The sequence below is a fragment of the Urocitellus parryii genome, chromosome 3 (genome assembly GCF_045843805.1).
Source record: "Urocitellus parryii isolate mUroPar1 chromosome 3, mUroPar1.hap1, whole genome shotgun sequence".
Classification (NCBI taxonomy): Eukaryota; Metazoa; Chordata; class Mammalia; order Rodentia; family Sciuridae; genus Urocitellus; species Urocitellus parryii.
The window spans coordinates 151849327-151921415 of NC_135533.1; the positions used below are offsets into that span (position 1 = coordinate 151849327).

A 72089-nucleotide genomic window follows, 5' to 3' on the forward strand; every position below is an offset into this window, starting at 1 on the left:
CATGGTAAGGTTGCTTATCTTCCTCTGAAATCCAAGTGTTGCTCTTTAGTTTCTCTTTCTCTTGTAATATGATATGGTTTCCTTGAGATGACATACACAATTTCCTGAGTGTGCAGATTCTCACCGGGGTGTCTGTTGCCAAATGAGACCTCACTGAAGGCAGCATTAACAAGAAACAGTATCAACTACACCCTGTATGATTGCAAGCTTTGTGCCTGGCTGTGGTTTTCCCTCCTGGCCATCGAATTCCTTAATTATCACCTAATATAGACCTGTGACACAAATCCCCTAGAAAAGCTTGTGTCATTTGGTGAGAGTGCATTTGCTATGTGTTCCCTTTATTTGCCCACATTCTCATTGGATTTTCTAATGTCACCAAGTAAACAAAGGACTTGAGCACAAGGTACAGAGCATGGCTTGATCTTCATAGTGACTCCTTTTCGTATTTACAGGAGGATTCGAGAGGATCCATAGTTGGTATGTATCCTGGCCTCACTCTCTTCCTGTTGCAAAATGTAGATGATGCCAAGAGTCGGAGAGTCTTCCTTCCTTTTGAGTGCAGAGTCTCAATGATTCCACTACCTCCTTAAGAATGAGAAGTGAGGGGGTTGCGGTCCAAATTAATTAAAAAAAATCTATGGCATTCTGCATATTTCCTTGAAGCACCTGTGTGAGTTGAGCAAAGTGGTTAGGTCAATGAGAGTTTTATACATGTGTCTCTGTGTGCATTCATGCAACATGATTCTGAGTGTGCCTTTGTGTTTGTTTTTGCACATTTGTTGTTTCTCTAGATATATACATGCCAAGATGCCAATGTCCACATGTTTAAACAAAACAAGCCATCTCCATTAGATCATGATTTTGTATATGTGTAAATAGATCAAACTGTAAACTTTCCATGTGTGCAGTTCATCCACACCAATACCTCAATTAACATGCAAAACATATCCCATCAAAACCCAGAAAATTTTCATGACACTCTATAAGGAAAAAGCTCGGGTTCATTCCTGTCACTGCACCAGTAGCAACTTCATTTAATAGGAAACCTCACCTGTCAGTAGGGCCTGTATTTAGTCAGTGCATGTGATTGTTCACAACACTTCACTCATGAAAAATTTTCCCATTCATATACATTTTCGGTGAGAGGTGTCACAATTCATCTTCCAATCCCCATTCTAGGCACAAGTTTCTGGACAGGGCCAATCCTTAACAGTGACCCTCAGGTCCACCAATACACTATGCTCCCTTATGGTGAAGGGGATATCTGAGACAGAGGAGATACACAGGCCAGAGGTTACTGTAGCTAAGGAAGGGCTGCATGTTCCAACTGACACTGAAAGCTACCTTATTGGGTCTTTTTGTAGACATTTCTTTGTAGAAACATGTTTTAACTGGATGGATTTTCATGGGGCCTGATCAGCACAACTGCAGCTCATCTAGTTACAGAGCAAAAGGTGGGCTCTAGTGAAGGTCCAGCTCGACACAGCAGTGTTGTCTGATCCCTAGTTTAGATCTGTGCTGCCCCCTGTGTGGCCTGCAGGATACCACATGGACAGTATATATGATAGGTCTTCATACTGTCAGTCTCAAATGCTGTCTAGGTCCTTCTATTCATACATACATGGATACTGACACTGACTGGTCACCGTGAGGGTAGAACCTCTGTGGTCATCACTCCTTCTCATCCCTGAACTCCTCCCTGGGCAGAGTGTCTTCATCTTAGTCCATGTCATCACTTGATAAATGCAACTCTATGCTAAGATCTCACTTGTCAAGCATATGGGGCTCTGCAATGAACCAGGTATCCACCTGGGATCTGACCAGGACCAGCCAGAATCAGTAGGTAAGTTAAGAAGATAGCATTGTGTCCAAGCTTTTCACACACATATCTCATGAGCTCTAGGTGGGACGTGCTTGACCTTGTGCAGAGCCATCTGGATCTTAATGTTGACTTTGTTTATGTAGATTCCTCAGGCCCTCAGAGAGTTCCTGGCACTTTTCACTTTTGCATGATTCCACAGTCTACTTATAAATGGGGAGTATGAGGAGTGAGAACATTCTGGCAAACTGCTGTCCAAGGAAACCCAGGGGAAGGAAATTATTGCCTGCTTCACCTTTGAACTCCAGGTCTTGGCCATCCAAAGTAACAGTATTTTAAATTTTATTTTAATTTTAAAAACAAAACTTTCAAAGTGGCCAGTAGACCCATGTGCATAAAGCAGAGAACATTTCCTTTTGTCTTGTGAGCAGCTGGTCTGATGCTGGCACAGTATATATTCTGTGTGTTTATATTCCTGAAACTGTTGGCATTACAGTTTGCATGTCAGCTTGGTCTGTTTCAAGGAGACAGTGATAATGTTCCAATGGAAGAAAGTAGTTAAAATTTGACTCCTTACAGCTCCACTCTCTCATTAGAAGGTTTGCAATTGTTTGCAGCATCCTGTTTGAGGCCTCTGACTCCCCAGAACTCAGAGAGGGTCTGAGAACCCAGAACAGAGATGAGGATGATCCTGACTATTAATATTAGTATCACTATGTTTTTCTTTCTAATAAGGAAACCCAGAAACTGAATAAATTATACATTTGGGTGTGTTTAGCTTACAGTTCTGGAGATACAAAAGCATGGCACTGGCAAACATTTGGCTTTAGTCAATACCCTCTTACCTGCATTGCATGATTAGTGGTGTCAGCAGGGATGCAGGTGCAGGAGGGAGACATCACATGGGGAGACAGGAAGCCAGCAAGGATCAGATGATTCATTTGCTCTTCTTATATAACAGGATCTAACAAGGGTTTGAGAAATCTATATTCTTACTTCTGACTCTCATACCGTCAAATGTCCTCAACACCTCCAAGCAGACCCTTCCTCACACAGATTTCACAAATCTCATTGTGGCCATACTGAGAACCAAGCCTCAATCACACAATCCAGTGTGGGATAAAAAACATCCAACCCTAGCAACCATCATAAGCTTAATTGTGTAGAAGAAAGCATGAGTCAATCTTAAGTAACTCTGTTGATGATGTCTGTGTCTCTAAAGGTTGCATATGGAACACTGAATATGATTCTAGCAGTGATGAGGAAGAGCCTGCAGGTAGGAACAGCTCTTGGGGTATGGCAAAATGGGAAAGGTATCCTGGTAGGGTTTGAGTTCACCTACTCATGTGGGAAATGAGAAATGAGAATAAAATAGAAATAAACAGAAATATGTGTTATCTTCATAAAAATAAGAGTTAGTAGACCTTCTGACATCCTGTTCATAAGAAGACAACTTTTGCTTTGCCAGTTACACACAATCTTCCATGTTAAGTCCCATTCTGTCCTAAATTCACCTGTAATAAACATCAAGTAGCTTGGCTTTCGTTATTTGTTATTTTTTTTGCATCATGCATGAAAGAAATAAGATCTGCACTTTAGGTTTGATCGACAATGGAAAGAATCTAGTGGGACATGCTTTCTTAGAAGCACTTTGAAAACCTGTAATTGAAGCTCTCACTAGTGATAAGCAGTGAGTATGAAGTCACAATTCCACTCTGAATGTTCTCTTTTTAGAGCAGCACTTTCTCTTCTGTGTTTTGTCTATTTCTGGTTGAAAATAAACTCCCAAATGTGGGAGACTTAAAAGAAAATTCTTTCAGTTCTCCTTGAACAGGCCACTGTGTTCTCCTGTAAAAGAATGGAGAGAAGTTCCTCCTTGAACATGTTTCTCACCTCCAGTCTTCATCTAATTCCCAAGCCCTGGGACTAGGAGGAAAATCTGAATTTGCTTGTATTTAAGAGGCCTAAGTCCAGAAAATCAGGAAGACTGTGGCTGCCTCTTGGAGGAACAGGATGACACAGAATCCCTACCAAGTACAGTGGCAGAATGTGAACTGGAAAAGAGCTCTTGGGATGCTAGATCTATTTCTCATTGCAGAGGTGAGGTGATGGAGGCCAGGAGACAGGAATGCAGACAAGAGGAAGAATGGAGAGCTTTGACTGTGGGTTCTAGAACACCAGGAAAAGGAGCAACTCAAGTTCTCACCTTGACTTTAACTCTGCCTTTCCTTTTTCTAAGGCTACATCGTCACCATCATGGCCATGGTCCACAGAGAAGACATAGAGGAGGAGGAGGAGGAAGAGGAGGAGGAGGAGGAGGAGGAGGAGGAGGAGGAGGAGGAGGAGGAAGAGGAGGAGGAGGATGAGGAGGAGGAGGAGGAGAAGGAGGAAGAAAAGGAGGAGGAGAAAGAGGAGGAGTAAAGGACCAGAAATCTGTACGTAATTGATTTCCTATTGGTTCTCTTATTTATCCTTTCTTATGTATAGCTTTTGTAGCTTTTATATGTTTCATATTTCCCACATTTATGACTTTTCTGAATGTGCTATCCTCATTCAGATCTTTGAGGTCCTTGGACCTTTAATTTCTGTTAAATCTCTCTGCACTAGCATTCTTTGTCTTGCCCTGGTTTTGACCACAGGCCACACCACTGAATCATGCTGAGCAATACTGCATGTCCATGTACTGAGCTTGAGTGCAGGGGGCTTCAGAAATATTGAGTTGTTGCCTGATGCATGAGACATAAACAATCTGGTTCTATTTTACTGACCACTGAATAGCTGGGTTCTCCTGCCTTTGCTGGTTCTGAGCATGCATGAATTTACCCTTCCTTTCCTAGGTCAAGATTACACAGTTGGAAAGTTGTTCCCATAACATGAATTGTTTCCAGGGGCCCTCTCCTGGTTTAAAATGTGGGCTCAATGCAGCAAAAGTGATGAAACAGTTTAGGAAGTGGCAATTTGAGTGTGGAAAAAAATGGGAGGGAGAGCAGAGGTCAAAATTAAAATATTCTCCATTGGTTTCTTAAATTTTTTTTGTTGTACTTTATGCAGTGAATCAGAAGAAATTAGAGCACTCAAGTGTCCCCAGTTGCATGTGACCATGGCTATGCAAGGGGAGGTACAATTTGGTTAAAATCAGTGCATGGAGCTCTCTGAAGATACAGCTAAAGAGGGTAGGGCTGGAGGAGCCAGGGTCCTTGCTCCACTCTGTGTCATCACAGGTGCTGCTCCTCAGGGTCCCAGGTGTGTGCTACTCAGCCTTTACACCCAAATGTCCTAGAGAACCCTTCCCATTGCCTCCTGTTTACTCTCTATGGGAGCAGCTTCAGAAGAATTTCCTCCTGAGGACATTCATAGACACTCTTCCCACAGACAACACTCTCAGCTGAGGGCAGCATACCAGCCTCAGTGCTCCCTGCCCAGACCCCAGGAGAGATTAGGGCCCAAATTCATCTTGCATTTCCTGAGAACAATTGTGGTCCTGGCCACTCTCTGTGGCCAGCAACTCATCCAAAGTGACCTTTTTACCTGATTCTGTGTTATAGACCCTGTAAAACACCTGGGAGAGAAGTAATTTCGGCCCTGGAACACAGGAGAGTAATTTCGGTCCTGGAACACTATAGTGCACAGCACCTGGAATTAGCAAGACTTGGAGCAGGAGTTGTTTTTATGGTTCCAAAGACATAACAGTCTATTATGTATAGAATTTACAGTTTTGTGTGTTTGTTAATAATTTTAATATTAGTCCTTCTTGATAAATTTTTATATAAAATTATATTTCCTTGATAAGAGTTGCTTTTTCAACTCATTCTATAAAATAAGACACACTGAAAAGAGGTAGATATGCCTGAGGTAGATCTCAATGAATTACAAAGTAGTTACCCTGGTGACCCCCATCACCATCAGTACTCTCCTCCCATACCCCTCAGTTTGCTTTTTAGGTTGTTTTTCAGGTTGGTATTATAACATTCACTAAATTAACAATGTGGGTGAGTAGGTGAAATAAAATGAATAATTATATTGCAAGCTAAGTGAAATCCCAACTAAATTTCGTAAGTGTTTAATTAATTGATCCATTCATTAGCTAACTGAATCTCAAGACACCCAATATAAGAAAGGGCTGGGAAACAATTGGCAATTTTCATTTATAAATATTGTGGTTTTACATTTTTGTATCCTTTTCTCAAGAAGAATTTTTTTTGTAATATATCACATACATATAAAACAAGTTGGAAACGTACATTATAAACTTGTACCAATGGTGATAAATACATTAAATGACATGTTTCTCATTGGAAATAGGTTGGGTTCTATATAGAGAGAGCATGAAAACTACCAAGATAATAATAAAGTCTAGACAAAATATAAATGTCTGCTCTATAGTAACATAGGCATTACTTCAATCTAACCATGCTAAAATTACATAATACTGTAAAAAATGTCTTAAAACTATATACTTTAATAAGAAGTAAATTCAATAAAGAATGATGATACAGGGATTGGGATTATAGCTAAGTGGTAGAGTACTTACCTCACATGTGTGAGGCCATGGGTTTTATCGTAAGCACTACATATAATAAATAATATAAAGGCATTGTGTCCATCTGCAACTAAAAATGTTACTTTTTTAAAATGATGGGCTGGGGATATAGCTCAATGATAGAGCACTCACCTAGCCTATGTAAAGCACTGGGTAAGATTCTTAGCACCACATATAAATAAATAAAATAAAGGTTCATTGATAACTAAAAAATATGTAAGAGAAAAAGTACTGAGATCCAATGCATTCAGATTTCAAAATTCATGCTTCTTTTTCATTGATCCAATATTTTGTCAACTAAGTTTTCAAAAATTGTTCAGAGCCAACATTACTCATAAATGTTACTCATCTATTATTTCATAAATTTACTTTCCCAATAATAAAACATACAAAATATTTGATAAACATACAAAATATTCAGATTAAATATATTTGACATGAAGATGAAAGAAATCATAGTGTCATTTTTCGCTGTCAATGTTACCTGCTGCAATGACCACAGGCAAGGAAAGGCAATAACCATTTAAGTGATCAGCAGGCAGGCATGGTCAGGTCATTACTGGGCAAAGAGTTCAGAGATAAGAAGTTCATAGGTGAGTTGCCAGTGTCAGCTCCACCTTCAGTCACAATCCTTTGGAAAAGACGGACACACACATTGTGCCTTCGAACTTTAGTAGGACACTGCACCTCATACACCATTGGGTTCAAAGGGCACTCAAGAGCTGAAGTGGCTGGTGCCAACGTGTCAGGTATTTGTAGGGTGTGTAGATCAACCCAGCCTCTGGCCCTGGAGGGGCTATCACAGCATCAATGTGAGGAGTTCCTTTGGGCATGACAGAGGTCTGTATTTGTCTGATCAAAGGTATTATGGTAGGGTCAGCTGGAGACGAGTACTCAGGGTCACTGGTGAGAGAAAAGGTGCAGCCCCAGGTGTGATCCTAGGAGCAGCCTGGGCTGTTGCAACAAGAGAAAAGGCAAGGGTAGATGATTTAGTGTTGGCACCTCTGCAGGTGTCATTCAGAATCAGAAGTTTCATCAACTGCATCTTCTTAAGTTTGCCCAACACAGTGACACATCATGGATGTACCTTGTTCTCAAAATTTTATTAAAGATGGATAAAATAAAGGTTCTATAATTTTAACTCAGTTTTAACATTTTTCCCATTCTGCTGCAGGTACCAGTATTTGCTTCAATTCTTCAATGGCCCTCTATAGTTTACTTTGCTCTATTCTGAACAACTTCCACAGTGATTAGTACATCTGAATCTTCATGTATATGCTTCCAATTCAGTTTGCTCTATCTTGCTCCTCCTTCTCTTTATCTTTGAGACTTTGCCTATGGCCATTGTTTTACCTCCAGCTTCTGCCTGTAGCTCTTTGGCTGTGAATCCTCTGGGCCAAAGATCCTACCAAGAAAATTAAAATCTAGATATTTTGGATTTTTTTACACGAATAGAGCACAGATTTTCATTTCTCTGGTTGTAGATGATGCAGAGTCAGTCCATTCATTAAATCATACCTACAAAGGGTAGTAATGTCTTTCTCATTCAACCATCTTGCCCCCATACACCCTCCCCTCCACCTCCTCTCCTCTGCTCAATCCAAAATTTCCCATTATTCTCTTGACTTTCCCCCAGAATATTATGGACCTGATCCACTTATCAGAGAAAATATTTGGGCTTTGGCTTTTGGGGAATGACTTATTTTGTTCCATGATATTCCCAACTCTGTCCACGTATCTGTCAATGCTATATTTCATTCTTCTTTAAGGCTAAGGAATATTCCATTCTGCAAATGTACCACAGTTTGTTTATACATTCAAATGTTTAAGGGCATCTAGATTGTTTCCACAGTTTAGCTACTGTGAATTAAGCTGCTATGAACACTGATATCACTGCATCACTATGGTGTGATTTTAAGTCTTTGGTGTATACATCTAAGAGTGGGAATGCTGGGTCAAATGGTGATTCCATTGAAAATTTTCTAAGGAATCTCCAATCTGCTTTCCAAAGTGGTCACACCATTTTGGAGTCGCAAAAATCAGAATATCCTCTACAGACACATTTAGTTTCTCTCATAACTGAATAATAGGCCCCACATAATTAGGAAATTTTGCACTCCTTTTCTTTTTTGTACTGCCATTTAATGTGTGTACGTGACTTTATGTAGTCTGCTAATTCCTTTCTCTGGCAGCCGATGAAGGTGGTGGAAGATCCCTCAGAATTTGGACAGGATGCTCAAGAGCTTCTTGTCTTTCACCAACTGCATCAGGTTATCTGGGATTACCATTTCCCCTGACCATATTCCAGTCTCCACAGATCACATTACCCTATGCCTTGGCACCAATTGCAGAAAGGAGGTATGGGTGGGGGTAAACCTGGGAACTGTCTGCTGAGGACCTAGTGTACCTCTCTGCACGGGGTCCTGCTCTGGGCACAGAGCTGAGGCCCATGGAGGCTTCTATATGAGCTGCAGTGAATGTTGATGAATGTGTATGTATTCCAGTGTGAGGAGACCCTGTGACATATGCCACAGTGGTTCTGGTCCCCAGCTGTATGGACAAATGGACAATCTTAAATTTATCCTCTCTCTCTCTCTCTCTCTCTCTCTCTATATATATATATATATATATATATATATATATATATATTGAAAGCCACAGCCAAAGGGGCCCCAGCAAACTTCCAGCTGCCGGCTGATGATTGGCTCACAGCGGCCCCAGCAACATCTAGCTGATTGGCTCCTCCACGGAGATGCTCATTGGGCTGTTTCCCTGCCCTTTCAGACCACGGAGCTGCTCATTGGGGGATTTCTTTGGCTCCGCCCACACAACCCAGCCAATCGGCCTCAAGAGCAGGAGGATTGTGGGAGGTGGTGAGGTTTGTGTGGGTGAGAGGCTTGTGGAAGCCAGTGGTGGCAGTTGGGCTCTGAGGTTTTTTTTTTTTTTTTTTTTTTTTCCTGAGGAGCTGTTTTGCTTGGCGTTTGTAGTTCTAAAAATAAAGTTAGTTTCTTTTGACAAGTGGCTCCTGAATTGTGCCCAGCCAGACTGCGGCATATATATATATATATATATATATATATATATATATATATATATATAGAGAGAGAGAGAGAGAGAGAGAGAGAGAGGACTTGTGATAGGAGACAAAATCTGCTATTTAGGGAAAGGCCCCTAGGAGAATCCCAATGTAGATCATGGGAGTTTGGGAACTGTCATGTCACCTGCTCTAGAGAGTTACACATCTTTTGAAGAACAGCTCATGGTGCAAAGCCTGTTGCTGATAGGCACAAAACAACATCTGTCATCACTATAATATGAAGCCAGAACTGTGTGATTTGCCAGTGAGAAGGTCAACGAGACTTAGCATCATGGATAATTTGCATCTGGGAAGGAGCAAGAGCAGGTCTCCCTCCCAGTACCCTGCATGGGCACATGGTAAAGTCCCCATGTTTCCAACTTCCCAGTACCAGACACTGTCCCAGGAGTCCCATATGTTTGTCCTATGGGAGGAGGTGAGGCTTTGGGTAAAAAGTGAGTGCGACACTACTGCTACCTGAGGACTCTGGTTCAAAAATGTCTAATAATAATACCATGAAAGCAGATTATGCAAAGTCTCTTAACCACTTTATATTAAAGAGGCATGCATAATTATTTTAATAATGTTATATAACCCACTAGAGCAAAGAAGTATCATTCTTTTTTTTTTTTGAATTTTGAGAAAAATAATTTTATTTATTTTTTTATTGGTCGTTCATAACATTACATAGTTCTTAATACATCATATTACACGGTTGATTCACGTGGATTATGAACTCCCGCTTTTACCCCATATACAAATTGCTGTATCACATCCGTTTCCCTTCCATTGATTGACATATTGCCTTTCTAGTGTCTGATGTATTCTGCTGTCTGTCCTATTCTCTACTATCCCCCCTCCCCTCCCCCCCTTTTCTCTCTCTACCCCTTCTACTGTAAATCATTTCTTCCATTTGTATTATCTTGTCTTACCCCTCCTTTCCTCTTATATGACATTTTGTATAACCCTGAGGATCGCCTTCCATTTCCATGCAATTTCCCTTCTCACTCCCTTTCCCTCCCACCTCTCATCCCTGTTTAATGTAAATCTTCTTCTCAAGCTCTTCGTCCCTACCCTGTCCTTGTTTACTCCCCTTATGGAACCACCATTTGACCCAGCTATTCCCCTTCTCGGTCTATTCCCTAAAGCCCTAACAAGAGCATGCTACAGGGACACTGCTACATCGATGTTCATAGCAGCTCAATTCACGATAGCAAGACTGTGGAACCAGCCTAGATGCCCTTCAATAGATGAATGGATAAAAAAAATGTGGCATTTATATACTATGGAGTATTACTCTGCATTAAAAAATGACAAAATCATAGAATTTGGAGGGAAATGGATGGCATTAGAGCAGATTATGCTAAGTGAAGCTACTCAATCTTTAAAAAACAAATACCAAATGACTCCTTTGATATAAAGAAGTATCATTCTAACAAAGATTGGATGAACACTTATTTATGATATAATTCATATTCTTTTTCTCATGTCATTTCTTTGAAATAAGTTTTATATATTTATTTTACATGTCAATTTAGACAGTAAATTTTTCTCAGAAATGTTTGATCTGTTTTCTGTTTTCTCATTTACATTTTTTAAGGTAGATTTACTTAATGAAATAACCGAAGTATGAGTGGTAATTTTCTAACCACTGAGTTTTTAACAGAAATAATATTTACCCTTTGATATTTACAACCAGATATGTAAATGTGATTTGTGTTTATTAGAATAAATTTAACATTGAAGAAAATGGATGTTTGTTTCATAATTTAAGTAGTATAGTAACACAACACTTCTAAATCTATATAGTATAATTGTTTAAAATTTTTATTCTTTTTAGATATACATGACAGTAGAGTGGTTTTGGATATATATGGAATATAATTTACCATTCTTGTGGTTAGACATGATGCAGAGTTACACTGGTTGTGTATTCATATATAGAGACAGAAGTTATATAAAGAATCTAATTTAGGGGTATAAAAAAGCAGTCTTTCACTGTTCAATGTTACAAGCTTCTTCTATTTTCACATTTATGTTCACAGAAATTCAGTGTTTCTTTTAAGTGACCGTTTTCACCATCACAGTTTTACCATAAAGAAAATAAACTCTTGTTTGCAAAGTCTAAAGGTATTTTGGTGCCAGGTCATAATCAACATGATGAGGTGGTTCTTGAATTAATTCAATTGGTGTGTCTCAGGTGGCTTCCTTCCCTAGACATGTTTTCCCAAGCAGGTCATGAACACAATGCCCATGCTTTCATGAAGCGAGAGTATTCATGTGGTCATGACAACATATTTCCACTCACAGAGGTGACCTGCCTATAACCAGGTGGCAACAGCCTAATCCAACCCTGAGTTCTAACATGAGATTATTTCCTATGGGAAGCAGCCAGGTATCTCAGAGCAGATTGATGATACTAGACCTTACATCATGGCAGACTGACATTAGTTCTCAGTGAAACATGCATTTACCTTAGAGGGAGCTTGTTTTCCTTGCCTGCAGTGCTTCTGCCAAAACTGTTATCCATGGACTTAGTGAACACCTTAACCACCATTGTGGTATTCAACATGGGGCTTCTGAGCACAATGCTTATGTCAAGCCAATAAAGGGGAGCAATCAAGCCATATTCCTGCCATTACTACTCTTACATTTCCCCAATGTCCTAAAACACCAGGTCTGACAAAAAGGTTGACTGGCTTTTGAGGAGTCAAGATGAATCTTGGTGAGTGGTTACACCCATATCCAATACATGATGTTTGTGGAATAAGCAGTATTCCTGAAGCTAGAATGAGGGCCTGGCACTGGGAATGACTCCACACACTAGTGACTCACTAGCACAATGTTTGCTTCCCATTTCAGTAATTGAACCCTATTATTGAACTAGTGAAGAGGACTTAGTTCCAAACACAGGACACAAGAATGACTGCTGTAACCTGGGTTTAAGCCTCTATTTTGCTACTCATGACAAGGAATCATTAGACCAAGTTGTGGCTATGAGGTCATGATTGGTCCTGATAATCAGGGGAATTATTTTGCCATTGCTGACTCAAAATAAGGAGGCAATGCATGGAAAGAAGCATGTTCTCTAGTCCTTCCTTGGACTGCAGTTAAGGTCAGAATACCAAGACAATCCAACTCAGCAGGGCTACTGGTGCACCTATGTTGTATGGAGTGATGATTTGTGCCTACCACCTGGCACTACTAGCCAAAGATCAACACTAGCCAAAGCATTTTTTTTTTGGTGGTCATGGGAATTAGAATAGACAAGTGAGAAATTACCAATGATAATCACAGGAATTAGAATTCTATGGAAAATATTTATTTTAATGAGAATGTATTTGAATATGTTTTTCTTCCTCTGTCTGATTCTAGTGTCAACTAACATAGGTGTGTTAAAATTATGTAACTATGCAAGCCCGGTGTCACATGCCTGTAATCCCAGCTGCTTGGGAGACTGAAACAGGATCATGTTATGAAAGAAGCCTCAAGAAAAGCAAGGCACTAAACTATTCAGTGAGACCCTGTCTGTAAATAAAACACAAGATAGGCTTGGAGATGTGACTCAGTGGTCTAGTGACCCTGAGTTCAATCCCTGGTTCAAAAGGGAAAAAAAGTTAACATTTTATTTCAATATTTAATTTACAGGATATCATAGGTGGAGGACAAGGAACATACTTGAGGTCAAAAAGTGTATTGTATTCTCTTGCTTGGAAAAGATGCACATTTTGGGGGTGGCAGTTTGATGGGTCATCTTATTTCATGAAGCCTGGATATCATAATTATGTATAGGTGGAGACTGAGTGATCATGGAAGTGGCAATGAGTTTCTGCTTGACACGTGGAATATGGTGCCATGTTTAGTTAAAAATGTGGTAGCTTCAGTGTATTTCTCAAAATTGATCACATGTATATTTCTGGTAGTAGGAGGAATGATTTCTGTTGTACAAGCCATGGAAGCTAGAAGTGAATCCCTTCAATCGTGTGACTCATGCCTGCATATGGGTGTCTGTTAGGCCACTACATAGAGAGGAGTGGTCCGGTTGTTCACATGTCCTTGGATTCACCTCCAGCCTGGTTCTGACGCTTCAACTCTTTCATAACCCAGAATAACTAGGACATCTGGCTCAATTTACAAAATGCAAGGAATGAGGGGTACTAGATGGGGCATCAGGATATTTACCATGGAATTTGGCAGCCTAGAGCAGCTTTCTGAATATAGAATGGCTTTCCTGGTTCATGACTAGTCAGGTAGGTTGTTGCTGTGATCAAAATCTGACAAGAAAAAATGAGAGGAGGAATTTTCTTTCTTGACTCAGGCTCTGAGATTTGTCAGGTCATATATGGCCATTTCAATTGCTGTTTCTAAACTGAGGCAGAACATCATGGCCGAATGACATAGACAAGAAAAACATCTTGAATCATGACAATCACGAAGCAGAGAGACCTCTGTCTCCCAGGGAAACCAGGAACAAAATAGAAACCCCAAAGTCTCATCCCAAAACAACCTCATTCAGCCACAGTCTACCCACATATAGTTAACACCTATATCATTGGATGTAACCTTGGTTAGTTTACACTGCACAACCTTTTCATTTTTTCCTCTCAAGATTCTTGCATTGTGTCCCCCATGGTATTTGTGGCACACCCTATATCCAAACCATAAGAGTCCCTGAGGTGCCTTTGCTGGACAAGTTTCTTCATTGGTTTCTTTCCTCAAATGCACGGTACAGCCGGGCTCCCTGAGACCACTCTCGTTCATCTCTAGATTTTTGGGGTAAGTGTGTGTTTGGTCAACATGGAAGTTATGAATCCTCTGGGCATACTACTAATAGGAAGCCCCTCAAATCAGCTGTGGGGACAAAAGAAGAGACTGAGGAGTTGGAGGTTCAGCATTCAACTTGCTTCAAGCTGCTTGGGGCAAAATATCACCTTGACTTCCCTGACCGATGGTTAGAATCACTTTCCAGGTGTTGACCCCTTTGCCACTTTTCCAATTCTTCTGCGCTGTTTTTGTTGTTGTTGTTTGTTTGTTTATTTGTTTGTTTGCTTTTCATCTGGGTCTACTTCAGATGGGCTGCTGCCCTTTCTTGTTCCTGTTCAAGGGTGAGGCAACTCTCTGCTGAGAGACCACTGATGACAAGTGACTCAGCATAAGGTCACCATGGACTCTCACATTCCTCATAGTCCTCTCAGTATCTCCTACATGGACTTTGGTTTCATCTTTGGCACTTCATTTCATATTTCTGTTCTTGTTGACATGCTTTTATGCATTTCACATGTTATACATTTTTTACTTAATCAACTGCCCACTCTTGTGGATTGACCACCAATTTTAGTCTCAAACATTGTGTTTGACACATCTCATTCTGCAGTGTACCATAAGTGGCCACGTTTATTCTTATTTTTTAATCTTCCATGCTTTATGTGACATGTTAAAAAGCACCACAATCCAGTCCTGATAGACAAAACAAATTTAGGTCCCTTATTTTCTGTGAAGTTCATCAGTGTCACAGTTTCCATGGCTGAACTTTAAAAATGAGTTGTCAAGTATTCCTCAAGCAGAGAGGATCCTGCCTCTGAACTAAGGTGAATTCCAGGTTCAGGGCTATGAACTGAGGCAGGTGAAAGTCAGTGTCAATCTGAGATTCTCCTCAGGGAGCCTGTCCATGCAGGGAGAAGTGACCAAGTGCCCCCTTCCCTCATGCAAGACCACATAGGAAATTCTTCCTGAGGAAAGGTATGTATGGCTGGAGGTGGGAGGAAATGCCAGAGAAGACTGTGCAGGCATCTTTGGAAGACCCTAGGATAGAGAAGCCTTCCCAGCGTTGACTTCTGGACAGTGGTAAATAGTTCCCTGAGATTAGCAGGAGGCACATGCAGTCATGCTGGGAGAAGGAAATAGACCCGAGGAGCCCCATCTTCTCACACTGTGCTCCCTCCTACAGCATCTGAGCTTAGTGTGTTCTCCCTTATGAAATTCAACCAGCTGGTCTGCCATGCTTACACATACAATCAGCCTCCTTCAGTGCATTTCCCAGGTGAGGTCCTCTTCGTGCCTTGGCTATTTCAAGTGTCCTGGGGGTGACCCTGTGTTACTCAGACCCTCAGAATATCACTGTAATGTCACTGCAACCCCAGACACAGTTTAAATTCTCCTGATGTGCATTCAGGGACTATAGTTGGACTCCTCCTTTTCACCCCCAGTTCAGGAGTGATCCTGAACTCTGTGCAACCCCAGCTTCTCTTCTGGATTCCTCTGAATGCCCCTCCACTGACACTTGCTGGTTGAGGATTCACAGAGTAGCAGCCCCGCTCCTGAGGACCCCAAATCTTCTGTCACTGGAGAGCCTATTTTCAGTATGTCCAGCCACACTCTGTGCCAGTTGTGCCAAAATGTACCCTGTCCTGTGTCTCAGATTGATGGCATTGACAGTGCAGAGGAAGTCATGGCAAGTCAAGTTCACGTACCAAATGCTTTGTTTCTGTTAGAAGAGAATCCATCAAACCCAAGCCTATCTCCCCACATACAATAGTGTAGAGAAATTGTGTGAAACTTTGTGTGGATGTATTGAGAAACCAAGAATCATGTGTTCCATTTAATGTCATCACAGATAATGATACACTTCTGTCAATGTGCTGTTTTCTACATGTGTTTTATCCTTTTTGTTAGATTCCTCACTGCTCCACTAGCAGCTTCTATTGTGATTGGTTTATTTTTCCCATCATACCACTTTTGTTACCTTTCATATCCTTTTATCTCTATTTGAAATTTAATTTTACAGTGGTTTCTATATGCTTTACATCATTATCAACATAGTTTGCAATGATGCTACCTGAGTTCTATTACCATGTTCCCTCTCCTCCTACCCTCATCTATTCCTTCTTGTTTATGATGCTGTGGTCACAAGTATGATGTGCATACTGGCATTCTTGTGTTCATTTCCATTAGTGATTCAAACTGTGAAATTAATTTCTCCTGTCTTTAATTCACATGGTAATATGTTAGAAACTAAAGTACAAAACTATATCATTGTTAGTATTTATGATCAGCTATGTAAGTACCTTTAGCAGAGATATTAATTCTTCAGGTTCTCAAGTTCCCATCTCTTACCCTTTTTATGTCTTAGGACTCCCCTCAGTATTGCATGCTGGGCAGGACTACCAGAACCACAAATGTGCTCTGTAACTGTCCCATTGGTGGTTGTCAGCTCTTTTTCACTGTGACCATTATACCTAACAGGAACAAGTTAGAAGGGAGCATGAATTTTTGGCCCCTGGCTTCATGGGTCTCCATGAGCTTCTGACTCTATCACAGAAAAAGCATGGCAGAGTATGTAGAAGAATAAAACTAGACCCTTATTTCTCACAATGCACAAAAATTAACTCAAAATATATCAAAGGGCAATGGTGAGCCAGGTCTGAGGATGTGTAGCAGCAGCATCAGTCTAGGCCACAAGGAGAACAGGGGCGGAGCCTGCTGGGGCACCATCAGGGCAGGACAAAGTCTCTGAGCAGATGCCATTGCTATTGCCTTTGCACTGCTCATTCACTTCTGTGCCAAAGCAAGAATAGTCATGGTGGCCTTGCTCGGGATATGCAGATTGCATGTGCAGGACATGTTCCCCTCTTAAAGGAGCAGATCACTGTGGTGTAGACAGGTGTGTATAATGAAGCTTCAGCACCAGGCCTGCTGTCAGTTCCGGGGCTGTTATGGGCATAGCTGGCCTTAGGCACCCACTGAGCATCTGGGACCAGGCCTCCTGGCACAAGGGAAAGCTGTTGTCTGCCACTGAGAGCTGTGGTGGGCGGGCTCCTAAACAGAGGTGGTGGAAGCAGCCCCGCAGTCAGAATGGCATGGGCATGACTCCAGGCAAGTTGGCAAGCCTAGCTCTGCTTATTGCCTCAGATCTGACTCCTGCTGGGCTTTGTGCTGGCCTCACAGGTTTGTCATGCCCCATGCTTCAGGGATGAAACCAGTGTTTCTGTGGCGCTGCACCAGACTGGATGACTGTGGGCACAGCAAAAGGATCCCAGGCCTGCAGGGCACAAGAAGATGTCTGGGGCTCAGCTGTGGCCACTAGGCTTGGACCAGTTGGTGGCCTCACATGACAGGAAACTTCTCTGTGTCGTAGTCATGACCACCCAGAAATACTTCAGACTCCTTCTGTGGCCGTCTTCAGAACAGGATCCAAAACAATTCATGGAATAGTGGTGTTTTTCTCTAGTGAGTGTTCAGACACATCTGTACCAATTCCAGTAGTGCCACTATGAGGCATGGATGGTACTTACTCATCCCACAAGACATTTATGATGCTCAAGTATATGCATGAGCACTGCTTGGACTGTGATCTAGAAGCAGATGATGATCTTTACATCAAAGGAGATCATCTGAAGAGATTCCTGAGGAGCTTGAATATCAGTGAGCCCTGTTTCTCAGGAAGATAGGACTCAGCTCTACAGAAGTGTCATGGGTCTTTTGAGATGCATCAGCTTTTTTTTTTAATGAGAAAAAAAACAAAAGGGGTACATCTGAGATCTCCAGAACAGTAAGATTCACCAAGCTATCACATACTACCTGAACAAAAACCCAAGCTACAAGTACAAACTGCACGGCTACATTCTCAGTTGCCAAATTGCAGAGCAGCATCATCACACAATACAGCTCCACTGAGAAATCAGCCTAATGAACAAATACAGAGACACAGAGATGCATAAAGAAGAACAACATCTGGGAATCCTGCTTCCTTCATGAGGTTTCAGGTCTGCCCTCAAGAGGAAATTCTGCAATGGGAATTTCTGAATGGGAAGAATTTGCACTTGGCTGTGGACCATTAGCCAACCTGCATCCCTCCCTTCCAAGGAGAATGGACTCAGCCTAGATGGAAGCCTTGGACGACATCTTCATGTAGGTAGTGGAAATGATCAAGGCCACCATCAAGACCCGGGAATGCATCATGGACTTAAAGGAGATACATTGTGGCTATCATCCTGTGGTGAATCCCATGTATGGGGCAGAGTACATTCTGAACCTTCTGCTTCTATGCAGGAAGTATAAAGGCAAGAAGATGACAGTTCCTATGAGTAGGCATGCATACTTACAGCAGATTTTCAGCAAGATCCAGTTTGTGGAGCATGAAGAACTGGAGACTCAGGAGCTGGCCAGCAGAATCAACCAGAAGTCTGGATACCTATACTTCCTCTCCAATTCCCTGAAGAAGCTTGTTCCTTTCCAGTTCCCTGGATCCATGAACAAAAGCAAAGAGCCCAAAGATGAAAATGTCATATACCGATGCCATTGTCTGGACGTTCTGACATGTTTGTGAGGTTTCTGGGAAACTTGGGGAAGACATGTCCCACCCCAAATCATCATGCCAAATTGGTTGTACCAGTTTTTAATTCTAACTCCAAGCCTGATAAGGCCAAACTAGTGGAACTGATGAGATCATAGCAGTAAGTATCCTAAAGGTGTTATGAAGATTTTGCCTGTATCTGTTGAATTTTAAATTGTTCTGGCCCTCAGAGTGGGCTCTTGCCATTTCATAACAAATATTTTCCCTTCTTCTGTGAAGTTGACCTGGTGTTTACCATGGAATTCGTGCAACAGTGTGGAGCCAATGGAGTTTGGGGCCAATGAACACATTCCCCACTCATCTTTAGACAGTGTGATTAAAAGATTATTCATGGCGGGAAAGTTACCAGGGACAACCATTTTTCCTTTTACTCAAAAACTGGCTTCTGGAGAAACCATGGGTTTGGCATGACTTGTACTTATAAGGGACATCTTGTCCAAGTGGGTGGCAATTTCCATCCATACTAGGGCTGAAGGATGTGGACATCTTCAACAGTGTTCTCAAGCAGGTTAGAAGATGTTCAGAAGCCAGAAAGCAGGCGTAGTGCATGTCCAATGCCCTCCTGTCTGCCATGACCCCAATCTGGATCCCAAACAAAACAAAATGTGCTTGGGGTCCAAAGCATCATCACATGGTCCCATGTAGTAGTTAGCTGAAATGTGACTGGAGAAAAGATGGAAATTGTTAGAATGATGAAAAAGCCAGCCTAATGTCTAGCTCTGCTGAACAAAACATTCTTTAGTTATCTATTTAAAAAAAAATTGTAAGATCAGCTTTTGAAGTCCATGCAGGGATATAATTTCTAAGTGAGTTTTTACATAGGACTCATTTAACATTGAGCTTTGTGAACAAAATTGTGGTTAGTGTTTGCCTTTGAATGCATCTTCCTTTGAACATTATGTTTCAGACCACCTTAATTCTGATTTGAAATGTCTTTGATTTTTTTTTATTTCTTTCTGGGCCTTTTCTCTACAGTCCTATGGCAAAAAAGAGAAAAAAACATAAACATTCTCATGAAGTATTATTGTAACAAAAAGAAACAAAACACTGTAACATTCTGTTTTGTTAACAATGCACAGTTTCTAACTTTTTTTAACAAGTTTTTTAAAAGCCATCTCAAGTTCTTGAGCTGGAAGTTGAGCAGTGAGTGCAGGCAGAAAGGTCACTGATTTGCAGTCTGGTCGTATGGCAGTGTTGAGATGGTGAAACCTTCAAGATCTGGGGCTTGTGGAAGGTCTCCAGTCATAGATGGTGTGCCCTTCAAGGGGATTATGGAGTCCCTGTTCCCCTCTCTTTTCCTCTTTTCCTTACCACCATGAGGTGGGCAGATCCTCTCTACCATGTGCTGCCCAACGTGGTCGACTTCCTTACTTCAGGACCAAAGTGATGGAATCAACTGATCATGGACCAAAATGTCCACACCTGACGGGTGGAAGAGATCTTTCATCCATGCAAGTTGATTATTTTTGGTGTTTGTTAGAATGATAGAAAGCTAACACTGCAGGAATGCAGAACGAGTAGCATATACATATATCCCTCCTCCTGTAACCACCCCTGCAGCCTCCCACCTGATGTCCAGCTTTCCCCATGAAGAAGAGCTTCAACACTTTCTGGCTCTCAGCTTCACATCACTAGTCTCTGCTGCCCCATATTGGACTGTCCATGTCAGGTTGCACTCTAAGCACTTGGATGGAGACATTGAAGTTAAGGAATTAAAATTCCCCCCCCCCCAAAAAAAAGAAAACAGCATCCAGTTTCAGTGTGGCTTCATCCCAGGTGTTTTAAAATGTCTGGCCCTCCCAGGTCTTGGCTGGTACTGGTCAAGTCCCAGGACACAGACTTTATACAAAGTTGCTGGGTGTCTTAGGCAAGAAAAACTCCCTCTCCCTTCCTACATGAAGTCATCAATAGAAGGAACTAGAATATCCATGTCAGGTCAGTGAGTGTGTGTTACCATATTCTACTAGGGGAGAAGAGTCTCCCAATTCCTAGGGAGAGCTGGGGTAGGGGACACTCTCCTCCCCAAATATTACCAGCAGAGGCACGGTTCTTAAGATCTTGGAGGCCTCTCTAATGGTGCTTGAATACACAGAGCTAGCCCCAAACTGAGAATTCAGAGGGTCAGAACCATTCTTATGTTCCCAGAACAATACTGTCATCCTCTGCCTCAGAATCCCCAATTCCTCACTCTACAGTGGGACAATGACATGACATGAGAAGAACCATTGGGGATGGCATGGAGCAGGAAGCTGAGGACACCTGGGCCTGGGAAGGATGAGTACCCTGTACTCACAGGGAGTCTCTGAGGCCTGTGAGTAAAGGAAGCAGCAGGAAGCTAGGGCAAGTCCTTCTGACAGAGGAGAAACTACAAGGGCATACCTACATGTTTCATCCAAGAGAGAAAATCCAGGCCCCATGAACACTGAAACAAGGGCCAGCTAGACCAAAACTCCTCTGTCACTGCCAGAATTCAGCTCTCAGTGTATGTCAGTCTGGAGCAGGGAGTGCGAGGGCCTCTAGAGCTGCAGCTGCAACAGCTGGGGAGGTCCCCTGCCCAGTCCCCTGAGGATTTCCAGGATCCAGCCAAACCCAAATTTCTGAATTTCTGAGTGTGGCCACCATGTGAGGATATGGTCTGTGGTGAGACATCTGCTGCAGGTGCAGGAGCTGGTGGGGGGAGGGGATCTGAGGCTGGGCATTGGTATAGCTGGGATGCTATGTGTAGGCACAGTCTCTTTTTTTCTCCCTGAGACCTGGGACAGTCCCTAGGGGGAACCTCAGCTTCTGGGACCTGAGTAGTGGGAGAGTCATGCCCATATGGAGGTGCTCTGGAAGGAGCCACTACAGCCCAGACTCCTAAGATGGAACCTGCCACCAGTCCCCAGAATGTGTGGAGTCCAAGGCCAGAGGCAGGAGTGAGACATGCACCACAACAGGAGAGAAGCAGAACTGTCTCAGGGAACTCCCAGGGGCTCCCCTTGAACCCAGAATGATATCTTTTATGCCATCTTTTTCATCTACAAGGTCATTGACATGTGGGGTTTATTAGCCTTCAGCATCAGGCCTGGCCCTCAGAAAAGGAAGAAAGAACACTGTGGAATGGAAAGATCCAGCCTAGAGATAAGAACAGCTGATCTTATGAGTTGAGGGAAATCATTCAGTCATGATCACCATCCTTGACCTTATCTCATTCTTCCTTCTCATCATGATCATCATTGAGTCATTTGACAGTTATTTGAGATAGAGTGATAAAAATTCATCATCTATATTGGGACTTTTCTGGGAGTGGAGAAGACACTAGTAATAATTATGTGAGTACAACAGGCACAAATTAGGAGGGTCTGAGGAAACCCAGGATCTAGGCCTAGAGCCCTTCTTCATAGAGCTGCTCTGGTCTAGAGTGGTTCTGTGGAACTATTGCCCTAACAGATTAGGTTTCAGATTCTTATTAACTAGGCAGGTATTCAGGAAAAATCATCCAATCTCATGTGTCTGAGGATCCAGGTTGATTTGGAACTGTTCCTCATGCATATCTCATTGAGGAGCCTCAAGGGGGAGCATTGATTCAAGGCCAAGACATGTGGCTTCTTCAGAGCCATGGAAACCCATCCTGAATGGGGGATGAAGTCTGGGGTTTCTGTGAGATCTCAAGGATTCAGACAGCAGCAGGGAAATGCTCTGGAAATGAGGTGTGAGACAGGAAAACTGTCCCAGGAATGACAGAGACCCTGGTGAAGAAGCTGATGTGTCAGGAAGAAAGGGCAAAGTCCACTAACATTATGCTGTGTCATTAAATGTCAGTGGGCACTACAGTGGACAGTGCCTATGTCATCCATACTTCTAGAAGTTCAAATTTCTAGTTGGCTTGAAAACTTTGTTTTGGACCTCTGTGTTGGGAAGTACATGCTGGGGGCCATGAGTACTGTGGGATGAAGGATATGGGTGTCTCCTGTCCAGACCTGGAGGAGGATATTCTCCTGGTGCCTTTGCAGATCTCACAGGGGGGTTGGAGCAGATGAGAGTGTCACCCAGCTCAATTCAGCAGGAGCTGCTGGCTCTGCTTCTCCCTTCCCCAGGGACCCCAAACAGCCATTTGCTTCCCATCTCCCAGGCCAGAGCAGCCACTTCATTGTCCCTCTTCTACAGCCCCAGAGTCTGCTCCCTAGGGCTTCCCAACAACCACTCATGCCATTCTGGGCTATGACTTTTGCTGTAGAGGAAGCCAGTCTCCCTCCCTCTTCTGACTCTGTGAACTTTGTCTCAGCCCATGGCCATCAGCTACTGGATGCTGACATTCTTCCTTGTACATTGAGGGGCTTGCCCAGCATAGACCTGCCCTGTGTGGTGGGGCTGTTACTCCCTAGGGAAAATATAGGTCTGAGTTGGGCACAGAGATGGGAGCAGATGGGTGGGATTAGGTCTGGATCTGCTGCCTTTGGGCTATGTGGAACCTGGGTGGACTGTGTATGTCTCTGAGTTCATCTGTGAAATGGCAATCATAGCCCCCACATCTCAGAGTCACTGGAGGGTCACTCAGGGCTTGTTAAATGAATGTGTGAGTGAACTAATGATTAAATGACAATGAGTCACAGGGATGAGGATATGTGGAAAGAGCCTGGGGATAGGTCACCCCACAATTCACTGTGACCCTGACTGGATCATTCACTTATTGTTGGAGCCTCCATCCTCTCATCTCAGAAATAGGCACACAAATATCTTGTTTGCTTTGCTTTGTGGATCCATTGAGCCGGGGTAGACAGAAGAATCCAGGTTCTCCAACTCCACAGAACCACAAATATTCATATGCTCAGAATCTTCTCTTGGCCTTGTATAGGCACAGCCTGCCTAGGACGGAGAGTGACCCAACATACATGTGGTCTTTAACACCTATGCCACCTAAGCTGGCTTGGCCCTTACAGTCAGGCATGGGGGAAGACGTAGTCATCTTGGGTTGCCCTTGGGCTAATGGACCTAGGTGCTCACCATCTGTGTAGCTGTGGGACTCAGACCTGTCTTCACTCTGGAACCTCTGTCTCCTCATTCACAAGGTGTGGGAGTACAGACATCTGCCTCCAAGGTGGTCTGAATCACAAAATATAAAACATGTCAGATACCAGCTCAGCATTTCCTTGAAAGCAACCCTCAGCCAAGGTCACTATGTTGACAGTTGTGGCAGGTGGGATCATATCTGCAGCAGAACTGGGAGCAACATTACAGTGAAACAGCAAACATGGAGGGCTCAGTAAGGTCCAGTCCAGAACCCAGCTGAACCTCTGAGGGACAGGGTGCTAGAGACACAGCCCTTGTCACAGGGTGCCTGCCTCCAGTAGGGACTCAGAATGAATGGTAACCCAATCCTGGGGCAGGGCTGCCACCAGGAAAGCCAAATTACAGCTTCCAGCAGACTTCAAGCCCCAGCAAGGCTAAGGATTGAACAGGCAAAGAAGCAAAAGGCCCAGAGTACACAGGGAGCCAGTTCCCAATAGTCCTGACAGGGCAGCACCAGCATAGAGGACCAGAGAGGCCCAGCAGGGTGAGGAATTTCAAAATGGTGAGAGTGACATGGAGTGTTCAGGGCCAAGAACAACAGAGGAGGACAGTGAGAGAATCCTTGAATCAAGCCACCTGAAGGCCATCAGTGCCATGGGAAGTGTACAGAGAGGACATGATTCTGGGCTTAACTTGGAAAGGGAGGCCATGGAGTCCAGGAGTCCTTAGAGACACACTGATAATGGTAGGAGCAGGAAAGTGACAGCCCAGTGATCTACTTCTGACAAATCACTCAGAGTCTCTGGGCCATGGTGTCTTCATTGTATACTGAAGATCCTCATAAGATCTTCCTCCAAGAGCATCTTGGTGACAGAGAAGCAGACCAGGGGGTCATGGGAAGAAAATGTCTCAGGGATATGACTGAAATCATAGTCCCTTCCCTGTGATCCTAGACAAAGTAGGGACTGTGGAAGACCAGACATGTGGGCAGGGTTGAGTCTGGGGTGGTCCCAGAAATACCCAGATTGGGGTTGGACAGACATAGAAAGGGAGAGAAATTGGGGAGATGTCTTCCCAGATCTCCATGGAATTAGGATCAAAGCTGAGCTTGAGACTGAATGAGGGGCCCTAAGAATATTACTTCCTAATCCTGGAACCTGTGAATATATTATGGTCTGTAACAAAAGGGACCTTACCCAGGGGATGATGTTAAGGGGCCTGAGATGGAGGATTATGCCAATTTATCTGGGTGTTCCAAGGTAAGGGAAAGAGAGAGGTGGGAGGTCAGAATAAGAGAAGGAATGTGGGATTGGAAGGAGATGAGAGAGAGAGAGAGAGAGAGAGAGAGAGAGAGAGAGAGAGAGAGAGAGAGATTGATTGATTAGGGGAATGGAGAGAAGAGAAGAGGGATGAGGGAGAGAGAAGAGAGGAGAAGGAGAGAGGGAAGAGGGGAAGAGATAAGTCAGAAAGAGAGATTTGTAGGTGCTGCAGAGCTGGCTTTGAAACTGGAGGAAGGGATAGGAGTCCAGGGATGTGGTATCCTCTAGGAGCTGGAAAACATAAGGCAATGGTTTCTTCCTGAGTCCCTCGAAGGAGCCTGGCCTCCCAACACCTTGGTTCTAATCCCCAGGGTGCATTTTGGACTTCTGACCTCCAGACCTGTGAGAAAATAAATGCATGTTGTTTTGAGCCACTGTATTGCAGTGATCTATTTCAGCAGCCACAGAAAACTCCCAGAGGAGCAGGGCACTGATTGTGGCCCCTCCACAGCCCCTGCCCATGGTGACAGAGGCATGATCCTAGGCCCTGAGCCCAACCCTACTAACTTCCATGGTAGAGTAAAGAGACTGGAGCTCAGGGACTGCATGAGCAGGTAGGGTGGGGCTGGGCCACACACTCACCATTCCTTCATGGTCAGAGAGTGGCTGGATCTCCAACCCTGCTAGTCACTGCCTCACAGAGAAAGTCCCAATACAGGACCTAGTTTTCCTGCTGATGTCCACAACTGAATGAAATACTCACAATAAATAATGACTTCCCTGTCACCAAAGGAAGATGGCAGGTGACCTTCTGTGCCACACACTTTAAAGGATCACTATGCTCTCAGGCCACAAATTGGTCACCTGTGTGTACATCATAACCCAAGTCCCCTTAGTGTGGAAGCCTCAGGTAAAACACGTCTCCACCTGTAATTGTGGTGCAAGATGCCCTGTCTCATTTCCCTCCAGCAAGGTCTTAGAAATTATGAGCACCTGTTTCCTTGGGCACATGGTTCCCTGGGAGTTAGGAGCTCATTGATTGCACATGTCTGAAGTTCTTGGCAGGCCTTTTGTCTGGCAGTTTCCTTCTTAGCTTCCTCCTATTTCTCTTTTGTACCCACACCTACCATTGGATAAGGAATTGAGGTGAGCTCTGAATTTAAGAATTTGGGAAGCCAATGGCATTGGTGTGCCCTGAACTCTGTGGACAGCCTAGTTCTCAGGAGTGATGTTCTCTGTGGACAGCCTAGTTCTCAGGAGGTGAATATGTGTGGGTAGAAGCTGAGTTGGGCAAAGAGGAGGAGGGTATTCCAAGAGTCCATCCCTGAATAGAGGAGCACAATTTATTGCCCTTTATTTTAATTCAAGTGATAAGCTATCTGTGAGGGTCAGGGATTGTGGATACAAGACTTCCAAAACTGTTCAGGCACTGGGCTCACCCTCCCTATGCTACCCAGTCCTGAGCACATCCCCCTCTTCCCTGCTGCTCCTGCCCTGGCTTGAAATTCTGGCTTTGTGGCCTGGATGCCTATGGCAGTCAGTACAGCACCAAGAGGGGTCCAGCTGGCAAAGCCAGGATGGTAGAGAGGCAGAATGAGCCTTCCTGCAGTCCTGGGCCTGTGGCCTAGAATTTCTCCTCAGGGGTTCTCAGTCTGTGCATCTGGAAGAAAGGTCAGTAGAAGGGGGAGAGAGAGAGAGAGAGAGATAGAGATAGAGATAGATAGATAGATAGATAGATAGATAGATAGATAGAGAGAGAGAGAGAGAGAGAATGTGTGTGTGTGTGTGTGCCCTCAGTGGAGGGAGTGTATGAGCAAGTAAAACCTACCCCAACCCTGTCATAGGGTTACTGAGGGCCCTAGGTACTTGGTTGTTCCTGGTCAGTGAAGTTCATGCTTCTAGATACCCAGCCTGGTGAGCCCTGACCTCTGACCCTCAAGCAGGACTGCTCAACCTTCAGTAGCCACCCATGGTATAGGCCCTAAGAACTCTACACCCTACCTCCTCTCCAGCCCCATGAGTACTCTCTCAGGGGCCAATCTCTGCACCTCTTAGTGTCCTTGCCCTGTAGCTAGGTGCACCCATACCTGATCAAGGTCACTAGCATCCTCCTTGTGACCAAATTCTAGATATTGCATTTGCTAACCACCATCTACTTATTCGTTCATTCATTCCTGGTCTGCAGACCCTACTCTGAACCAGACAAATGAAGGAAAGTGATCTTCCCCTAGGGTTAAGCTTTAAAGCACAGACAGTTACAGAGCCACCACTGGATGCCCAGCCAGCAGGGTGGGCCCACAGTCCCACACCCCTGTGTCTCTCTACACCATCTCCAGAGTGCATGGGCCTGGCTGGGTCCCACCACACCAGGTGTTTTGTGCTGCAGTTTCTTCTATTGTCACTGTATTTTAAATATTTTGCACATCAGAAACTATTCCTGTTCATCATGCTTTACTGGTATGTGTGGAATCCCTTCCAGAAAATGAAAGATAATTTACTTATTCAAACCTGCCTTGGCCTCTTATACTGGCCACAGCCATGTAGCAGGACTCTAGAGATGCAGCTCCCCTCTCGTGCACATAACCCAGCAGGTTCTCAGCTCTAAGGATGGCCATCTCTGCAGGGGTTGCTTCAGGGCCCCTTCTCTCCAACCCTCTTTACATAGCTTCCAGCCTCATTAGCTGAGTCTAATAGTCTTCCCTATCTCTGGGTCGAGTCCATGGCCTTGCTCTGCTGTGGTAAGATAGACTGAAATGATGGTGGCACTGACCTGCCTTGTTTGATGGCAGTCTGATGCTTTCTTCTGACTGTCTTGTTCTGATGGAGGCTGTCCATGGACCCTGATGACCCTCCTCAGGGTAGCCAGACCCAGGCAATGGGGCCAGAGGGCAGAGGTTATTGGAAGACCTTCCTAAGCAGCCTTGGAGAGATGCTGAGTGGACCCCAGGTCAGCCCAGTTGGACCTGGCAGGTAGTGAGTCCCATTCCGTACTCTGATACATGGACCTGGGCTGATCTGGGATGTAGGGGTATTAAGAACTGACTTAGCCTCATTCAGATAGCCTACCTCATGCCCAGGGGTGCTCTTTGGCCCTCCAGTCAATACCTCAACATTCTTAACTGGCCCTCATGAATCACAGTCCATGGATTTGAAGCTTCACAATTGGCAGATGTCAAACAAGGGTTTTATGGTCAAATTTGGGATCAGCTGTGTTAAATCATGCTGAAACCCTTTCTTTTCTTCTTTACTGCAGGGCATCTCAAGGTCTTGATTTTAGAGTAGGGAAGTTAATATTCTCTCTGATAAACATCCCTATGAGCCCAACTTCAGGGCCTGGTGGGCCCAGGTACCCATTTGGGGACCTGGTGACTGGGTTGCCTTAGAGAAGTGGTGAGATAGGTGGGCCATCCCACACAAACCTCCACCCATGGGTTTCCTGATGGGTGGAGGGACCATAGTTTTTACCATCAGTGCAAGGCACTGTGCAAATTTAACCTTTGGATTTATGACTCTATTTCTTTGCAGCAAATGTCATGGTAAATGTCAGGCTAAGTCTGAAGCTGGGCAAGGGGCCCATCAAGAAAGAGGGTGGGGATGAGGAGGCTGAAGGACCCAGGGACTTAAGCCAGGGTGAGACTTCAGGCCCCTCACCACCTCCCAGGAGCCCTCTCAGATTGCTCCTTGCTTGCCTAGGTCCCCAGCACTGTGTCCTCAATTTGTCCCAGCCATTGTGACCTTCTTAAGATGTTGCTTTTGTTTGCCCTCCTGCCAGCACCCAAATGGGGCGGGCTCTGGGACCTGCCAGAAGTCCCCCCTCCCCCACATCTGTGCAGTCATAGGATCAGCTTGTGCAGTACTGGCTGGCTGTGTGACCTTGGGTAGCACCGCCCTTCCCTGGTCACTGGAGGCCATATAATCCACAGCTGTTGACCAGAGATGGTGTTCCTGGCTCAGTGCCCTCATGAGTAGGAAATACTCCAAGTTCTGGAATTGTCAGGTGTGGGGCTCTGGGGGAGCTAGGTGGGGCTGCATGCAGAGCCAGGATGAAGATTGGCTTGGAGCATCCCATAGCAGCCCCAGGGCCTGGAGTAGACCCTGCACCCTGTAGATGCTCAGTAAAAATAGTGAGTAACATGGAAGGCAGAAAAAGTCTTAAGCTGGCTGAGAATCCATGTTCACCATGGTTACTTGGCCCCCTATCCCTCCCCCACCACATACAGCTCAGCCTGTCTTGTCACTGGGCTCTGCACTGGTGCTCAGATCTGGAAGGTCGTTCAGTGAATGCTGACCACCTCCCTGCCATATGTGGAACCTATGCAGCTGAACAGAGGGTCTCGGACTCCCTTGGCTACTTCCTCCTAACAGCTCCACATCACCCCTGTACACAGCTCACTCCACTGGGCATTCAGGATCCCCAAATTCAGTCTATGTGATATCATATCCTTTGTATTGGACATCCAACCCCACAATCCTGGCCTGCCCACTCTACCTATCCCCAAAGACAGGTTCATTTTACAAAGTCTGACCTTCTCCCTGTCCATTCCCTTTTATTCCTCATGGCAGGCCTGCCTTATTAGATCACCCCTCCACCTCCTGGCTCAAGACCACAGACACCCCTGCCTACCATCTTATTTCCAATAAGATGGTATTTTCCACCCTTCCTGCCTAAACCCTCTCAAGGCTGCCATTAGGTGAAGCTTTTTCTCCTTACTTTCAGGGCCTGGGCCAGAGGGTCTCATGTAAGAACCTTTTCTTCCACCTTTGCTGGGGGAAACTCCAGGTGCTATTTTCTGTCACCCCATCTCCATGTCTCCCAAACAGTCTAACCCTGGCATGAGGGTGCAGAGAGCCATCAAAATTGGGGTGGATATATCTGCAGCACCCCGTATAGGGAGAGCCCAAGAAACAACTGTCAGTGAGAAGCAGCATTCTCACCAAAAATGCCTGGGTTCCTCTATGCCCCCGAGTCAGCTCTGAGAGATGCCAAAGTCAGGGGCCCTTAGGGCTGGCTGTCTAGCATGGGCTAGTTGGTGTGCTTCAGGCTCTACCCCCAGCCTCCCTTCCGTACATGGATGGTATGAAGGTGGATTCACTGGTGAGGGAGTGCTGCCTATAGTGCCTGGACCCTGAGAAATTCTTCTGGATGCTCTGGCCGGCTCCTGGGACTCCTTCCCATGCACTCTAAAAAACCTCCTATACTTCATGCCCTGAGCTTGGGAACTCACTGAGGAAACTGAGACTGTTGATGGCACTTCAGGCCCCTTAATAGGAAATGAGGCCCCTATCTCCCTGAGCCTCCTTCCTACCTGTCCTGCTCCAAGGAAATCCAGGGTAGAACCCAGGCAGCCAAAGGAGATAGGCATGTGTATCCTACAAAGATTCCTGGAGCAAAAACCTCTGCTGGGCTGTGGAAGGCACATAGAAGGAACTCTTGTCTGGCCTCTCCCACACAGGTTCTTTTCCATCAAGGTCTATGCTGGCCATTCTATGAGGAGTAAAGCATTGGTTCGAGCTGTGGAGAGCCCAAATGGGACCTAAGTCATAGTAGGATGAGGGTGGGGCTTCATAGGTTCCAGGCAGGTCTAGCATCTGGGGATTCCAGAGGAGAGGGGTGTTTCCACTTCTCAGTGAGGAAACTGAGGTTTAGCTCAAGCCCCTGAACAGACTTGAGCCATAGGAACTTTGTGCTTAGAGGGACATTTGAAATTTTCTGTCTTAACAGTTTGGAGGCTTTTGTCCCACCATTCACTTTGAGTTAGTTTGGTTGATGGTGCCATGGGAGGGGCTGCATGTATTCCTGCCTAGTCCTGGTAGGAGGTCTGGGCAGTGGGAGGCTGGCCCACCTGTCCTCTGGGTATGGCCTCCACCCCAGAAGCTCTTTCCTTGGGCTATGGAGTATGCTGCCTCCCCAGCATTGGCCAGAATGACTAAGGGAAGATTGTGGGCCATCCCAAGAGGTGCCACACCCAGCTTTCTTGGCCCTACCTGTCTGCATGCTGTACCCAGCCAGGAACCTAGGAGTTGGCCCTAGTGTACCTCCCCTTTCATCAAGCCCAATCAAGTGCCCTCCCCATATGTTCTCAACTATCAGCTTCTCTCATCTACCCTGGTGGAGGCCTCAGGTCTCCCTGGATACATTCAGTCCCCTTTGTCCTCAGAGAGCACACAGCTGGCTAGTCACACCTTGCCCAGCCCCTATCTTCCAGTACTCACTGGCCTACAAGGGATGAGGTATGTGGCCTATGTGCCTGGGACTTGCCTCTCAGGTCTCCTTGAGGGCTACAAATGAACCCTCCAGGGACATCTAAGGAAGCAACAGGACTATTCATATCCTCTTAGCTGGGAGATTCTCCTGCCCCACCTGCAGAGTCCATGAGGGCTATGATCTTGAGTGTGGCTTAGCAGGTTAATTGGCAGCATCCCCTGGGAGCACACCCCATAATCCTCTGTGGGATTAACAGGTATCATGATGCACATACAGTGGAGAGAGAACAGATCCTGGGCAGGTTCTACCATGAAGGAGTCTCTAGAGTCAATGACCCCTCCGCGCATTCTCTCAGTGAATTATTCCTGGCATCAGTTCTAGGTCAGTCCTGTGCTGGGCAGCAGGGACCCTGAGAATCTTGCAACATAGTCTGCTTTCAAGACTTCCCCAGGTTCCCAAGAGATGCTGCGAAAATCCATGAGAAAGAGCAGTGTTGGTGTGAGTGCCAACAGGGCTTGTGGAGAGAACTCTAGGGCCCCCACCAGGTCTCATGGAGGTACTGAAGCTGCTGGCCAAAGGGGAGTGGTCCCTGGCTGCCAGAATTCCCAGAGCAGAAGGCTAAAAGATGGTGAACAGCCCCCATTCTGAGGGAGTCAGTGAGGCACTGCATGAGGATGTGGAGGATGGGGTAAGCCTGGCCTTAGGTGGGGAGGCGTTGGGGGAGAGCAATAGATGAAGAACTTACCCTCCCACCACCATCCCAGCGGGAGGTCTGCCAGTGATTCTTTGTGCTCCGCGTCCTGACACGTGGCCCCTGCACACTGGGCCGTGTCCAGGCTGTCTTTCATCTCCTTGCCTCATCCCCAATTTATGTCAGGCAGAGGCTGACACAGGACAGGTGTGACAAGTGTCTGGCTACCTGTTCAAAAATTGGCAAAAGAAAAACTCTCCCCCAAAAGATATTCCATCTACATACCTCCCAGGTGTCACCGGGAGGACCTGTCATGGCCAAGACAGATGGTGGCCCTAATGGACTCCATTCTTCACCTGCTGCCGGAGCTGCAATCTAGCCCCAAGGCAATGGAGCACTCCCTGACACTGTGGCCTGTCCATTCCCTCCATACCCACAGAACCTCTGTCACAGTCGGACCCCAGGGTCCCAGCATCTCTACCCCCTGCTTTTAGGACAGAGCACATTTGAGCCTCAGCTTTGGCACAAGGCAAGAACACCTTTGTTCCTTTCTCTGGTTAAACTCCCTTCCAGTTAGTCATCCTAATCACCCACCTGGGGTACCATCACTGTCCCAGGATGTCCAGGGAACTCTGGAAGTTGGGAACCCAAGCACAGAGGTCACATGACAATCTTCATCATGCTGTCACTGGGTTTCAGCTGTAATAAGGGCCCTTGGGGGTAGCAGGATGTTGCTCTGCAGTGGAAACTATAGGCCTATAAGCTCCCAATCTTAATGGCTCATTTCCTGCTAGGTACCAGACATCATGTTCATTTCCCCACCTTGTGTGGGGCTACCAGGTCCAGTGTGTATGTAGACCTCACTCAGCCAGATTGATGCTCTGTCCCCACCAACTACTCCACAGATGGGAATGGATCTTTCCACATCCATGGAGCAAAGCTGTGTTAAGATGAAAAGGGAGTTGGGAAGAGTCCAGCCTCCTGAGGGGTCCAGGAGAAGAGCGGCCTGGGGGGAATATGCCTGAGACTGTGGCAGGCACTGGAGGAGGGGAGTTGCCTGAGCAAAGCAGGCATGAGAAAGCCAGAGCCTCGCAGAACAGTTAGTGTGCCAGAGTTAGGGTTACATCAGATGCCAGCAATGCCCCTTCTAGCTCCCACTTGACCTTGGAATCTGGGTTTGGCTTTCTTCTCTATAGAGTGGGGACAATGGTGAAGGCTGCCAACTCCTGGGCTGATGAGCCAGGCATCTCCTCTTTGCATTTGCCCTGTATATATGTGGCCCTATAGCACTCTGTGAGGTAGATCTTGTGATCTCCATTTTCCATGTGATGGAATGAGCGCAGAGATACTGCAGGGCCTGCCAGAGACAGAGTTCAGGGCCTCCCTGCAGGGTTACATGTAGGGACCTGGTGCCATAGGGACTCATGAATCACTCATCCTTTTACCTGTTCTAGCATTAGCATGAGACCAGACAGAATAAGCCAAAAGCACCTTTGTGACATTTCACAGCATGCTAGTCAACCATGATACTGCACGCATGGAGCCCACAGACCAGGGACAGTCAACAGAAACAAGCCATGCAGAGGCCTGCTAGGTTGAGCAGTATGTAGAATGAGGTAGAATAGGCAGCCTGGCAGTAGACAGGAATTAGAGGGTGGATGTCAGGAGGACCCTGGGATTGGTCCACTGATATGCCCCATCTGTATCCCTAGTCCTTTCATTTCACAGATAACAAACCCAGGCTCCAGATGGGCCTGAGCTGGGCCACATAGGTGGGCTTGGAGGTATCTGAGTCTCACTGGTTTGCTGCAGCCACAATGAGGGGATGAAGGAATGTTCATAGGAGCAAGTGAGCAGGGCTTGGCTCCCTGAGGGCCTGGCCTGGCAGGGAGGTGTCACTGCTGGTGGGTGGGATATAACGTTTTAAATGTGCATTCTCAGGACTAGGTACTGAGGCATGGGCTGGGGTGCAGGGCACTACTCCTAGCAGGCTGAGGACTGGGAATCTCTGAAAGTTATAGACATGCAAGGGACATTGGGTGTAGGGAGGATATTGGGTGCATATCTGATCCAGACCTAGGCTTTCCAGGGACCCTTTTGTATTTGGCTAGAGGAGAAAGGGAAGGGATAGGGTGGATGTGTTGTAAAATCGTTATGACAATTACTAGGGAAAAGACAGAAGCTCTTCCAGGTTGGATAATTGAGAGCATCTGATGTAACCTGAGCAAGGGGTCCAGGGAGGGCAACTAGGAGGTAGGTGTGTCCTCTGGGGTGAAAAATCAGACAGTATAAATCCTCAGGGGTCACTTGGGAGGAATGAGTACAGTAAGATCTGGGGATAGCCACTGATTCCAGGTGGCTCAGCTATGGCTACTGGTGCCTGTGATGGTCCCTTGGGCTTAGAGTCTCCTTTCTGAGGCTGGTCCTTCCTCAGCCCTAGGAGCATCTGTGTCCTGGGCCAGTAGACTGGATCAGGCCTCTTTTAAGAACTGCAGGGGGGTAAGGTGGGTGGGAGAGGCAGTGCTGGGAGCCTGAGCTGACCCCCTCCTGAGTCTGGGACCAAGGTGCTAAGGAAATGAAGCTAGAAGTTCCCTGCCTCCACCTACTCCACAGCCCTAGGGCATCCCACCCTCTTTCCCTCATTCCTGCAGGAGCACCCAGTACACGTGTCAGCCTCAGGATGTAGGGATGTAGCCAAAAACACTGACCTCCTTTTCTAAGGGCAGTGGCGTCTGGGCCTCTCACCTGCACAGATTTGATTTCTAATAAACAGAGTTATCACACACAATAATTTATCACTCGTTAATAAAAGAGCAATTACTTATTCACATTTCCTTGCCTGAGCACATAGCAAGCTCTGTTGCAGGAATGCACTGGGGTCTCTCACAGAAGTGGAAGATGCTTCTTCATTTCCAGCCAAGGTCAGGTCTAAGGCCCAGTGGCTGCAGACCCTATTCCAGTGGAAGGTGACCCCTGCTGGGTGACCCACCAGCCTGGTGGGGGAGGTGCCTTGTGACAGAGGAAAGGAGCAGGCAAAGATGAGGAGGGGTCCAGGAGTGAGTATTTGTCAGGATGTTAGGGGCTAGGCCAGGTGGCCATGAAGGAACATCAGGCAGATCAAGGAGGAGTGGCAAAGAAAGCTTGAGCATGGAGAATTTTAGGCCAGAAGCTGCCCTTCAAGTGTCTGGATTGCAGAAGCCTCTGTAACCAAGAGCCCAGAGTGTCCTTGGAGACCTGATGTGTCTTCAACCACACTTGGCTGAGTTGGGGGTCACAGTGTAGTGTGCAGGGCTCAGATGGTGCCCCAGATGCCAGATACCCAAGGCTGTGTGCAGGGGCTTTTTCCTGCTGCACCTCGGAGACAACACTTTCTAACCCACATTTGTCTCCACCTTCTGGAGGATGCAATTTCCTTTCTTTTTTATTATGTCTAAAATTTCTGTTATAAATTCCAAATATGCATGCTTTTGTTTTTAAACCACAACATTTTGGTCAACAATATCTTGCACAAGGTTAAAATCTCTACCCAGCTATTGATCTGGAAAATGGGTTTGTTCAACTCCTGCCTGCAGTCCTCCCTGAAGGCAGCCACTGTTACCCCCATTTCCTTTGTAAATGATGACCTTTGCATTTCTGAGGCTCCCACACTAGCCCCTCTCTTGCATGGTCTTTGGTTTTTCCTGGGGTTTATACTTGACTTTGTTTTTGGGTGTTTTGTATTGTTTTCCCTCTTGTCCCATTTCATGAGCTTATTCTTTCCCATGCCAGAGTTTGTAGTGGGTTTCTTATTTTCTCCCTGGAAAGATCTCAGGCCCTTTTCCTGCTGCCCCATGAATTCCCTTAACCACTATTAAGGTTTCATCCAACTTTCACTGTCTGCAATTTTTTTTCCTCTGGGTTTACAGAGGCTAAAGCACAACTCCAACTAAACATTCTAAGGAAAATATAGTGAAGAACATTCTCTGAATCCTCCCATGGCTACAAGTTTGTTTAGATGGATTTGCTGGCTCCAGAATGCCATTTTGAAAATGGTGACCCCTGAGTTTTGAAGCTATTACACTTTTGTAGTCCTTTGGCATCCAATTTGGTGTCGGGAAGTCTAATGCCACCTTGCATCTTTTGTGATGACTCTTTCTTCCTAGGGCTTCAGGCCTGTCTTGATCCCTGTGTTATGAATGCAGTGAAGGACTAGGTTCTCAGATATCGGAAATTTTCTGGTATTATTTCTTTTACTTTTTTTAAATCTTTATTTTCTCATTTTCCTCTTTATGGAACTACCCTAAGACAGATGTTTGACCTATAGTTGTTTTCTGAATCTCATTCATTTTTTTCTTCCTCTTTTAATTTTTTCTTTCTGAGAGATTTCCTTGACCTTGTTTTCCAACCTTCTATTGATTTTTTTTTTAATTTTACCAATTCTATTTTTAATTTCTAGACATTCTTTCTTGTTCTGGTGGCTCCTTGGTCATAGCACATGGTTCTTCTTGTAAATCTCCTTCCATCTGAAGGAGGATACTAATTAGATTTTTCTTCTAGTTTGGGGAGAGATCGAGCTTATCCTATGATAAATTTGAAGCATCAGGCAGGAGCTATCCAGGGTACCCGAAGATTCTAGTGATGAAGACCCCTTCTCTGAACGTTTCCATAGGGGAAACATTTCCATCATCCTGTTTCCTGCCTTTCCAAGGGTGTGCTCTGTGTCACCATCATCTCAGGAAGGGGAACAACACATGTCTCTAACATAGATCACAGTGTCTAACATGGTGGTGGGAAGAGGAAGGGGACCACCAGTGTTGTATGAAAAGCAGGAGCAACTTAATGCTGAGTGAGGGTGGGCATCTCTCAAGGTGAGGCAGGCTATGCTGGGCTCTAGATTTATCAGCCAGGTTCCTCTCTTTGCTGAGACTGAAATTGGAAAGTGACTGTAGGTATGTTTGCCATGCAGCCTGGCCAGCATTACCTCCTCCAACTTAGACACAGCTGAGCTCCTGCCTGCATATAGCAAGGCCACGGTCACACCAGAAGGCTACCTATACTGGACTTAGGTACCAGGACCCAGATTGGCCTCTAGATAGGCAGGACACTGTTCACAGAGGCCAGACTTAGGTGAGAATATGTCTGAGATCCTGGGGAAGTGGGTGCTAGCCCATCATCATCCTCATGTTTTTGGTGTGATTACAGACAGTTGGGGCTGACAACGTCTCCAACTAGTCTTAGAGGGGGTACAAAGGCTGCATCTGAGTCCAGGGCTAAAGAACCATCCCAGGGTCTACCCTCGGCCAGTCCAGGGAAGGAGGCCTGGGTTAAGGAACAAGTGCTTTAGGGCGTCAGGGTGCCCAAAGTGGCTGCTGTTCTCTGCTGTTTGGTCTTTGGGGCTCATAGTTGGCTCTGATCATAATGGAGGGGTACCCTAGGGCCTCAGTTATGTGCCCTATCCCCTGGCCTCTCTGATGCCCTGCTAGTGATCTTGTCAAGCCTCAAGACTGTTGTTTGAGGAGAGGTGATGATTGTCACCTCCTCACTGTGCTATGGGAGAATGCACTGTGGGAATGTCATGAAACTTCCAGAAATAAGAAATATCCACACCTTGGACTGTCCCAAAGGAACCAGAGACCCCATCTCCCTCTTCCCTTCCTCAGCCTTTCCCTTGCCCTTCCCTGCTACTGGGCTCTGTGTGAGTCTAGGGGTATGACAGTGTACTGACAGTGCCTACTTAGGAGACAGATGTTCATCCAAAAGCCCCTGTATGACCTCAAGGCTCTGATGCTGGAATGGGATGTCCTTAGGCCAAGGCATTTACCCAGGGATGTCTGTATAGAACTTGCCTTTGGGTCTCTCTGCCCTTGTATGAGACTGGCTGTGTTCTGTGTGGGTTACAGGTCTGCCTCAGGTTGCCCTTCATCCAAAAGCTTTGCATAAGGTGGTGGTGGTGATGATGGTAGTATTAGTGGTGGTGAGGGGGATGGTGATTGCTAAAGTTTGGATCCTAAATGTACCCCAAAGGCCCATGTGTTAAAAGCTTGGTATCTTGCCTGAGGCAGTATTGGAAAGTACAGAATCGTTTTAGAAGATGGAATCTTTCTAGTGGACGGAAGTTAGCTTACTGCAGGCATGGGCTTGAAGCGCATACTAGAATACTGGCCCCTCTTCTCTCTCTCTCTCTCTCTCTCTCTCTCTCTCTCTCTCTTCCTAACTGATGAAATAAGCAGCTTCCTCTGCTATATCTTCCTACCATGATGTGCTGCCTCACCACAGGCCCAAAGGCAACAGGGATGAAAGACCATGGAGTGAATCCATAAGTCAAAATAAACCTTTCGTCCTTGGAAGTTTATTTTCTCACATATCTTGTCATAGTGACAGAAAGATGACTAATGCAGTGACAGTGATGATGATGATGATGAAGATTATGATGGTGGTAGTGGGGGTGATGATAACAATGCCAAGAATAGAAGACACCTCTACAGCACACATTCCCTTCATGATGCTGGACATGGGACTTCATATATGGCTGGGCTCATGGCTACCAAAGGTGGTTCAGAACTGCCTGTTTGTAAAGAGGCACTGACCTGCACATGTACACTCCTTCCAGGCCATGCCCACCCCAAGGACTTACCTTGGTGTCATCAGGTCAGCAAGCATCCTTGATATGACTAGCCAGAGCCCCTGGAACATGGTATAACAGGAGGCCACCCACCCCCAGCAGGATCCTGGGAGTGGTTAGATTGGCATGGAGAAGCCATGGCCCCAGAGGCCTCCCAGCTCAGCTAAATTACTGCCTGCTCAGAAACCATCCCCCCTAGAGTTGTCTCCATGAAGTGCCATCATCCTTTCCTCCCACATGAGGACTGTGTTGCTTTGCACCTCCTCCCAGTGCCTAGGGATAGCTGTCTGGTCCTTATAACTAGTTTTATTCTCTTTCCTGTTTGTTTGTTTGTTTGTTTTGGTAGCAGGGATTGAAACCAGAGGTTTTTAGCCACTGAGTCCATCCCTAGCCCTTTTTACTTATTTATTTATTTATTGAATTTTGAGACACAGTCTCACTAAGTTACTGATGGCCTCGCTAAATTGCTGAGGCTGGCCTTGAACTGGCAATCCTCCTGCCTCAGCTTCCCAAGTTGCTGGGATGATGGATGAGTGCCACCTCACCCAGCTCTTTGTATTTTTAAGTTGACCGTTTATGCATGTTTGGTTACAAGCCATGTTAGGTTACTGCAGGCGTGGGCTGGAAGCGCATGACGAAATAAGCAGCTTCCTCTGCTATATCTTCCCACCATGATGTGCTGCCTAACCACAGGCCCAAAGGCAACAGGACTAAAAGACCATGGACTGAAACCATAAGCCTCTTCCTCAAAATAATTGTTTTTCCATGGGCCTGACCAGTATTTCAGAATTTGGTACGTCTCTCCTCATATCCTTCACCCGCAACCCAGTCAGATGCTAACCTTGCCCAGGGCTCCTGGGGCGTTGACTCCACACCAGTGAGATGCCTCTTGGCTTTTCACATTCAGTCACATGGCCTCAGCAAGACAGTGGTCCTCTCCAGCCCTTGCTTTCCTTTTCATTAGGTGAGGAGTTGAGTGGCTTCTACTGGGCCATTGTGAGAGTGAAGGTGGCAACACCCACATGCGTCGGGGGTCAGTCACAAACCAGGTCAGCAAACTGTTTCTGTAAAGGGTATAACACTAGATCACCCCAGTGTTGTGGGCTACATGGTGGTGTGTCTTCACAACTCAACCCTGCCAATGAGTTGTCTCAGACACTACGTGAACACATTGGTGTGACCTGTGCCAAAAACACATTATTTACAAAAGCAGCAGCCAATTCTTGAGCCAGTTTGCCGAGTGCTTGTAGAAAAGGAGGTAAGAAGCCCCTTGTCTTTGATGAGGGCTTCCTTCTAGCACCCTAGACTGAGTTCTCTGGTCTCACCATTCTGGCCTCAATGGGAATTACTCCAGTGGGGGTCCTACCTGTCCTGGCCAGGCACACTCACCAGCCCTCACAGGGTTTCTTTGTGTGCTGCCAATGTGCTATGTGCTGCTAACTTCCTCAGCTCTTTCAAAGGTCTCTGGGAAGCAGGAGCAGACCCTGGTCAGGAGGATGTGCCAGGCTTGATCTATACTTAGATGTCTCCAGTGGCAGCCTGGCTGGCTGTTCTCCTAACGAGGCTGAGAGGCAGGATGGGCTGATTCCAGAGGGTGGCCTCAAGATCTGCATGTGACTTTTCAGACAAGAATGAATTCTGCCTGGGCAGAGGCCATCCACCTGCCTGGCTGGTCATGTTTTACAAATGCTGAGGGCTCAAGAAAACATGGAGAGGTTCCTAACCACTTCCTCCCACTACAGTGAAAGGAGACCCTCTACCAGCTCCCTAGATCTTTGTGGCCCCAACATTAGCAACCCCAGCAGCCCAACGCCTAAGTATACTTACTTTTGTTCTGTGTCCTTAGGATGTTCTCCTATTTTGCATACTAATCCTGCTAACAGTGCATTCCTATTGTGTGCACCCTCAACATTCACTTCCATTGTTTGCCCCCCCATGCACTCTTATTGTCTGATTTTGTGCCTTTGAATATGTGTTCCTGTTGCACACACCCCTTGTACACACTTGGGTACTTCAAGAATCCCTGTCAGAGGCTGACACTCTGAGCCTCGCAGGCAATAGTCAGCTTGGTGTCAGAAGAAGATCCAGGGTTAGCAGCTCAGGTCAGGGTGCTAGACCTGGGAGTGGGTGTGGGGCATAAGGGAGGGCAAGACCCAGCACTGTGGAGCCTGCCAAGCTGGGTATCCTGGGAAGGGGCAGGGTTGGCAGATGGATGTGGGGGCAAGTGTGCAGCAGTGCTGGAGCCCAGGCCAGGCATAGGAGTTCCCATTCTTAAAATGCCACTCCCAAGGTCAGGGGCATGTGGGCTAGTGGCTAGTTCCTTATTAGTTCTCCTGAGAACACGGGACTGGATCCCAGGCTGCTAGCTGGGACCATATTAGCCACAGGACCATAGTGAAATATTTTGGAGACAGAATCCTTCAGGAAATTAGACAGTGGGTGTTTGCTGCCACCTGAAGAAGGAGGAACAGGAGGAGGCCAGGAAAATGGGCCTGAAATCACAGGAGAGGGTCAGGATCCTCGAGAAGGGCAGCCAGGGCTTCAAGGGAGGGATGAGGCCAAGGAAAGGAGAGCCAAGTGGCGGGAACTAGGCAGGTGTCTCATGAAAACGAACAGGGCTGGTGAGGGGAGGGAGAATAAAAATGGGAGCCTGTGGCACATGAAGCGGAGGGCTCAAAGACCAGGTCCACTGCTGGGTGTGAGGGTTGGGGAGCAGGGCCCAGGCAGAGGGCGGCCAAAGGGCCCAGGCAAGGGGCAGGGCTACATTTTCCCAAAGGGATCCCAAAGATATAAAAGACCAGGTCAAATCCCCAACCCTAGTGTGCATCCTAGTAAAGGGATCAGGAAAAGGGGCAGGGCAGGGACAGGGACCACAGGAGTTCCAAAGGAGGGCACAGGGGAATAGGCCAAAGGATGGGTGTGGTTGGGTTGGGGGCCAGGACCCCTGCAAGGAGACCAGGCTAGGGATCTAGATGTGGTCCTATGCCAGGGCAGAGCAGGGAAGGGCAGGACTGGGCAGGCAGGCAGTACTAGGGTTCTGCAGGGAAGGGAAGTCAAGGGAAGCAGAAAATAGGCCCAAGCGAGGGGTGCAAAGTCAAAGCCCAGGGACACAAGGAGCAAGAAGGGGCACTGGAAGCTCCAGGGAGGAGCCAGGCCAGGGAATGGAGAGCTGATGTAGAGGGGACTCACCAGTCTAGGTAAGAGACCCCTCCCACCTGGGTGTGGGGAGGGGGCTTTTATACCACCACAGTCAGGGTAACAGGGACTCTCCTCTCCAGGGGAGACACCCTTCCCACCTGGGTGTCAGGGGAGCTCCTATACCTCCTCAGCCAAGGTAGAGGGGACTCACCCCTCCAGTCGGAAGACCACTCCCACCTGGGTGTCAGGGGGAGATCAAATACCACTGCAGACAGGGTTTTGGGGACTCGCCCCTAGAGGAGGGAGACCCCTCCAACCTGGGTGTCGTGGGGAGATCCTATACTGCCACAGCCAAGGTAGAGTGTACTTGCCACTCCAGGCGCCATACCCCTCCCACCTGGGTGTCTGGAGGAGCTCCTATACCACTGCAGACAGGGTAGGGGGGACTCGCCCCTACAGGAATGAGACCCCTCCCACCAGGGTGTCCAGGCCAACTCTTATAGTTTCCCAACCAGGGAAGAGGGGTTCAACCCTGCAGGCGAAAGACACCTCCCACCTGGGTGTCCAGGGAGCTCTTATAGGGCACCAGCCAAAGTAGAGGGGACTCGCCCCTCGGGATGGGAGACCCCTCCCACCTGGTTGTCAGGGGGAGCTTGTATACCACAGAAGCCAGGGTAGAGGGGACTCGCCCTCCAGGGGAGAAACCCCTGCCATCTGGGTTCAGGGGAGCTCCTATCCCTCCGCAGCCAGGGTAGAGGGGAATCGCTCCTACAGGCGGGAGACCCCTGCCACCAGGGTTCTGGGGGAGCTTGTATACTGCCTTAGCCAAGGTAAAGAGGACTTGCCCCTCCATGCCGAAGACCCCCTCCCTCCTGGGGGTCTGGGAGAGCTTGTATACCTTGGCAGACAGTGTAGAGGGGACTAGCCACTCCAGGCGAAAGACCCGCATTTCCACCTGGGTGTCAGTGGGGAGGCGGTTGCTGAGGCCACTGTTGGTGTCTGTGGGACACCAGGCATCTGGGCTGCTGGAAGGACTTCACACCAGCTCTGATCCCCTCCCTGTTCAGCTTCTAGCCAGCTGCTTGGCATGGGGTCCCGAGGCCTCTGCTGGACTTGAGAGTGTGTCGGAAAAGCTGTGTTTATGCAACTGAATGCCGCGAGACGGAGCATAGCCCGGGCCGCTCTTAGAGACGCCAGCTGTTCACCAGCCTGGACCAACCGTGGGACCCGAGGACAAGGGAGAATTTAGTCACTGGCTGGCACAGTGCAGCAGCAGCCCGAGTTGAACTTGGGAGGTCTGGGGCGATGTGATGTGCCTGGCTCTTCACGCGACAATATTGGCACTTGCCAATGTCACTTTAGTCTACAGCTATGCCCGAGTCTGGTTCACAGAGCAGGGGATTGGCATGCCCTGGAGCCCCCAGGAAAGGCAGTGTTGGGCCCCTCAGTATTGGTCAGGGTTCTTCAGAGAAGCAGAATCCACAGCATTTAGATGCAGACAGACACAGATAGACATGGGTGCACAAGTTACAGGTAGATTCCCTTTTTTGGGTACTGTTGGTTGAATGCAGGAATGCTTACTACCACTGAGCCACACCCCGGTCCTTTGTATATTTCATTCTGAGGCGGCAGTGTCTTGCTAAGTTAGTTGCCCAGGAGGACTTTGAACTTCCAATCCTCCTGCCTCAGCCTCCTGAGTTATTGGCATTACCATTGCACTCACTGATAAGATTTTTCAAGAATTGGCTCATGGGATCAGGGGGCTGATAACTCCAAAATGAGCAGGGAAAGCTGGCAGGCTGAAGGCCTAGGAAAGAACTGGTGTTTCAGCTTTAATCCAAAGGTAGTAATGAAGCCAGAATTTCTTCCTCCTCAGAGGACTGCAGTATTTTCTCTTAAGGCCTTCAACTGATTAGACTAGGCCCATCCCCATTGCAAGGGATAAAAATTTGCTTTACTCATAATCTGTTATTTAAAAAGTAATCTTATCTTTAAAAAAAACCATCTACATCTTGACTGGTGTTGGACCAAACAACTGGGTACTGTGGGCTAGCCAAGTTGATATATGAAATTAGCCACCACATTCTTCCCACCTGTAACATTACTGAACAGGAATCTGTGTTTTAGCAAGATCCCCACTGTAAGCACTTGGAGTCAAGAAGCAGGGTCTTCGAGGCTTGTCTGGGACGTCTCAAGTGGGTCTCTCCTGGGTGTGCTGGATGTCCTTCCCAGGCCCCCACTGCTCCTGCCTCTCCCAAGCTCAGAGTTGGCCTTGTGGGGAGGGAGGGAGTGGGAATCTCTAGGCACTATATGCTCATCTTTTCAGTTTGACCCCAGAGAAAAACCAAAGACCCAGGAGCACAAGCAATTCCTCCTGCGCTCTCAGGACTTCCTGCAGCAAGTCAGATCCTTGAAGGTGAGGGCCACATGTTTGGATTTCCTCTTTTTCTGCAACTCCTGACGTAACACTTAGCATGCGCTCAGGTCCAATAGACAGCAGTGAATACTTCAATGACCCAAGCCTCGGTTTCCCATCTACAATATACAGATACTCTCCTGGTTGTTGGTAGAGAAGCAACCAGGTATGAAAAGCATATGGAATCTTGGACCCTGACCTGCCCAGGGTAAGCTCACAAGGTCATTGCTGAGTGTGTGAAGGGCATGCCTTCTGCCCGGGCAAATGAAGCTACCCTTCAACATACAAAAACTCAGAAAGCAAGAGTTCCCTTCTCCGAGTGTATGGAATGGATGCAGATGAACAAATATAGGAGGCCTGAGTTTGCAGAATGGATATAGGTGAATTGAGCTTAGAGAATGGACGTAAGTAGACTAAGTTTACAAAGTAGGTAGATAGAGAGGGCTGCGTTTTGGAATGCATGTGGGTGGACTGGTTGCAACCAACAGCAATAACACTGGGTTCTTGAGAGTCATAAAGTGCTCTTAAGTGTAGAGATTGCCATCGCTGATAGCCACCTCATCACTCTAGTGAATGTAGTTTTCATTATTGATTTATGGAAGAGGGACACTGAGGACAAGAAACACTCAGTGTCTTCTCTAAGGACTTTCATCTAGCAGGACTAAGCCCATCTCCTTCCGAACCTTTCTCTTTGAAAACAGTGCACATGCATGCACACACACGTAGCTCTTTCCTTGGTATGCTTGCAGGTGTGCACATGTGTGGGGCAGGGTGTGCACACACAGAGGACACAGGGCTGCAGGGCAGGGAGTGGTCTACGCTACTCCTGAAAGTGCCAGAACTCTTGGATGTCCCTGGAAGTCAAGCTTCTTTCCAGGTCATCAAAGTTTACACTTGGGTAATAACACACGCGTAATTAACTGAACAAATACAATGAATCTATCTGCAGTGACATGATAGTTGGTGCTGAATCCTATTAAAGCACATTTAATTAAAAATGCATTAAACCTTCAAGCTGCTGAATACACCCTGCGCGTCTTCAAAGCCGCCCCTCCATGAAAGCCTTCCCCACTATTAAGTGTGAGTCACCGGTGACCCTTCGGGCATGACTGGGTGAGGTGAAGTGGCTCTTAAATGCCTGCCCCAGTATATCACAGGCACTAATGGATTTCAATCAGGGAGATGGGGATTAATTCCATTCATTCGGCTTCTTGTTTCAGAAAAGTCTGACACACTGAACTTAATTGCTGGAGGTGGTTGAAGACACCCGGAGTCTGGAGCCTCCTGAAGCTGGTGAGTGGCTAGCCGTCAATGATCTGGGCTGCTGTGCAGTGGGGGGTGAGGATGATTAAAGTCCACAGACAGCCCCATGGTCCTGTCCATTATTAGCTTCCGTCTTCTCAGCCAGCCGAGCTGCTGCAGACCCAGAGGCGGAGTCGAATTGCGCAGGAGGGACCCTGCCCTTCTCCAGATCTCTGCTCTCAGTCCTGTGCACCCCACACCTCCAGCGAGGGCCCCGGCATGGCCCTCACCCTTCCTCTGCCTGGTTCCCGCTCGCTCACTCTCTAGACACCAGCTGAGTGGGAAAGCCAGGACATGAGAAAGCAGAAAGTCTCCAGAGACCAAGTGCCAACAGCCCCTCTGCAGAGGCGCACAGCTGCCTCGCCCTCGCTGGCTCCTCACGCGATCTCTTCTTGCCCAAAGGTGCATTTCCAACGCTTTTGCCCAACTCAGGGTTCCTAGGCCTAGAAAGAGGTTTCAAAGCTGCCCATCATTGTTGAGAGAATTTCAACTCCCAGTCTCTTCCCACAAATGTACGCTTCTCCTAGATAATCCCTGGCACGGTGCTTAATCCACGCTGACTCAGGAGAGCTGGCAGAACCAGTGTTCTGCCTAGACAGTGCAGGGAAGGCCTGTCCTGGAGCAGCACCCAGGTGGGGGTGGAGGGTGCTAGGCTCCACCTGAGGGGTTCCACAGAGGGCCCAGGTGGGTGCTCCTGCAGAAGGGCCACGCTGCACTGTGGCTGGCTTCATGCAGCTTGGGAGGCCCTGGCCCTGCTCCCATGCTCTTCTCTCATGGTCTTGATGTTCTCAGAAATATTTAAACAAGGGGCCCCCCATTTGCATTTTGCAGTGGTCCCTTGGAGCTGGTCCTGGTGCCGAGAGTTGGCCCCTGGGTGTAGGTCCTGCTCAGCCCCCCACAGGGAGGTCCCAGAGGCTCCCCACTCTTCCCAGAGCTACCAAATGCCTCTCCAGGAAGGTTTCCCATAGGTTCCTTCACTTTTCTCTCTCCTAGCCAAGAGGGTCTCTACAGCAGAGCGCCAGCTCACTGGGGACACTCAGTAAGTGAGAGACTCACAGGGTTTCCGGTAGCTGTGCCCATAGCCTGTTGCATCCACGGAACCCTTGCAGGCTGCCATGGTCTTCTGAATTTCCCTTCCTTCTAGTTCCTATGGTGCAAATGCAGGGAAGCATTTCCCAAGCTTCATGCTGCAGAGCTCTAGCCCAGCTGTCAGAAAGCGTTCTGGGGTCACATTCATTTAGGGGACACCACTGCTTGATCCTCCTCAGTAAGAATCAGAGTGCACAAGCTCGAGGCTCTGAGAAGTCCTGCAGCAGACACGCGTTACCCTGTGGGCTCCAGGCATCCTCGCGTCTGTGACTGGGCAGCCTCTCCCCCACACTTATTCACATCCATGCACGCTCAGGAAGCAGTTATTTGGTCCTAACATCATGGAGATTAACACATGGGGAGGGAGGCAAGAGACAGCAGGAGGGCTGAAGGCCACGTGGAACCGGGGTCTCTGTTGCCTGAGTCCCAATCAGCAATGCCAACAAAGCCAGGCCCAAACTTTCCTCGCACGTGTTCTGTTTCCTTCTTCTCCCTGGTTATAACAAGAAATTCAGCGGGCCTCCGACTCACAGGCCAGACAGCCCTGGGCTCCCCAGCCAGAGATGGGACCAACTGTGTCAGAAGACATGGAGGTGAGAGGACGGGAGAGCAGAGGGTCCTGGAGATTTCACAAAAGCTCATCCACAAATGACATCACTCTGAACAAAGTGATCAGAGCATCAGATGACATGAATAACACGTCGGGCAGGTGGGAACACTCTTGAGGTTACACACGCGGATCAGCTGCAGCCAGCAGCCTTGTTCTGGGGACCTCGGCCGTAGTGCCTGGGGAGGGACACAGACAGAGGACAGGAAACCCAGGCACTGGCCCTGAGAAGATGGCTGTCGGTGATCCCCAGTAGCCGTCTTCACACAGGAAAGAAATCCCAGGGTGGTCGCCCTGTGGATGGGGGAATATGAAGGGACATCTTGATGGTCAGGGGCAGAACCAGGTCTCGGGTCCTAGCTTGTGAAGCTGATTTCACATCTTAGCAGCGGATGCCGTCTATGTCCCTCCCCAGCCCCCTCGGCTCTCAGGATCCGTCAGGTTGTCTGTCTCTGGCTGCAGCAGGACAGAGGCCCAGGAAGTGCAGCCCTCGAAGACCAGGAGGCTGGTGTAAGTGCCACCGCTGCTGTGCTGTATAGGGGAAGCGACTCTGAGACGGGTTCTACAGAGTTCCCATGACTCTGTGCTTCAGGGCCCCACTCAGTCACCTGCTCACTAATGGGACCTACACTGGCTTCCTTTCCTGGTTTTCTGTCCCCCAACCATGCTTCCTGGAACCCCCTCTCAAGTAATCTGCTTGCACTCAGATCCTCATCCTAGGGATATCTTCTGGGGGACTCTAGCTGCAAGTGACTTCTTTGTTGTTGTTTGCTGTTTTACTACACTTATGTGACTCGAGGAGCCTCTGGCTTGGAAGCACACTAAGGGATGACATCCCGAGTGTGGAATCTCCTGGGCCCAGTGGGTGCATGTCCTGACGAAGACATTGAAGCTGAACATACGGCAGGCAGAGGGTTCGAGGAATCCTCCTCACCTCCCATGTCGCAGCTGGGCAATAGACCCTGGAGAGTGATGGCAGTCCCCTGTGGTCACAGGGCTGGCTGGAACAGGAGGTCATGTCACTGCCCTGTATCAAACCGCACATCGTTAGCCCAGAAAGATCAGAATTCAAACTTCAAAGTGCAATTCCTACTGCATGCAGATTGAGAGAAAGCTGAAAAATCTTATGATGAACCATTAAGTCAGGGTCTGTCAACAGCTGGCTCCTGCAAACGAATTAACTTAGGTCTTTCCACTTACATCCAGAACATAACAACAGCTGAGAGTCCTAGGCAGGAAAATGCTGTACGGCCATTCTGTTCTTCAATGCACGCCATCTGTTGAGTTTCCTATGGGTCAAGCCATGGTCTGGACACTGGGCATGCTTAACCAGAGGCTTCAAAGCCAGCGGGATGGATAGGTGTACATATGACAATGGCAGTATTTATTCAGTCATTCACTTATTCCTTTGTTTGCAACAAACCTCTATTGGGGGTCTTATTTTGAACCTATCATTACTTAGAAATATAAAAGAGAAAACAGACATCCTTTCTAGACTCCAATCACCATCTAGAAAACAGATAATATCTTGAACAGATGAATACAGTTCTGTTTCACAAGCCCCATGTAAGAAGAAGCCCACGGTGTTGAGGATCATACAGGAGGTCTATGCCCAGGTTAAGGGTTAAAGGGTTAAAGCTACTGTGAGAATTACAGTCACAACCAGGACGTTCATTCAGAACACAAACACAGAGGACGGCTGAAATCTCCTTTATTTGAGAGAACTGGAATCTCAAGAGTCAAAGTGTAAATTTTATGCAAAGATGAAAAAAATACCCATTGACCAACAATCTAGGCCACCAGAATAGAATAGGATGGAGCACTTAGCAGATGGCATTGTGAAGTCAGTCACATGGAGAGAGTGTCAGCTCACCAAGTTCCTGAGACCCCAGGCTCAGTGTGTGGGCACCTACACATCTGATTCTTCTTTGACCCACTGATGGGACACAGTTCCATTTACACAGCCTTCCAAGACAGGCACAAGTATTTCCTCCTCCTGATGATACCCTCCTCTTAAATGAGACCTGAACCCAGTGACTTCCTTATAAAAAACAGAATAGAGCAAAAGCCCTGCCCTCTCCAAAAAAGCTCAGGACCAAATGGCTACAGGCAAATTCTATGGAGTATTAAAAGAAAAATCAACACTAGTCTTCCTCAAACTCCTCCAAAAGTTGAGAAGGAGGGAATACTTGTACATTCCTACGAGATAACACCATACATATACATGGTCCAGGGAATTAAACCCAGAAGGGGTTAACCACTGAGCCACATGACCAGTCCTTTTTATTTTTATTCGGGAGCAGGGTCTCACTAAGTTGCTTAGGGCCTTGCTAAGTTGCTGAGGCTGGCTTGGAACGTTTACTCCTCCTGCCTCAGCCTCCTAAGCTGTTGGGATTACAGGCCTGGGCCACCATGACACCTGCTTCCCTGATAAATATTGATGCAAAAATTCTCAACGATATACTAGCCAAAGAATTCAACTGTACACCAGAAGTGTGAGGCACCACGATCAAGTGGGATATATTCCAGGAATGACAATATGGTTCGAAGTACAAAAATCTACTCCACAAACTACCTCCCATTTCAGGATGTTGGGGGAAAACACACCACCTCAATTGATGCAGAAAGAAAGCATTTGACAGAATCCAATACCCTTTCATGAAAAAAGTGTTCACTATGCTAAGTGAAATACGCCACTTACAAAAAGACAAGAACTCACTTATAGGAGATAGCTGGGGTACAGACAGTAGAGGGTGGCTGTCAGGTGCGGAGGAAAGGGCGGAATAGGAAGTTGTCATTTAGTGGGAACAGTTTTAGTTTTGCAAGAGAAAGTTCTGGAAATGGACTGTGAAATGACGTGAATGTACTTAACACTACTGAACTAAACTCTTGAAAATGGTTAAGGTAGGAAAAACTTGTTGTGTGTATTCTACCACAATTGAAGATTTAAACTTTTAAAATAAATACTCTAAAAGACAATGGAAGAAGAGAAAAGAGTAAAAGAAAACCAAGGAGAGATGGAGTGTTTCTTCCAGGATCAGAAAATGCAAGGCGAAGGTTTCTATGTTACCGACCCTTGCTCACTCTGTGGAAGCTGAGGGCCACACTGGAGAGACCCAGGTGGCAGGAATTAGCAAGGATCAGTGACTTAGTCCCACAGCCTGTAGCCGGCCAAACGCCAACAGCTATGGAAGTTTCTGGAATTGCAAGTGGTTCCTGACTAACAGTGGCTCAGGTTACAATATCCCTGCATGGTAGCTTGGCTGGGGTGTGAACGTGTCCTGCTATTCAGTAAATTCCACAGACATTGGGCCCTTTGTTACCAAACAGGCCTTGAGGTCGATGTCTGTTCACCTGCTGGCCACCTGGGTTCTGAGGACATCCAAGGTAGGCAGGGCTAAGCCATGCTTCTCGGCAGGCTGGTGTGGTAAGTGCATTGCTTACTTACAATGTGTTCAACCCACCGGGGTCTTACCAGGACGTACCCCCATGGTAAGTGGAGGGGCATCTGTGGCCTCAAGGTGACTACAGGGTGGGCCACCTCGGTCACAGCCCAGGACAGCCTAGAGTGGAACCCTTTGGCCTGTGTGCAGATTCCTGACCCTCAGAAACTGCAGGGTCCTCAATGTTGGCTTTTGCAATTGCTGTTTTGGAGTAATTTGTGGCACAGCAATAGCTCAGAGGAGGACAGCTGGGTCAAAAGCCAGAGCCGTCTACAGCCAGCCTGGCTCCTTTGTCCCCCGCCAACCCCCGCCACTCATGTCTTCCCCAACAAAGCTCTTCTGCCACCAGCCTGGCAGCAGATGAGACCACCCCACAAGGTGACGTTTTCAGCAGGGTGAGCTCCGCCATGGAGGACCCAGGATGTTTTGATGAGCATGAAGTGAAGTGTTTTCCTGGTGAATATACACAAACAAATAGAATAACAAATTTGGAAATATGGCTATATTTCTATGTAGTCACCATTCGGAAGACATGTCAGCCCAGGCAGCGAGAGTGTTCACTGCGCCAACTCAGTTCACCCTCCCTGAAAGGAGGAGGTGACATGTTTAATACTCACTTGAAAACTGTGATCTACACACCCAGGAAAAATCCTGCTACTCGCAGGGTCAGCCTTAAAAACCCAGGTCTTCAAAGGGAGGGCTGCCCCCCAAGCCAAGGACTCTGCTAGTCCCCAGCACACTGGCAGACACTGTTCCAAGGGTCCACTCAGCACTAGTGGCCAAAGACAACTGGTGATGTTGCCCATGGACAGCAAAGCACCCATGGTGAGCCTGGCCATCCCGATCACCCTGTCCCAGGCACCTCAAGCCGGGGGTTTTATGTGCATGTTGTGTGACTTGTCCATGGACTATTGGAAACAATGTTGCCCATGGCTATGAGGAGGGCCCCAGAGCCAGTGCACCCACCCTTTGATGCTTCCAACTGTGGGCCTTTGGCAGCTGTGCTGGCCCAACTTTATCTGTTTCCTAACCTGCAAAATGAGGATATGACAGTTCCTGTCTCTGGAGGTCATTATGAGGACTCAGCCTGGTTCAGAGCAAGCAGTCAGTCAAGGTGAGAGTGACTGTTGTCCTTGTCATGGTCTCCCAGGATCTGCACAGTCAGCATGCTAAGACTCAGGAATTGCGTTTTCTCTTTCCATGTGAGGGAATGGAAGCTCAGGGCAGTGGCGTGCCTTTTCCAAGGTCACGATTCACCTCCAGGGTGCCCAGCCTCAGGGCCAGGGTGGTATTTCCGCTCTGCCAGGCTGAGGTGCTGTCTCAGGCCATCTTCTTCCCATTCAGGAGTCCTAGTGGTCCCTCTCTAGATCCCACCTGACCACTGGAGGCCTGCTGCCTGGGTGGCCTGAGCCATGATCACAGTGGGGACAATGTCGCACCAGCTTCCTCTTTCTATCCTATGTGTCACAGGGACAGCTATCTGATTCAAGCATGGCCATGGAGTGACTTGTCCATGTGTGGATTTGTGCAATCTTAACAAGATCCCTGTGAAATAGAGATCACTGTGATGTTTTCAAGATCAAGTTTTCTTGTTTGATTGAGTCAATGAGTGAATTTACTGAGGCTCTAAAAATAGAGCCCTAAGGAGGGAAGGGAGGGAGGGAGGGAGGCAGGAGGGAGGGAGGGAAGAAGGAAGGAAGGAGGAAAGGAGGGGGGAGGGGAGGGAGGGAGAGGGGAAGGAAGAAGGGAGGGAGGAGGGAAGCGCTTTCCCAGGCTGGGAAGAGCCAGGAGTCCAAGATGGCTCTCTTTGGTAGTTTGCCTCTCTGCCTCCAGGCGCAGGTGTCTGTGCAGGGCAGAGCATAGTGGTGATCAGGAGGGCGGAAGTGGGTTGAACTTCTATCGTGTGTGTGCTGGCCGGCCCCAGTGCCTGGCCTTGCAACTGCCCAGGGAGGTCATTTCTGTGACCCTATCCCATTTCTAAAAAATCCATCTGTTTATTTATTTAGTTATATATGACAGCAGAATGCATTTTGATTCCCTGTCCACAAGAACCCTTTCCATTTCACAGGGAGGAAACTGAGACTCCAGGAGGGGACAGGACTGGCAGGGGTCGCTCAGGCTCGCCCTGTAGGAACTTTCCAGGAGCCACAGCCTCAGCCCTGCCTCAGCGGACAGCGAGGGTGAGGTGCGAGCCCTGGACTGCAGCTGCTACCTCTGTCCTTTGGCCTTGGTGGTCATCACCAGGATGGACGTGCCTGACCTTGGTTGTCCAGAGCAGCCCCCTCGCTTGCAAGTGTGTCTCCTGAGCTCAGAACCGAACCTGGCGTTCAGGAGTTGAAGGCACTTCCTTCCAGTGCCTGGGAATGAATGAATGGGTGAAGAGCTTGTGTGAAGGGCTGAAAGATCTCATTAGAGAAGGCGTGTGCTCTGGCTCAGCCTCGTCCTGGGCCTCAACACTGCCGCTGGCTCTGTCTTTGGCACTGTGTCCATCCGGGCAGGCCACCGAACCTTTCTGGCTCCTGGTTTGCTCACCAGAACACAGGGAGGAAAGGAGGATCATGTCTGAAGCCCCTTCTCCTAAGAACGGGGTCAGGAGTAGGGTATGAGGGGAGGGTTGGTAGATCAAAGGTGGGAGGGGAGGGGAGCGGCTGGGCAACCTGTCCAACCAGGTGAACTGGAGGGGGCTCTGATGCCTGCATCAGAGTGCCCAAGCGCCCTGCAGCAGGAGAGCACAGGAGAGCATGGGCTTCCCCAGCCAGTGCCCCAGCAGCACCAGCACATGTGAGGGATGCAGCTGCTCAGGCCTGCTGAACCTCCTACGTAGGCTCCACAGAGCTGCAATAGATAGATATTTTTTAAATTTTGCTTTTATTGGTGCATTATTGTTATACATGCTAGTGGGGTTCATTCTGACATAATTTTACATTCATGGGATTTGATTTACTCCATTTAAGTCCCCAGTACCCCCTCCCTCCCCTTTCCCCTATTCCCCTTCAACTCTGCTGGTCCACCTTATTTATCTTTAAATAATATACATATAGATACACAGAAAGGTGTGACTCACTGAGGTCTATTCGTACAAGCACACATTCTAACTCTGCCAAACTCATTCTGCATTTCCTCCCCTTTCCTGTTCCTCCCCCCTCCCCCTCAATCTCCTTTGACCCTCTCCCCTGTCTTTCTGGTATCTACCTGCCAGCCCTTACTTTGCTCTAACTGCTGCATATGAGAAAGAACATTCAACTCTCCATTTTCTGAGTCTCCATTATTTCACTTAGGATAATAGTCTCCAGTTCCATTTAGTTTCCAGCAAATGAAATAATTTCATTCTTCTACACAGCGGGATAAAACTCCATTGTGTATGTATACCACATTTTCTTTATCCACTCCTCTGTTCACAGGCACCTGGCTGGTTTCACATCTTGGTTATTGTGTATCGTGCTGCTCTAAACATTGATGTGACTGTGCCCCTATAGTCTGCTGATTTTAGTTCTTTAGGAAAAATACCAAGGCGTGGGAGAGCTGGGTCATAGAGTGATCCCCTTCCTAGTCTTGAGGAATCTCCCCACAGCTTTCCAGAATGGTGGTACTAATTTGCAGTCCCACCAACAATGGAGGAGTGCACCTTTTCCCCCACATCCTCACCAGCATTTACTATTTTTTGTTTTCTTAATGTTTGCCATTCTGACTGGAGTGAGATGAAATCTCAGTGCAGTTTTGATTTGCGTTTCCTTGATTGACAGAGACGGTGAACATTTTCCCCTGTTTTTGTCCGCCATTTGCATCTCTTCCTTTATGAAATGTCTGTTTAGTTCTTTTGCCTGTTAACTGACGGAGTTTTTTGGTTGTTTGTTCCCTCCCCTTCTCCCTCTCTTTGGTGTTAGCTTTTTGAGTTTTCTATATATTCTGGATATTAATCCCTTGTCGGAGGAGCAGCTGATAAAGATTTTTTTTTTTTCTGTTGGCTGTCTCTTCACTCTCTTTATATTTTCCTTCGCTGTGCAGACACTTTTTAATTTGATGCCATCCTACTTATGGATTCTTGGTTTATTTCTTGTACTTTATGGGGTCTTGTTAAGAAGTCGGTGCCTGTGCCAATATGAAGATTGTTGACCCTACTACCAAAAACATTATGCTGATTCTGTGCAATTCTCATCAGAATAGCAAGGACATTCTTCACAAAATTAGAAAAAAACATCCTAAAATTCATTTGGAAAAGTAAGAGACCCAGAATAGCCAAAGCAATCACAGGCATTACCATATGTGACTTCAAATTATACTACAGAGCAACAAAAACAGCCTGGTATTGGTATCAAAATTAATGAAGACCAGTGTAATAGAATACAAGACACAGAGACACACCTTAGTTACAGTTATCTGATCCTCAGCAAAGTTGCCAAAAACATATGCTGAAGAAAAGATAGACTTTTTAACCAACGGAAGTGGGAAAACTGGACACCCATATGTTGAAGAATGAAACTAGATTCCTCTCTCTTACCCTGCATAAAAGTCAGATCAAGGTGGGTCAACAAATTATGACTTATGAATTATGAATTCCACCAGAATCTTTGCGATTGCTTAGAAGAAAGCAAAGGGCAACAATTTGCATTCCAATGAGCCTCCGGGGTGATTTTGAAACACACTCCACTGGTCTATTTGGGGATTCAGGCCTGAGTTCCTCATTAAACATCCCAGCACATTATTTAATTAACTAAAACTCTGCTCAAGACTGACAAGAGGCCCAAGGGGCTGAGAGTGAGCAGTACCAGGATGGAGGGGTTCTGGAGTCTCTGGACCAGCCAGCCTTGAGGAAGGAATCCTAGAAAAGGAGGGTGAGACGTAGACCTGCAAATGCTAACTACAGCTCACAGCCGAGGAGCAGGGCCAAGGGGGACGGCAAGGTGCAGAACAGGCTGTGTGCATTTTGTGGCCATCTTTACAGAGAAGCTTGCCTTGCGTGCATCTGTCTAGAAGGGTGCACAGGAAACTGACCGGAGAAGGTTGCCTCTGGGAAGGAGAGGTGGGAGTGAGGGGTGGAGGGGAATCAGACTTTGGCTTCTGCGTTGTTTAGATTTCTTTTTAACACCTGTATTTATTTCAAGACAGCAGTATGGCTCTGCGTTAGCCCTGCCCTCTCTTCACACATCCCTAGGCAATAGCTGTGAGGATGAGCTCTCTTCTCAGCCTGGACATCCACCCATCCTCGGGCAGACCCTGTGTCCAGTTCCCTCTTGTTGCCTTGTTGGGGTTTCTGACCTGGAGGGTGACAGATGAGGAGGAGACGATGACAGTGAGCTGGTGAGGCATATCAGGAAGCATGGTGAGGGTCTGAGGATGGCTTGGCAGAGGTAGGGCAGCTCATTTTAGAAGCTGCAGGAGCTATTTTGGATTTGTACTTTTATCTTGGGTTTAAGTGCATGTGTGTTTGGAGTTGTGGCCAGGAGGGGTTGGGGTGAACTGACCAATCGTCCCAGTTTGCTCAATATTCGGGGTGGCTACATGTGGGACTTTCGATGCTACAATCAGAGCTGCCAGTACCCTAGGGTAGGTGCAGCTGGTAGTGGCAATCAATGAGGCAGGGGAAAGAATAGCACAGGTAGACTTGGATGGAGATGGGCAGACCAAAGATGGTGGACTTGACCCTGAAGTGACCTTGACCAATGACCTGGCCTAGTTGTTGGTGCGTGTAGTCACAGAATGTGTCCCTCACCCCCCAGCAACTCCGTACTACTGTTACATCCAGGAAACTCCAGACTTGAATGTGTAGCCCCAGTTTCCCTGCACACCCTCCTGCTCTGGTTACACCAAATAAAGACGCACCTGCATCCTCAGAGCTGCTCTATTCCTCACCTGCAAACATCAGTCGGAGGTGCCGCCTGGCCAGAGCTCCTGAAGCCCTCTCGGCCATGTCGTCGCTGCTGTTTGGGGGCCTGAGGTACAATCTCAGATGGAGCCAGGACACTCTGCTGGGAATCCACACAGGGGACCATGTGCATCAAGGGGTTGCCAGCCTCCCCCAAGGACTCCAGCTCCCCTGGGTGCAGCTGAGCACAGGGCGTGAATGCTTGTGCCAGCATGGTTTGATGGCGGTCCAGGATGGAAATGTAGATGACTAATGCCACTTCCCAGTGGCTCTGGTTCAGCCTTGGGTCACCCTAGTGACTGGTTCCAAGTGACTAGACCCAGAACCTGGTTCCATCTACCCAGGATAGCAGAGTCCTCAAACACAGAGGTTGGAGAGAGACGGGGTACCCCCAAACAAAGCCTGGAAATGCCAGGGAAGGGCACTTCCCCCTCGACAGGCAGCTCCCAGTGGCATTGCTGCTATAAGCTGGAGTGGTGGCCTCTGTCTCTGCAGTCTCTGGGGCATTTCGTAAAGAGGATTCATTAAGGCAATTATTTTAATAAATTAGACTCAGTTAAATATAAACATTTCATCTCAATTTTTTTAAATTAAAAAAAAGAAAACCTGCCTAGTCTAATCCTGCAGCAAGTACAGTACCTCCGTCCTGCTGGGGACTGGGATTTGTTTGGCTCCCATAGGGCACTGGGGCCGAAGCCCTTGGAGTTTACCTAATACGACATCTCATTTTGCAGATGGGTGAACTGAGTTCAGAGAAGAGAAGATCCTTGTCAAGGCCACTGTGATGGTAGAAAGGGGGCCCACTACCTGTCCCCAAAGTTCACATGCTAAAGGCCTAACATTACATCAGGATGTGACCTTATCTGCATACACCAGGCAATCAGGTTAAGCAGGACATTAAGGTGGGCTCTACTCTAATATGCCTTGTGTCCCTTTTAAAAGGGCAAATCTAGACACAGCTGCACCCAGAAAGAATACCACGGGAAGACAGAAGAGCCATGCTTCTACAGGCCAAGGGACACCTGCGGTTGTCAGGAAGCCACCGGAGGCTGGGGAAGGGAGGGGGCGCTCTCTTCCAGGCCTCAGGAAGAACCAACCCTGCCACACCTTGAACTTGGACTACCGCCTTCCAAAACTGTGAGACCATCAAATTCTGTTAACCACCTTGTTCGTGGCACTTTTTATGAGGATGCCAGTTATACTGAATTCAGGCCACCCTACGTCCTCAGTTTCACTGATGGCCCCGGCAAAGACCCTATCTCCAGGGACGATCCTAGTCTGAGGTGCATGAATTCAGCCAAGTGTCAGTGGAGAAGCAGGACCCCCAGCGAGCCCACTCTCCACACTCCCCAGGTGGCCCGCACTGGCCCACGTCCTGACGGGGACCTGCATGGAGTTCAGCTTCTTCCACTTGCTTCAAGAAGTGACAGGACAGGGTGGCTGCTGGGCCTTTTCCCATTTCCTCTGTCTAGATAGAGGCTTGGCAAACAGATCACGGCCCTCACCCATGCCACCTCCTGCCCAGGGCCTCTGCCGCAGGTTCTTGGCAGGACACAGGAAGTCCCAGCTCCTCCCAGCTCTCTTCAAAGCATTCTTCTCCTACCTTTGATTTTTATTGGTTTGTGTCTTCAATGCTTTGTCTGTAATTACAGTTTGCTTCGTGCCTTGTTTAATAATGACTAATGTGAAGCAAAGGGGAGCACAGAGCTAAACGAGCATTTCATAATTAATATTCATTAAGGCAATTATTTTAATAAATTAGACTCAGTTAAATAAGACCATTTCATCTCAATTTTTTAAAATTAAAAAAAAATTAAAGAAACAAAAACAAAACCCACCTGCCTCGTCAAACACTGTGGCAAGGGCAGGGAAGTGGGCAGAAGTAGGAAAGCAAAGACCAGGAGAGGGACAGGACGGGCGTGGGGAAGGCAGGGACGATGGGATGACAGTGGCAGGAACCTGGGAAAATCAGCTCATCCTGTAGCTGGTCATGTTTTACATTAGTAATGACAGGGAACATTGATGGAGAGCTCACCAACCGTCAAGACCTTTGTCTTGACCGTTTTATTTAATCCTCACAGCAATCCATGAGGCAGGGTCTTTTACATTTATTGGCATTTTATAGATGAGGGAACTGGGTCGCCCAAACTCACACAGCTAGTAAGTATGGAACCAGAGGTTGAAAGCTAGGAGGCCTCACTATCTTTCAAAAACTAACAAAACCTGCCCCGTGACCTCTTGCCGCCAAGGCCCCTGCACTTCAGGTGTTAGAAAATGGAAAGTAGCCATCTCCCTAAGATGTGCAAAAATGGGCACTTGATTAGTTCTCTGCTGTCATTTTCTTGAAATTCTTAATAATTTGTTTAGCAAAAGTGCCACATTTGCATTTTGTACGGGGGCTTGCAAATTATGCAGCCAGCATGAGGTATAGGTTTTGCAGCTATAACAAACAGACCCGGAAACATCAGAACTTTAGCAAGGTCAAGGCTCCTTTGCTTCTTACACAATAGCCCGCAGTAGGCAATTCTGACAGTAAAATGGTTTCCATCTTCATTGTGTAGCTTCTGTCCTTGGGTTTGAGAAGATTGTCCATTCTCACCACACCCTGGTCGGGAAGAAGGGAAAGAAGACAGGGAAGCCCAGGCCTTTAGGGCAGAGCCTGGCAGTGGTACTTGTAACTTTTACTCTCATTCCATTGGTGAAAACAAGACCGCATGGCTACACTAAGCTGCCAGGGGAGTAAGAAATGAACACTTTAGCTGGGCGGGTTGGTATCAAGGTAAAACTACAAAACCAACCTTTTAGTATTCCACACAATCTTGCTTCTGCATCCTGGGGCTAATGCTCTCAAGCAAACCAGTTTTTTTTTTCTCTCTCTGGTTTCTAGAAATCCAAGACGAATTCATGCAACTCTTAAAAATGAGGAGGGTTGGTGTCCACAGCGCCCTAGAGTGGTGTGCAGGATGGGGTGCACCTTTGCCTGCTCCCTGCTTCTTTGGAGTGGGCTTGTTGGGACATCACCCTGTCTCCACCCTCCACCCTATCAAAGCATCAGGAAGACCAGGGTAAGGGCATCCGTGTTGAAGTTCTTCAGAGCAATCTGAGAAGCACATGGAGGCTAAACCATAGAGGCTGTCGGCTTGGATATAGGACTGACCATGGCTGCAGGCGGCACACTGCGGCATAAATGAAGCTTAATCCGATCGTGGCCGCGTCCTTTCCTTTCTACAATGCCTCTAGCAGCTGCTGAGCTGCCACGGAAGAGTCGGGTATTGGCAGCAACAGAGCCCTGTAAAGACGGCAATATCTACTCCCTTGCCTTTCTAGGAAAGGTTTGCCAGCTCCTGAATTACTAATGGCTGGGCAGGAGGGAGCTGATTTCTTCCACTGAGAATCTAGGGCTACCTCCTATCTGGGATCTGGCAGTTGGTGATTTCAGGGCTGCTGAGAATGGAGCCCAGGGCCTCATGCATACTAGACACCCACTCTGCCTCTGAGCTACCCCTGCCCTCTGTGGCACCTGAAATGTTCCTGTATGTGCTTGTAGTTGAAGTCCGGGGGGATCTGGAAACGTCCTGAAATGGTGGCATCGGTGAGGCAGCTAGTGCTTTACACGATACTCTCCACCCACCAAGAACATTGCACAGGGTGTAGAACCATCGTTGTGGGCAGGGCATCAGTTTGGGTTGGATTTCAGTCCTGTCTCAATTCCTCCTTAATTTGTAAGTGCTCTTGGATTTGCACCTCAGCTGCCTGGTCTTGAAATTGTGGGTACTGAATTAGGCTGGGCAGGGTCCTAGAGATTTAGCACCCCTGATCTAAATGGACCTCTCACAAGGGATTGCCATCCAAACACAGCTCACTAAAAATATTCCATGAAATCATCTTCAGGATGTATATAAGGTTGTATGGAACATAAATGAATTTCATGTTTAGACTTGAGTAGACCCCCAAAATATCTCATTATGTGTATGCAAATATTCCAAAACCTGAAACACTTCTAGTCCTGAGCATTTCACATAAAGGACATTCTTCCTATCTCTCCAAAATGCAGCCCTGGAACTTGGGCACAACAGAGCCAGCACCCAAAGGGGCACTTTGAAGGTCGTCCTGAACTTGGCTGGGGCAGAGGTGCCATTGGAGGCAACCATGGGCTCTTTCCAGGCTCACTTGGAAGGACGTACATCTCACCCCAGCTCTGCCACCAACTCCCTCTTTGGCCTCCAATGAGTCTCCACCCGGGCCTGTCTCCCCAGGGGTATCATGGAGGGGCCTGCTCAGCTGCTTGCTAATGCTACGAGGTGCTTTGATTTCCAGTTTGTGAGTTCCTTCTGAACTCTCTCCAAGTTTTCCCCATTCTTCAGAAAGAATACCCTTTGGTGCCTGAAAAGGGCTGAGTCTGCCCTGTATTTAGAGGACATATTCCTCCACGGGTCCCTAGGGCTCTGTTCCTGTCTGTGAGCGCAGCAGCAGAGCCAGCAGCCTGAGTCAGAGGCTGCACCGCCCAAGCATCAAGGGATTTCAAATTAGAGGATAAGACACCGGAGCAGTTTGATAGGATGAAAGAATAATGCGGCCTTGTTAGCAATACAGTAAAACTAAGCTTTTCTAATGCTGGGGGTGCCCTGGCTAATTAGGAAGGCAGCAGATCTGAGGGCTAAGCACAGTGGCTAGGAACAGATTCCCCGCCAGACCCAGCCAACTTCATCTCTTCTGCCAGTGGTAACTAGCTGTAGGATGCAGGTCTTCCTATTCGAAGTTAAAATGAAGTAGGTAATAGCACTCAACCAATGGTGTCACTGCAAGAATTAAATTAAAAAGAATTTAATGCTGCGAGAGCAAGGTAATCCAGAAGCTCACAGACTTCCTGGGTCCCAGCACCCTGAGCACCTTGGTAGCTTTTCATAGTGCCCTTAGGCAAGAAGAAACAACCAAAGCTCCATTCACCAAGCAGTTAGCTCCCAAAGATTTAATAAGTATCTGTGACATAACAACTTAGCAGGCCTTTGAAAAAAAATAGTACTCATAAATTGAAAGGATGATAGTATTTCTGTTTCATTCTTAAAAAGCCATAAATTACAGTTGCCCATCAGTATCCCCAAGGGATTGGTCCAGGACCCCTGTGGATACCTAACTCCAAGGACTTTAGAGTCCCTCAAATAAAATGGAGTAGTGTTTGCACAGAACCCAGACACATTCTCCCTTAGAAATCCTCTCTAGAGAACTTACAATACCTGAACCAATGTAAATGCTGTGTACAAAGTTGTTAGACTGCATTGTTGAGGGGGAAATGACAAGAACACAAAGTCTATACAGGTTCAGTACAGACACAACTACTCGTTCAAATATTTTTGGTCCATGGTTGGTGGAGGTGGAGCTGGTTGAGTTGGAGGTTTATATCCACAGGAGGTTGGTGACTGTCTCCAAAAGTTGTTAGCTCAGGGAACTTTCCAGATACAGCTACACACACAGGGCCCCTGCACTTAGGGTGGGACGTGCATGCTTGTTGGGTGCTCCCCCATTTCCCACTGGGCACACCTGGTCACCTTCTCTTCCTATCCCACGTGGACTTTCACGGAGTCCTTGTGCTTTACTACAGCAATTACCAGAAACCAGAGCCTTGGCATCATTGAAAGGGATATGATAGAATTGATGCTGACATCTGGAGCTAGCTGTGTGCACCGTGTGCTTTAGATATTAAGTGTGGCTTGTTTCCCTGGAAAGTTAAAGTAGATCAGAACACCTATTGAGGTTGCTGCAGCCATTGGGCACGTTGGCTTGCAGTTGAGAACCTTTGAGGGTAAGCTCTCAGAAGATGCCTGCTCTTCCTTCCTCTCTGGCACCTCCCCTTACATTCTCCTCCTCCTCTCTTCCTCTTTCCAACACTCCTAGATGCCACTTCAGATCCATCCTGTACATCTAGCATCTGGCACTGGGAGGAGTAGGGGTGGATTTTCTAACTGTTCGAATTGAATGAAATCCTGTTGGTCTCCACGTCTCAGTCCCAGGATTCTCAGAGGCTCACTCGCTTCCCTGGACCACGGGACACCTTGATGTTCACTAAACCGATGCACACGTCTGAGTCACAGCCTAATAGGTTGGCAAAACCTGACACAATTGATCCCAGTCCTGAGCTTGGGTCTGTATTAGTTTCCTAACTATACAAGAGGTTCCACCAGATCATTGTATTAGAATCAGCAGGGGTCCAATTAATAGGACTTTTGAATACAGCAGTGCTTCTCAAAGTAGGGTCCTCATACCACCTGCGTCTGATTCACCCTGGGTGCTTGTCCACAGGCTCCTGCTTAGATCAACTAACTCTTTACTTTGGTTCAAACTATCTCCTTGGGTAGTTCTTACACCTACTATCTTTGGCATCCACTAACAGTTAATTTGAAGAGCTAATACCAGGCAACTGTACCTCCAATCAGACGCTATTCAATAGCAAGGTCAACATGAACCCACTGGCCCCAATGCTTTGGGGAAGCAGAACCTACTGTTTACATTCACAGGAGATTGGTGGCTATCTCCAAAACTTGTTAGCTCAGGGAACTTTCCAGATACAGACCCCACTCCACTTTCCACCTCTAGCACCCAAGTACACAGGGTCTTCCAAGCCTTTGTGCGGGGTTTACCTGAACTGGGCTGTGACTACTTCCTGTCCCTGGAATCTCACTAAGCTCCCTGTAAAGCAAGTGGGAGAGGCTACATGTATTTGCAAGGTGCCTTTCACAATCCTGAGAGCACAAATGACTTCGCTCCTTTTCTTGAAATAATGGGGAATTGGGGGAACTTTTGCAGAGAAGTAACTTGATCATTTCTTTTGCCTTTGACTGGAGGGAAGGAATTTTTTTATCAATTCCCAAAAGACTTGTGGTAACTGCCTCAGCACAATCCTGGCATCCTCTTCCCTCTACTCATACTGAAGAACTGGATATTCTTTCTAATGGCCACATCACGTCTCCTGAGCCCCTGCCAGCCTGTCTCCTTTCACTCCCGTAGCACGCTGGGCCTATTATACAATGTCACCGGAGTTGTATAAAACAGGAACCTGATACTTTTGTAATATTTCAAAGTTTTTGAGAAAATCCAATGAGACAAGGAGTCTCAAAATATCAGGCAACTTAAGGTATTATTTTTGTCCATTTATCTCCTAAATTGCTCTCAGAAGAATTATCTCGCCTACACGTTGGTGGGAATGAAAATTGGTATGGCCATTAGGAAGAACAGATGGGGGAGGGGCGGTTCTCAGAAAACAAAACCTGGATCTACCATGTGGCCCAAGAGCTCCAGCACAGGGCTGCATCTGAAGGAGACGAGACTATCCCATCCAAGACCAAGACCTGCCTACCTGCCCGTGTTTACCCCAGCATGTCCACAGCAGCCAAGGCGCACGGCCAACCAAGGTGTCCCTTGGCAGATAAATGTATGAAGAAAGTCCAGTGAGTACACACAACGGAGTCCCCTTCAGCCGAATGAGGAACGGAAACTGACTGCCAACTGGGGCAACATGGATAGAACCTGAGGATGTAAAGGTAAAATTTCCAAGCTGATTCTAAGCCACAGAGCCTGAGTTAAAGTGTAAAAGACCAGGCATCCTAAAGTTTCCAAAGTGCAGAGATTGGGTTAAAAAGTAAAAGACTAGGTATTGTTAGAGTCCCTCTGCTACCCCCCAAACCTGTAATCTCTGTAAAGTTGTTAGGACAATGCTGGAACTGCCCAGTAAATATCTCCATTGATTCCCTGGTTGTTTAATAGCTAAGGGCTCTAGGTAGCATGGCACGTAGGCATTGCAGGACCTAAACCAATCAGTTTGAATGTGTACCCCACCTAGGAGCACCAATCACTCCTGCCTGATTGTTCCCGCCAATGTATGCACTAATCCTGACTCAGGGTTGTTGTTCAATTTTCCCGCGCCTCATGATGATTTGTTCTGATGTATGCAAAGCCCCCCACCCTCTCCAAAAAGTGTACTTAAGCTCCACTTGAACTCTGCTCTGGGCTCTGAGCCGCTCTCCCTTCTTGAGTGGGCACAGAGTCCCAGCGCGCTGGAACGGATCCCTAATAAATTCCCCCCCCTGCAATTGCATGAAGTGAGTCTCTTGTGTGGTCTCTCCCTCCGACGCTCCACTGCACCCCAACAAGGACATCATGTCCAGCAGAAGCCAGCACAGAAAGCCAGGTGTCATGTGTCCGGTCACAGGCAGAGGATGAAAGAACGCACTTCATAAAAGATGAAACAGAATAGTGGTCACTAGAGTCTAAGAAGCGGGGAGAGAATGGAGAATTGGGGCCGGATCCTGGGTTCCAAAGTCAGGTAGGGGAGGAGTTGGTTGTAGCATTCTGTAAACAACGTGGGGTGACTGCCATCTCCAACAATTTATGAAATATTTCAAGACAGAAGACTCCTGAGTCTCCCCTCACATAGCAAAGATCCATGTCCCTGCATATAAAGATAAAAATGCCAGTTTTCCTGATTTGTGAATGATACTTTGTACATAAAAATCTATATATGTATATAACTATAGTGTACCGCATAAACATGCAAGGTACACATAGATTTCAGCATAGATACTTTTTAAAGCCTCTTTATTCTAGATGTGAAAGACCTCTGCCTTAGTTCCTGTCTCCTGGCTTTTCTTACACCCCACCACACACCACAGTCCCCGCCCACCTCCTCCCTCCAAGAGGCTCTCCTTTCCTCCAGCTCCCTCCTCCTTAAAGGCTCATCAGACATGGCACCTCCCTGAAGCCTCCCTGAGGTGCCCTTGGGCCTCCAGGAAGCAGCTCAGCGGCACAGCAGAATGGCCAAGGTCCCCCGGCCTGGCCAGGGCCCCAGCCTTCTCCCATTGTGGATGTTCGTCCCTCCCCACGTGGTCCCACTCTCTGTGGCCTCAATTGCCATCAAGTGCAGGTTTGAAAATGTTAAGTGAAAAATTCCAGAAATAAAGAATGCATGGTTTTAAATAGCTTCCATTACCATCCAGTGTCATGCTGTTCTATTTTTATTAGTTCTTTTTTTTAAAAAAAGAGAGAGAGAATTTCTAACATTTATTTTTCAGTTTTCGGTGGACACAACATCTTTGTTTGTATGTGGTGCTGAGGATCAAAGGAACCTGGGCCGTCTGGTGTGCTACCACTTGAGCACATCCCCAGCCCCTTTTATTAGTTCTTGCTGAGAGCCACAGCCAAGTCAGAATGACGCATGGCATTTTTGCCAGAAGGAGTGGTTGAGAGGTGATGCCACTGAGCCATTGAGATGATGATGGTTATGTTAAGCTGTGTATTCAATTGTATATCAGACCCCTGCTGTCTGCCTCAGGTGCTGGCTACTTTGGAGTTCTCCCAGGGATTCCTGGGGAGTTTGCTTTGGTTGGGGAAGTGCCAGAGGAGGGATTTCTGGTTGGTGTGTGGTGTGTCCCGGGAGAAGGCCGCGTGCTTGGGGTTCATGGGAATTAGGAAATAAAGTTTGTTCCTGCTTGAGTGGCTTGTGATTTGTATCCAGCCAGACTGTGGCATTTGGTGGCCTGTGGAGGGACGCCTGAAGCTCAGAGGTAAGTGAAATAGCTTGCCCCTGAGGGAAGGCAAGAGAATGGGTGACCATTTCAAAAAACAATGTGTTCTTGTTTTGATTTGTTTTGTTTTGTTTTTGTTTCAAGCTGCCTATGCCTAGAACTTTCTCAGGCAAACTGGGAAAAATGGTTGGCTCAAGGTGTGAAGTTGTTTGGCCACTCTCTTGCTATGTCTAGTTTATAAATTCAACTTTATCATGGGAACCCAGGTAGAGGAAAAAACAAGATACGGAGGGTTTGGTGCTATCCAAGATTTCAGGCACACATTGGGGGTATTTCTGGGCACCCCCTGCAGATAAGGGAGGGGCACAGGACTCAATATGTTTCCTGCACACCAGCTAACCAGGCTAGACCTGGGTTTGTTCCTCCCTGGGCTCCTTCTTCCCCTCCCTCCGAGTTTGGAGTCCTCCTGCGCCACCTGAAAAATGCACCCTCTTGGAAAGGCGGCCTAGAAAGGTCTATCAAAACCCCTCGAGTGCATACCTTGATCCAACAGCCTGCCCCTGGGAGTTTGCTGTAAGTTCAGCCCAGGGTCCCCACACAAGAGCTCAGAGAAATTTAATAAAGATATTCTTCACTGAGGCACTGTTTGTTAAAGCAGCAAAACATGAAAGGGCTTTTCTGTATCTCTCTAGGGGTGTAACTGTACAGTTAATTATATAGACATACCTTGGTATCCTCCAGGGATTTGTCCCAGGACCTGTGGACATCAAAATTCGGAACTTCTTTATGTAAAATGGTGCACTATCTATACACATCCTCCTGAATGTTTCCAATCCTTTCTAAATTGCTTGTAATACCTAACACAAGGTGAAGTCTGCCTTTGTTAATAAGGTAAGCAAAATACTGTATTGTTTAGGAAATAACAATAAGGAAAAAAAATGTTTGTACATGTTCAGTGCAGAGGCAATTTTTTCCAGATATTTTAATCTATGGACTGGAGGAGCAGCTAGAATAATAACAACAAAGGAGATCAATGCATACGATACCAAAGGACTCCGAGCTCTATACCTGCCTGGAACCCCGAAGTGAGTGCTGTGTGGTCAGTTTACATCAGTAGTAGCTATGTGCTTCTGAGATGAAGAATATGGATTTGAAGGAGTCTCCCCCTCTAAAGTGTTTTGGAATGGTTTCAAGTCTTCCCTTTGCATATTTTACTTATTAAGAAATAATGATGGGAAGGGAGAGGAGGAGAAGGGGGGAAGGAAGGACAGCAGAATAATGTATACATTATTATTAATATGGCTGTATGTGTATCCGTGACTGCATGACCAAAGTGATTCTGCAACCTGTACACTCAGAAAAATGAGAAATTATACCTCATCTGATTCAAATATATGATATGTCAAGATCATTGTACTGTCATGTGTAACTAATTAAAAAAAAAAAAAGAAAAGAAATAGTGCCGATGTGTGCTTTGATGAGCCCTGTCAAGGCACCGTGCCTCTGTGAAGTGTTCTTCAATGCCTTGGTCCAACAAATCACCTCCTCCAGCAGACCCTTAGCATCCATCTAGAGCTGAGCCCATTACCCCAGGAGGCAAGGACTGGGCTCTTCACATGCAGGCCAGGGGAAGATTCCCAGGGCAGGTGTGTCTGAGCCATCCTTGAGTGCTCAGCACCCTGTCCAGGGCCAGAATGGCTCAACCCATCTCAATCCAATAAATGAAGCTCATTCTTTCACCCCTGAGCTCTTATGTGGTGCAGAAGGAAAGTATTGTAAGCCCATTCCTTTTCCTCCAGTGACTTGCAGACGTGGAGCTAAGGAGGGCATGTCTGGAGCACTGGAAACGTTTCCAGGAGAAATAGCCCATCAGGGTCCTTGATGTCCTTGGGATCAGAGTCAATGACACAGGTCAAAAAAGGTAACCAAGATCACCACAGCAGGAACTTGGACAAGAGTCCTCAACAAATTAGATGGGCAGTTGCTTTAGAGGGTCATGGGATGGCCGTGGGGCTTCTGGATATTTCTCCTGCTCTGCAGTTCAACGTGAAAACAACTATGGTAACTAATGCTGAGACACTGGCCATGGCCATGCAGTGCTGTGTGGCTAAGTGGGATGGGCTCAGACTTGGTGGCCACTAGGCAAGGTGCCCTGGATGCTTCTTCAATTTAGAGTGTCCCCACTCAGGGTGTGTGCACTGGGAGGTAGCCCTGTGGTATGTCAAGGTGCTTCTGCAAGACCTGGCCCCAGGACACAAAGCCCTCTGTCACAGGCTCCTCCCCTGGCTGCAGCTTCAGTATCTGACTATCCCCTGGACTCAGCCAGGCCGATGTGATTGGCACCCTGTATCCGTGGGTCTACATCTGCAGATTCAACCAACTGTGAGTTGAAAATATTCAGAAAAAAATTGGTCCTATACTGGACATGTAGACTTTCTTGTCATCCTTCTCTTAATGACACCATATAGCACCTACGTGTGCTGGCTTAGGTACTGTCAGTAATCTTGAGATGATTTAAAGTATGCAGGATGGTGTGCATGAATCATATGTAAATATTATGGCATTTTATATGCAGGCCTGAGCATCCTTAGATTCTCATGCCTGTGGACTCCTGGAACCAATCCCCAGAGGCTACCAAGGGACAACTGGACTGAGAATTTACACACTGCAATCGTAATAAAATGTCATTGTCATCCTCATTTTAGAGATAATAAAATTATAAATAATAAATTTTAAATAATAAAATTATCTCTAAATTGATTATAAAATAAGGCTGAGGGTCAGAGGTAGCAAGTGACAGTCTGGGCAAAGGAGGCAATTTTCTTCTCCATCGACCTGACCCAGGGGCCAAGGAAGGCGAGACTTGGATGTTGGTGTGTGCCTGGGGAGTCATCTTCCTGTCTGTCCAGCAGGACAGCCGGGACGACCAGCCTCAGGACAGAAGCACAGCACAGCATGCACAACATCACCAGCAGGCCATTGGAACCAGGACCACCTGTGACTCGCCATTGCTCACAGAGTGGAGTCAGACCTCAGATCCTCAGTGACAAGACTCCCTGTCCCTGTGTTGAGCAGGTCATACCTCCCAGCCCAGAGAGGAGCAAGATGATTTAGCAAAGGAGCTTGTGCATGAAGATGAGTGACAAGACTTTCAGACTCCCTGCTGTGTCCCCAGATCTACAGCTGTGATATCAAACTCTGCTCCATCCCATCTGATTCTGTCTTGAAGTCATGCAGCTCAGGCTCTATGCAGGGACTACCTTTGCCTGTCCTCCCCTCCAAGACCTTACTAAAACTCCCCTGGATTAGCTTTGCTTGATAGGTATGCCTTTTTGTTTTGTTTGTTTAGAGGTTTTGTGCTTTGTTTTGTTCTTTGGAGGAAATTGATAGTTGGCACTTCCTTCCTCTGGCCTATAAAACATCATATGTCCTCTGGCCTCAGCTTGTCCGGTTGACTCCTCTCCTCTTTGCTCTCTGAGCTTCAGCTACACAGGCCTTCGGTCAGTTCTTGGATTGTGCCATGCTTCCCAGCCCCTTAGTTGGTTGCCCCTCTGCACACGTGGTTCCTTGGGCCTTCCCTGCTCTCCCAGCCTTCTCTACCTGGTCAGCTTTTGCTCTTCCTTCAAACCTCTTCCCTGTCAGTTCTCCTGCAGAGCTACTGACTAATCTAAGTCTCCCTAAAATTTGCTCTTTGTAGACATTTATTTCTGCTTCATAGCAGAAATAATGTTTAAAGGGAGAGAATTAAATTACAGCAGATGGGATAGAGAGAGAAGATGGGAGGGGGAGTGGGATAGTAGGGGATAGGAAAGGTAGCAGAATACAACAGTTACTAATATGGCATTATGTAAAAATGTGGATGTGTAACCGATATGATTCTGCAATCTGTATACGGGGTAAAAATGGGAGTTCATAACCCACCTGAATCTAAAGTATGAAATATGATAAGTCAAGAGCTATGTAATGTTTTGAACAACCAATAAAAAAAAAGAAATAATGTTTAGTTTCTCTTTGGATTTGGGTTACAGTTAACCCTCCATACCTCTGGCTTTTACATCCAAGGATTCAAACAAAAAATTCTAAAAAAGAAAATGACATCTGTACTGATCATGAGCAGACTTTTTCTTGTCATTATTCCCAGAACAGAACAATAGCTAATTACATAGCATTTGCATTGTATTAAGTGTTGTAAGTAATCTAGAGGGGATTTAAAGTAAGCAAGGTTATACACAAATACTGTGCCCTTTGATATAAAGGGCATGAGCATCTCCGACTTGCAGTATCCCCAGGGGATCTGGACCCAACCCTTTGAGGATGCAGAAGAACAATATTTGATTACTGTGTCCATCCCTCTAGGAGGTGACCTCCTTGTGGACAGGCACTGAGTCTGTTTTATCACCCAGTCCCTTGCACCTTGAAACATTATAGATGCTCAACAAGGAGTGTTTGGATAAGTCAATGAGTGGGTGGGGAATGATAGCCAGACTTCTCTTTTAAGAACACAGCATGATTGTGGGTCTGTGCCCATGCCTACGAGCTTCACTTGCTCCTGGAGCAGGAAAGGGAACATGGGGGCTGTAGGAATGGAGGCACACTGGCAGTGGGGAGAGAGCAGGGAGGAGAGGACCCTTCCTCTCCAGGTTTGGCTCTGGAACTTAATCACATTGAGATAAATGTCTAACCCAATCCTTTGTGGAGTGTTCCCCTTCAACTTCATGCTGGGGTAGAAAACCATCAGGAGGAACAAGGAAAAGATAAGAGTTGATATTCTGTTCAGTTCAGCAAATTCTCACGCGTTTCTTAGTATCGCATCTTTGGGATTGAACAATGGGTCTTCCTTGGCACAGGCTTTTCTAGATTTTAAGAAAACTAAGCTCCTCAAGTTCCTGATAGGGCCTGAGAGCATCTCCCACAGCATCCCCCACCCCTACTTTCAAGGGATGGACAGGCAGGTAAGGGTCTCCAGCCTCAGGACTATTGAAGCACCAAGATGCCTGCTGTCTCTTCTTCTAGGCTGAAGATCTATCTCATGTTCTACATTTCTACCCGGGAGTGTTTTCATCATAACTTTATAACATATTACTAAAAAAGAAGGAAAGTAATTCACGTTGTTGTTCACACCTTTATTAAGGTCTCACTGACAGCTAATGAACCACACACAGGCTGACAGTACAAAATGATGAGTGTTGATGTACATGTGCCTAGGAGACCTTCAGTTTAGACCATGAACATGCCACCACCCCAGACCTTCCTCAGGGACCTTTGCAACAACAGTCCTCCCCTGCAACAGATTCACACACTACTGCTCATGGGCTGGTTGCAACCACAGATTCATTTGTATTTTTTTTCAATGTCAATCTCCCCTGGTTAGAACTTCTCCCCACCCCTTCTACAGTTGCAAGGACTGCAATAGAAAGCAAAATGGGTATCACACTTTTTTGTGTAGGGAGTAATAAGATCTTTCTTTGGGCAGTAATAAGATCACCTGTTGGCTCCTGTTGAAACGTTTTACTGTCTTGGGGTACTGGGGAAAGTCTGGCAAAAGGACTGCCTTGGTTGCTGCCATCAAATCACCCCTATGAAATTGGGGAGTCAAGGATTAATAAGCTCTCTCTTGTTCCACCAAGCTCCCCCAAGGTCATTTAGGAAATTCCAGCTTAGACCCATTTTGCATCCTGGATCAATTTGAAGGAATGGAAACATGCTGCATTGGGAGGAATAAACAATGAAGATAAGGTGGATGGAGTAGGTCTTTCAAGACTGTACCTTTCTTAACATAATAAAAATGATCTTCACATTTCACTTTAAAAACTCGCCAAGAATGTGTGGAGGGAGGCTGATCCCAGAACACCCTGGCAACTGGCAGCTGGGCAATTTGCAGGCAATTGACGGCTGTGTATTTGCATGATGTTCACATGGAAAATAAGGTGTTGACTGTTGACACAGCTTCTTGGCAAAAATGCTCCAACAACTCATTCCTTTCCAAGCAGCTCTCAGGAGGCTGGACCCCACGATGAGTCACAACCTGCCAAATGCCAATCAGATTGGTAACGAGGCTCCTACCAAGCTTAGCTTCTAGAAACGTGCACACTTCACATACACGTATCAATTTCTTCATGTTACCCTGTAATGAAACATCCCTTTGTGCTTCAAAGGAACAAGAAACCACCAAAAGATCAGAGTC

General features: G+C 47.0%; 2 pseudogenes; one reads left to right on the forward strand and one right to left on the reverse strand.

Annotated features, from left to right (window-relative positions):
- Positions 1–6890: 6890 nt before the first annotated feature.
- LOC144253782 (KH domain-containing RNA-binding protein QKI-like) lies at positions 6891–8647 on the reverse strand (annotated as a pseudogene).
- A 1158-nt stretch (positions 8648–9805) lies between these two features.
- LOC144253783 (chondroitin sulfate synthase 1 pseudogene) lies at positions 9806–19480 on the forward strand (annotated as a pseudogene).
- The last annotated feature ends 52609 nt before the right edge of the window (positions 19481–72089 follow it).